The sequence below is a fragment of the Lolium perenne genome, chromosome 5 (genome assembly GCF_019359855.2).
Source record: "Lolium perenne isolate Kyuss_39 chromosome 5, Kyuss_2.0, whole genome shotgun sequence".
NCBI classification, from domain to species: Eukaryota; Viridiplantae; Streptophyta; class Magnoliopsida; order Poales; family Poaceae; genus Lolium; species Lolium perenne.
In genome coordinates, this window is record NC_067248.2 from 36,200,141 (window position 1) to 36,272,229 (window position 72,089).

General features: G+C 45.9%; 1 protein-coding gene and 1 long non-coding RNA gene across 2 annotated transcripts; one reads left to right on the forward strand and one right to left on the reverse strand.

Annotated features, from left to right (window-relative positions):
* Positions 1–29,950: 29,950 nt before the first annotated feature.
* LOC127304484 (V-type proton ATPase subunit C-like) lies at positions 29,951–31,118 on the forward strand. Its single transcript, XM_051335156.2, has 4 exons — positions 29,951–30,120; positions 30,220–30,336; positions 30,433–30,645; positions 30,756–31,118. The coding sequence occupies exons 1-4, from the start codon at positions 29,971–29,973 to the stop codon at positions 30,930–30,932; spliced, it is 657 nt and encodes a 218-aa protein (XP_051191116.1). The 5' UTR covers positions 29,951–29,970; the 3' UTR covers positions 30,933–31,118.
* A 7,954-nt stretch (positions 31,119–39,072) lies between these two features.
* LOC139831237 (uncharacterized) lies at positions 39,073–42,267 on the reverse strand. Its single transcript, XR_011745910.1, has 2 exons — positions 42,044–42,267; positions 39,073–39,493 (listed from the first exon to the last, which is right to left on the reverse strand). It is a non-coding gene; the product is annotated as an uncharacterized lncRNA (long non-coding RNA).
* Positions 42,268–72,089: the final 29,822 nt, after the last annotated feature.

The window sequence follows — 72,089 nt, forward strand, 5'->3', positions numbered from 1 at the left end:
AGCTTGTGCTGCCTAGATCGCAAGATGCGATCTAGGCAGCATGTTGCTTACCGGTAGAAACCCTCGAGACGAAGGAGTTGGCGATGCGCCGAGATTGATTTGTTGGTTGAACGTTGGTTGTTTATTTCATAAACCCTAGATACATATTTATAGTCCAGGGGACTTTCTAACGTGGGAATAATCCCAACCGTGCACGAGGCCAACTCTAACTAAACCGACACGTAATCTATTATGTTACAGATACACGGGCCAACTAGCCCACATGTTGCATATAAAGGCCGATCCACATATTTCTTCCATGTATATTCTTCAAATCCATCTTGATCGCGGCCCACCTCTGACTCGGTCAAATTCTGGTGATAACACATGCCCCCCTGGTTTTGGAATTGGTAATTCCAAAATCACTCTGCTTTTCCTTCGTTGGGTCATGTCGTGGCAGAACCGTTGCAGTATCCGTCATCATGATGCCTTGCCTTCTCAACTTCTCCGCGTGACCTGGCAGTTTTTTTTTCTTTTAGGCACCACTTCCTCGGAAACTGCTGTGGCATTGAATTTCCACTATATCCCCTTTTATTTAACCGCTCCGCACAGTTTATTTCCGCATCTTCTTCGCATTAGCACTCCAAAAGCCCTCCTGCGCCACCATGTCTTCCTCCTCCTCTGCTTCATTGGATCTTTCCACCCAGTCCTCTTCCTCCCGCGAGCCGACGCCAGAGCCAAACCCGGCGGAGGTCCACGCAGCCAACACCCGCCGCGCCATTGAGGCCGGGGAGGAGTCTAGCCATGACTTCTCCATCTGGTCGGAGGACGACAAGTCCCTGACCGATGGGGAAAGCGACCTCTGCTTCCTCGCCGATGGGGAAACGGAGGAGGAGAGCGACGACGATCGCTTCTCCTGCGACTTCACCTCTCCCGAGGAGGAGGAGGAGGAAGAAGAGGATGAGGAGGAGGATGACACCTCCTCCGACGAGCCGCCGGCCAAGCGGTTCTGCCCCTGGCCGGGCAACCTCAGCGACTTCGACAGCGACGACAATGACGCTGACGAAGAGGACGAGGACAATGAGGGCCCAGTCGGCGGCCATTGGAGCGACGACGAGCCCGCCGGGAGCAGCGCCGACAGCGGCGACGACGGCGACGACGAGGGCAGCGACGGCCCGTAGATAGGACCTCTAGTATAGGACCAGTAGCAGTAGATGGGGCAATGTATCCCCTAGTACTTCCTTTTGAGAGCAATCAGCTCTTTATGTAAGAAATCTCGCCTATCAATGAAGAACTTTTCCCAATTTGATTTTGCCGATTTCCTCTGAGCTTAATTTAGCCGATTTCCTCTTCTACTGACCTTGCCGATTTGTACCCTTTGCCAATGCGTAATGAGCCGATAGCAATGCATCGGTCCTTTAAAATTTACCCTTCCATTCTTCAACTGATGATTTTGAAATCTGGTTGATAATGTAGAATCTTCAGGGAAGCCTTTGAATTCTTCCAACCAAACCTAATGGACTTTTTAACACTCATCATTTTGTGAAGAAGGTTGCGACGAAAGATCAGCCGATGGTACCCCAATCGGCTCTTAAACAGAGCATCCACCAGGCCTGCTGCCCCCCGAGCCTTACTCGAGGCAAGAATGTCAGAGAGGATGCACCAAAGCCGATCACCTTTCCTCCTTAGAAAGCCGATATACCCCTTCTGTCAGCACGACTGAACTAGTACCAAAGGTTGAGAATCCTCGACAAGAAGGTTCAGGAACCCGGATCGGCTCAAAGCAGCTGAAGAAGTTCTCATTGTTCTACGCCCGCGAAGAAGCAGAGGGCCCCACAGCTGAACTGGATTTGGTGGAGATCCGGTAAACCTCGTATAATTGCACTAGAGTCGATGGCTGCACATCGGCTTTGTTTCTTAGTTCTAAAGTCGATGCCCTTGCATCAGCTGTATAAATTTTTTTTTACTGGCCGATTTTCTCCTATCGGCCCCAATATTTCACTGCACACATGTTCTCCTGCACCTGTTCCCATGTTCATCGTGTTTAGGTGCCCCCCGAGCCGAATCTGTCAGGGAATGGCGGATATCGGCTCTGTAAATCGCACGTCGGCTCCTATATGATCAATGACGAACAAAAGCAGAACATGTGGTGAGGATAATTTTGGCCGACACGGGATCGGCCTCCATAATGATTGAAGCGCTGACTGAAGGTTCTGTAATGTCCCTTCATAGATTTTTGGGGCCGATCACAAGGATCAGCCTCATCACGTCTGCTCATCGCTTCGCTTCAGCTACATGGTCAGGCCAGTGGATAAAACCAGCTTAACCCTTCCCTTCGTCACGTCGATGCGCTCGCAGTCGTCCAAATTGATACCTGAGAGGGGTTCTTGGCCTGCTGCTTCCCATGCGTTCATGCCAGCCGTTGAAATTTCGGCTGAGTCATCGGCCTGGACGACTTCTACCTCATCTCCATCCCACTGTATTATGCATTGGTGCATCGTGGAGGGAATGCAGCAGTTGGCGTGGATCCAATCCCTTCCTAGCAGAACAGCATAAGTGCTCGTGCTATCGACGATAAAGAACGTTGTAGGGATAGTTTTCCTTCCTACGGTCAGATCCACGTTCAGAACACCTTGTGCGTCAGACACTTGGCCGTTGAAATCGCTCAATGTCACGTTGGTCTTGATTAGATCTGAGCTAGAGCGTCCCAGCCGACGTAGCATGGAGTACGGCATGATGTTGACTGCCGCTCCGGTGTCCACCAGCATCTTATTTACAGGCCTCCCATCGATATAACCTCGCAAGTACAGGGCCTTCAGATGTCTGTAGCTTCTTTCTCGTGGCTTTTCAAAGATAACCGGCCGTGGGCCGCAGTCAAGTTGTGCCACAGGTGCCTCGTCTAATCCTGGAGCACTGAACTCCGAAGGGAGGATGAACACCATGTTTGTGCCAGCCGATGTTTCATCATCGGCTTTCCTTTGCTTGGGGCGCCACTCCATTTTCCGTGGACGACCCTCTTCGTCCAGGGTTCGCTGAACTTTCGCAGCCAGATCAGGTCGTGCCTTCCTTAACGTATGCAAGTATAACCTTTCGGCTTCCTCCAGGCCGCGCAATCGCTGAACCCTGCGCTTTTGTGAACGGCTGAGTCCATCAGGGCACCACCTTGGCCGGTGGTACCTGTCCTCTTCTTCTTCTTGTCCCTCGTCTTCAGAATCCTCGAGATCTGCCCACCGAGGGGACTCGGCGCGTTTGCTTTGTGGCGGGAGAGGCCCTAAGCGCCTGAACACAGATACGTTGGCTGCCTCCTTCTTAATCTGGTTGCATTCTGGGCAATTGCCGATTGTGGGCAATCGGCTCATTCCTGAATCCCAGCAGTGTCTGAAGAAGGGGCAGTCCCAGTGCCTGTTGTTGTCATCTTGCTCCCTTGATTTTCCTTTGGCACGGCGCTCGTGCTCCTCCTCATCGTAATTGTGCCGACGATATCTTCTGGCTTCTCTAGCCAGACGATCTCTTTCATCATCATCGCTGGATCGTCGGCGCTGGTCATACTGACTCACATACTTGTTGAGGAGGTGATCAGAGAGGGGTCGCTGATATCTCATGTTCTTCACTTCTCCCTCTGTGACGTAGCGCTTGCCATCATGATGGAGCCGATCGCGTGGAGCGGCTTCCTCTGTGTCCTTGCTACGAGAGCAGCTGCCCTCGTCTACATCTTTGCCAGAGTGGTGCCCAGGTCCTACCATGTTGATGCTGAACGAGGATCCTGGCTGGCAACCTTCAGGGTAAGTGCATTCCACCATGTTAACGGCGGGGAAGGGCTGGGTGTCGACCTTCATGGCGTACTGGTTGAAAATCAGACGCCCTTTTTCTATCGCCGCTTGGATGTGCTGACGCCATACCCTGCAGTCGTTGGTGGCATGGGAGAGCGAGTTGTGCCATTTGCAGTATGGCTTTCCGTTCAGCTCTTGCACCGTGGGGAATTTGAGACCTTCAGGAATCGTCAACTGCTTCTCCTTGAGCAGGAGGTCGAAGATTTGCTCAGTCTTGGTCACGTCAAAATCAAACCCCCGGGGCGGGCCTGGTGGCTTTACCCATTTGCAGGACACGGGGGTTCCCCCACGAGTCCATTCAGCCACTGCTACCTCTTGATCTCCCGCAGAAACTTCGTCTTCCTCTGCGTCGACCAGGACTACTGCACGCTTGAATTTGTCCTGGTACAGGTCCGGGTGGCACTGTTCATATGCCGACAGTTTCTGAACCATGTGCGCCAGTGAGGGGTAGTCTGCTTGGGAGGCCATGTCCTTGAGCGGTGTTGCAAGGCCCGCTACTGCCAACTCGACTGCTTCCTTTTCAGTTATACGAACCGAATAACATCGGTTCCTAAGATTCCTGAAGCGCTGGATGTATTCTGTCACAGTTTCTCCACGCTTCTGACGTAATTGTGCTAGATCGGCAATGCCGGACTCGGAAGCCTCTGAATGGTACTGCATATGGAACTGATCTTCCAACTGCTTCCAAGTCCGGATGGAGTCTGGTGGCAACGAGGTGTACCACCCGAAAGCCGATCCCGTGAGGGACTGTGAGAAGAGCCTCACGCGTAGTTGATCCGACACTGAAGCCGGTCCTAGTTGTGCCAAATATCAGCCTACGTGCTCGATGGAGCTGGAACCATCTGATCCACTGAATTTGGAGAAATCAGGGAGCCGATATTTAGGTGGCAGCGGGATCATCTCGTAGTCGTCGGGGTACGGCTTGGAATAGCCGATTGCCCTCCTCTTCGGCACCATGCCAAACTGATCTCTCAGTATGGTACTGATCTGATCCGCTGTGCTGGCTGCAGGAGTTGAACTCTGAAGATTCGCCAGGGTGGCGTACTTAGCCAGCCATGTTTGCTTTTCCAGCTCTGAGCCAACTGCAGGAGCTGAGCTCTGGAGGTTCGTCGGGGTGGCGTACTTAGTTAGCCACGTACGCTTCTCAAGATCGTACGTGACGTCCCTCCTGTTTTCCCGAAGTCCCTGATGTTGTGGCCTGGTTTGTGAGTGCCCGATTACCGCAATCTGGCACATACGTGCACGTGTACCCGTGAGGGATCTCCTTAGGCGCCTCAGGCAAGAACTGGTAGTCACTAGGGTCACCACCGATCTTGTAGACGACGAATGCCGGTGAAGTCGGCACTTCTGGTGCTGCCAACGCAAATGGCAGCGGTGGACGGGACTGGAGTGGCAACTCTCCTTGATGCGTCCCGAGAGCTGGTCCTGACGGCGAGTACTGGTGCCTCATGATCTCCTGGATCACGCGAAGAGCGACACGCTCCAACGTGTTGACCAGGTTCTCAGAGTGGCGGTGTAGCGAGTGAGCCACCAAGTAGTTGATCTCCTGCCGCAGGGACCTGGTGCGTTCTTCCGACGGGGCAGAGAGGTCTATCCCATCTAGTGCACCAGTAGCCACGAACCCCTTCCACCGATGCCATGTGAACGGGTTACTGTGGAAAGAGCCGATGAGGTCGGCTTCGAGGATGACTTTGATCTTGTCATACTTCTTCTTGAGCTCGTCGGTCGGATCCTCGTACGTGATCGGCGTGCCGTCCGCCATCTCGGATGTAGATGGCGATGTGGTTGATGTAGAAGCTTGTCCCACCGGCGTGCCGAGAATGTGTTGCTGCCAAAACCCACCGGCGGGCAGCGACGGCAACACCGTAGAGCCGGGAACAACCTAGGGCTGCGGCTGGCCGAGGTCCCTCCGAGCGACGGCCCGCAAAGCCTTCTGGTCACACGTCCGATGCTGATTGCAGGCGTGCCACCTGACCTATACCTGGTCAGGAAGGTGATGGAGATGCCTCGCTTAGTTTCCTGCATGGCATACACGTAAACATTAAATACGAGCCTCGATCGGCTCTCAGGTTATCCTGTGAATCGGCTCAGGGAGCCGATCCACCCATGATTCGTACGAGGTGCACGAATATATGGTGGTCCTGCTTGATCAAGATAAAGCTAATGAGATCTACGACGATTTAGGGTTTTCACCGCATAATCGGATCATCCTACTCAGGATTGGGCCTCGCGGCCACGCACGGTGATCGTAAGCCGATCCTAGACAAGGCCTAAAAACCAACACGAGGTTGATCCCCGGAACATCCTGTCTAGGACTAGCAAACGACACCCTACGTGCCGCTGGATCCTCCAGCCCTTTGTAAGGCCTAACTATTGCAGATATTAAACTAATCCTTGATGAACAAGGAGCAACCGTAACGGATCAGATCTACTAAATAATGATCAAGCGGGGTGCCGCCCCTACACCTAAGATAGGTGTAAGGGCGGCTAGATATGCAAGGGTTGCACTATGATAGCATGTTACGCGAAGAACTATGCTAACCCTAACACATCTATGATAACTACGTTGCTCGCCATCAAAAAGGCTTCAGTACGAGCAACGCATGAACAACATAAAGCTTGTGCTGCCTAGATCGCAAGATGCGATCTAGGCAGCATGTTGCTTACCGGTAGAAACCCTCAAGACGAAGGAGTTGGCGATGCGCCGAGATTGATTTGTTGGTTGAACGTTGGTTGTTTATTTCATAAACCCTAGATACATATTTATAGTCCAGGGGACTTTCTAACGTGGGAATAATCCCAACCGTGCACGAGGCCAACTCTAACTAAACCGACACGTAATCTACTATGTTACAGATACACGGGCCAACTAGCCCACATGTTGCATATAAAGGCCGATCCACATATTTCTTCCATGTATATTCTTCAAATCCATCTTGATCGCGGCCCACCTCTGACTCGGTCAAATTCTGGTGATAACAGTATGTATATAGTGGAAATTGTCCCAAAGGTTAATCTTGACAATGTATGCAATGAATTCATGTTCATCACACATGCATACATTGTGGGGGAGTTTGCTCTATATATATTGGTTCTACTCACATCCCTTGCATTTGTTGTAGTTGTGTGAGTAGAGCCGGTTTGATATGGCCTAGTAGCCTTGTGTTACTTGACCAAATCAAATACAACCTCTTGTATACAAATTATTCTCGGATAAGTTGCGTACTTGTTTCTAATATTCATTATATAAACCCTCTTATTGTGATTGTCATCAATTACCAAAATGGGGGAGATTTTAAGGGTATATTGCCCCTATGTGTGGTTTTGGTAATTAATGACAACCCCTATGGACTAATGTTTTCATTGAGTTTATATGAAGGAATATTCCATAGGTACTACTTGTACTCCATGTGTTGGATTCAAGTATGGATGCCATGAAGATAAAGGTATACCTTGTGTATTGGCATCAAGATCATCGGTATGAAGATATATATATGTGATATGATCAAGAAGAAGAAATGAAGATGGAGTTCTTATGTGGAACTCAATATTAGCCATGCTCTATCTTAAGTGAGTATGTGAAGATACAAGGTTGAGTTGGGCAAGTTCAAGATGAGCATCTCAAGTGAATCACATGCTTGAAGCTTGTCGTCCATTTGGTGATAATGGACTAGTGAAGATATGCATCAATGAAGCTTTCCCATCATAGTGTATGGGGGAGCATTTGTGAGTCTTCACAAAGCAACAATGATCAAGTGAGGCATTCCGGCTTGTGTAGAGCTTGAAGAGTTATCATCAAGATCAAGCGGGATGCGCAAGGCAAAGGTATGGCCTTGCTAGGTTTTCCTTTTACCGGTCTCAAGGTGGTTGTTGGGAGACCGGATTATAGGATAGATAGCCGCACTATCAAGAGGGGCTTTCGGTTGGGTAACTTGATCACATCATCTTAGGGAGCTCAATCCTTTGCATACTTTGCATATCCTTATTGCTTCTTGTTGTTTCTATGTGTAAGGTTCTTGAGCTTGTTGCTAGCTTTACAACAAGCCCAAGTTTATCGAAAACAGAGTTCGCATGCATCTTCTATTGCGTTTTCGAGGTTGGGTGATTTTATCGGTTATTCATGATATAAGGTTCTACCTTTTATATTTATGATAAAATCCCCTCCTACAGATTCTTGTGTTTTCACTTTCCATAGGATAGCATTTGTTCTTATCTCTCAAACAAAATTGGTTTCATTCGAATCGGAGTTCGGGAGCATTTGTTAGTAAAGAAAAAGTAAAAGAAGAAAAAGAAAAGAAAAGGGGAGGGGCCAGCCGGCCGACCGGGCCAGCCACCGGCCCACCCGGTCCGCAACCGGGCGCCAACTGGACCGGCTTTTGGCCCGTGACCGGCCTCGGGCCCAGTCCACGTCTAGCCTGCCTGGCGCGCCCTCCGGCCCACCCGGCCAGCCAACCGGCATGCCGCCTCACCCGACCCAGCGCCGGCGCCCGCCGGCCCGCTCGATGCCCCACCCGGCCGACCGGCCTCCTGGCCGGGCCGGGCCCTTTCCTTCCCCCCCGCGCGGCCCTCAGCCTATCCGCTGCCCAGCGCGGCGCGCGCTCCGCCCGGCTGCTGGTCCGGCTGGGCCGGACCCCAGACCGGCCTCCGCAGCCCACAATCCGGTCAGCCGGTCGCCAGGCCGGCTGGGGCGATTTTCAGCCCGTTTTTCTTGCGTTTTCTTTGTCTTTTTCTCCCCAACGGTTACTTCTTCCTCCTAGCTATAAATAGCACTTTCTTCCACCTTGAGCAAGTTAGTTCTTCCATTCTCTCTCCTCCATTGTTGCATTTTGAAGAACTTGCTCTCCCCTTTGATTCCTCCCATAAATCTTGCTATTTCTTGAGGGATCTAAGAGAGGAGATCTAGATCTACATCCCCATCAATCATTTTCTCCTCTAAGTGAGGGGAACCCTTTGGATCTAGATCTTGGAGTCTTTTGTTGACTTTCCCCATTGTTCTTCCTCTCCAATCTCATCTTAGCATTTGTTGCTTGGGTGGGATTTGAGAGTGAAGGACTTGAACACCTCTAGTGTTCTTGCTTTGCATCATTGCATAGTGTTGAGCTCTCCACCACGATTAGTTTGAGTGAGAGACCGTGAGCTTGTTACTCTTGGAGGGAGACCTCCTAGTTGGCTTGGTGGTTGGTGCTCCGGTGATCTCTTCAAGAAGATTGTGAAGAGGCCCGGGCTTCTCCTTCGTGGAGCTTGTGAAGTGGTTGTGGAGCTTGCCATCTCCGGAGCGGAGGAAAAGCTAACCATAAGGAAAGGACCATTATCCTTCGTGGGTGTGGTTCGGAGAATAGGGTGAGCCTTCGTGGCGCGGGGAATCCTTCGTGGGACCTCCACTCCTCCAAACGTGACGTACCTTATTGCAAAGGAAGGGAACACGGGAATACATCCTCGTCTCCGCGTGCCTCGGTTATTTCTATACCCGAGCTCTCTCTCCTTGTGATAGCCATCGTGCTTGAAGTACATATATCTTGCTATCACTTGTGCTACATATATCTTGTGCCTATCTTGCTTAGCTCTAGTTGCTATTGTTACACTTAGTTGAGCTTAGCATATTTTGGGTTTGTTCTTGTAAACTAAACGATAGTTTAATTCCGCATTATTACAAGACAAATCCATAAGAGTTTTTAATTGCCTATTCACCCCCCTCTAGGCGACATCTCGATCTTTCACATTCTTTTATATCTGAATACAATCTACTGCAATCATTGTTCTCTGTTGTTCTTTGCAAACAAACATCATTCTCCACACCATACGTTTAATCCTTTGTTTACAGCAAGCCAGTGAGATTGACAACCTCACTGTTAAGTTGGGGCAAAGTATTTTGATTGTGTTGTGCAGGTTCCACGTTGGCGCCGGAATCCCTGGTGTTGCGCCGCACTACACTCCTCCACCAACAACCTTCACGTGGCCTTCATCTCCTACTGGTTCGATAACCTTGGTTTCTTACTGAGGGAAAACTTGTTGCTGTACGCATCACACCTTCCTCTTGGTTCCCAACGGACGTGTGCTTAACGCGTCATCAGGCACCCATGTTGTCACAATAGATGACTAATGGGTCCAATGCACTAGGAACCACACCAAGCTCAACAATGAACCTCTTCATCCATACCGCTTGTCATGAAGCCTCCGAAGCCGCTATGTATGTATTCCTATTCAGTTGAAAACTTCGCCACCATGCACTGCTTGGAACTCATCCAGTTTACTGCAGCACCATTCAATATAAACACGTACCCAGACTGAGACTTAGAGTCATCAGGATCGGTGTTCCAACTTGCATCGGTGTAACTGGTTATAACGAGCTCTTGGTCACAAAAACATTTCACCCATGCCGCATATAAACCATAGTGGGAGTGTTCCCCATTTGGATGGAACTCACTTTTATTTTTGGAAATCCTCTACGGAGTATCATATTCGCAGCTACAGTGTGGAGATGTGGGAGATCATTGTTGATGGATACCGGAAGCCACAAGATTCCATTCGGTTGACCTCCACCTAATTCTACAACCGTCAACTCAATGCCTCTACATGTGACAAGATTAGAAGTGGCATCAACCGCAAGCTCCTTGATCAAGTCAATGACATTGACTCCGCTAAAGAGTTTTGGGATTGGATTGTAGTACTCCAAGAGGGAACCAATCTGATCCAAGCAGCTCTCTATGAGTCAACAAAGACAAAAGCAACTATGTTCATGATTAGAGAAGGAGAATCCTTGGCTGATGCCTATGGAAGGCTTGGTGCTCTTAGAGTGAAGGTCAAGGGCCTTGGGTGTGAAAAATACAACGATGGTTTTGAAATGAATGAAGAATTCATAAAGTCCAAGGTCATTGCCATGATTGCCGTCAAACAAAAGGACACCAACCTTGCACTCAACTTGCAAATCCTTACCAAGCAAGTTGATCTGAACGCAGATGATCTAGTCTCCTATGTGGAAGCCAATGACAACATGGCCAAGACAGGAGAAAGGCTCATGGCGATGAACCGTGTTGATGAATCCTCACACAACCTTTCTTTGAAGGCTAGATCTGACCAAGAAAGAGAAGAAGTCTATGAGATCGAAGAATATGAAGAGATGACTTCAACAAGCGACATCGCGACAGACTTTGCCTTCTTTGCCAAGAAGTACAAGAAGAAGTTCCCAATATCCTTCATTGAGAAGAAGAAGAGAACGTGCTACAACTGTGATGAAGATAGTCACTTTGCAAAGGAGTGCCCTTATGAAAAATGGGTAGACAAGCCGAAGTTTGTCAAAGGGGTCAAGCCAATATTAAAGCCAAACCCAATCAATGAACGATTCGGGAAGAACAAGGGAAGAGCCTTTGTTGGGGCTGAGTACACTTTCGATGAAGAGGAAGAAGATGAGGAGAAGGAGGCCGGAGTGGCTGGTTTGGCTTTCTCCAAGCCCGGGTCACTCTTCACATATGACTACTCCAAGGATTACTCCACGGAGTCCTCAACTCCGAATGATATTGGTTCTTCCTTCATGGCAATAACAACTCATGATGATGACTCCGATGACTCTCCCTCCTCTACGATCGTCGGCTCTTGTCTAATGGCAAGGGAAACAAAGGTAATGGAATCCCCACCTTCTCTATATAGTGTTCTTGATGATGAAACTAAAAATCAAGATGAGGTAGCTATGCTTAAGGAACTTTACAAAGTTAGATGCACTCTTCGTGGTGATGCTCTTGTCAAGTTTGATTTCTTGATGGACTCCCTCAAAGAAAGGGACGAGTCTATTGAGGGATTAGAATATCATTTGAATGTAAAGAATGAAGATTCAATCTCCTAAGACAAGAGCTAAAAACCGAAAGGTGCATATCTCAAGGCCTTAAGCAACAAATGAAACCTTTGAATTAGATAAATTTAAGGACCTATAAACTATTGAAAGGGCTCAATTATTGGCCCAAGAGCTCGATGCTTCAAAGAAGGAGCTTGAAGTTGCTCATTCTTCTCTCACTAGGCCGGGATCTTGACCACCTTGAAAAAGCTAACAAGCTTGTTAAGGATGAGCTCAAGAAACTTGGAGAGAACCATGACCTACTCCAAGAAACCTACAAGAAGGCTCTTGGATCAATGAATGATCCCACTATTGCTAAAAATGTTGCTAGTTCCTCCACCTCATTTACTTTTGAGCATGCCAAACTTGTTGAGGAACATGTTTGTTTGCAAGAGGAACTATCTTTGCATGTTGAGACCAATACATATATTGAATCCTTGGTGACCAAATATGGTCTCAACTATCATCCTAATGAATAGGCTTGTGAGCAAGCAACTATTCTTGAGGAAAATTCTAGGTTGACAAAGGAACTAGCCAAGTTCACCATTGCCAAGAATAAGATGGGATTGGATGACCTTTTGAGTAAGCAAAGGTCAAACAATCAAAAGTATGGACTTGGGTGTGCTCCCAAGCCTACAAGAAGAACAACTACAAGAAGGAGAAATGTTGGCAAAGCCTCAAAGCGCAAAGCCACTAGTGGTGACCGCACGGGACCTAACAATCACTATGATTTATTTTTTGATTATTATGGTGATGTTTATGCTAAATATGTTGGCCCTCGTAATGGCTATGCTTATAGAGGGTACTCAATTTGGGTACCAAAAAGATCTTGTTGCCATTACAAAGGAACCCATTAATCGATGGGTTCCTAAAACCTCTACTTGATTTTGTCGGGGTATTTCTCTGGTGGCCCGAAATGGGTGTTTGATAGTGGATGCACCAATCATATGACCGGAGGAAGAGGTGTCCTTGACCAATTCATAGAATATATTAATAAAAAGTCAAGCATCACTTTTGCTGACAATTCAAAGGGAAAGGTACTTGGGTATGGCAAGGTGGCAATCTCTAAAGACTTGTGCCTTGAGACGGTCATGCTTGTTGAATCTCTTGGCTATAATTTTCTTTCTACATGTTGATACGTCTCCAACGTATCTATAATTTCCGATGTTCCATGCTTGTTTTATGACAATACCAACATGTTTTGTTCACACTTTATATCATTTTTATGCGTTTTCCGGAACTAACCTATTGACGAGATGCCGAGAGGTCAGTTGCTGTTTTCTGCTGTTTTTGGTTTCAGAAATCCTAGTAACGAAATATTCTCGGAATCGGACGAAATCAACGCCCAGGTTCCTATTTTTCCCGGAACCATCCAGAACACACGAGAAGGGCCAGAGAAGGGGGAGAGGGCCACCAGACCACACCCCGGCGCGGCCAGGGGGGGGGGGCGCGCCCCCCTATGGTCTGGGCAGCCCAGGCCCCCTCCGACTCCGACTCTTCGCCTATTTAAGTCGTCGTGACCTAAAACCTCGACACCAATTGACGAAACTCCAGAAAGACTCCAGGGGCGCCGCCGCCATCGCGAAACTCCAATTCGGGGGACAGAACTCTCTGTTCCGGCACCCTGCCGGACGGGGAATTGCCCCCGGAGCCATCTCCACCGCCGTCTTCACCGCCATCTTCACCGCCATCGCTGCCCCCATGATGAGGAGGGAGTAATTCACCCCTGAGGCTGAGGGCTTCGCTGTAGCTATGTGGTTCATCTCTCTCCCATGTAACTCAATACAATGATCTCATGAGCTGCTTTACATGATTGAGATTCATATGAGTTTTGTATCACTATTATCTATGTGCTACTCTAGCAAAGTTATTAAAGTAGTTCTATTCCTCCTGCACGTGTGTAAAGATGACAGTGTGTGCACCGTGTTAGTACTTGGTTTATGCTATGATCATGATCTCTTGTAGATTGCGAAGTTAACTATTGCTATGATAATATTGATGTGATCTATTCCTCCTACATATGCATGAAGGTGAAAGTGTGCATGCTATGTTAGTACTTGGTTTAGTCCTTTGATCTATCTTACACTATAAGGTTACTTAAACATGAGCATTATTGTGGAGCTTGTTAACTCCGGCATTGAGGGTTCGTGTAATCCTACGCAATGTGTTCATCATCCAACAAAAGTGTAGAGTATGCATTTATCTATTCTGTTATGTGATCAATGTTGAGAGTGTCCACTAGTGAAAGTGTAATCCCTAGGCCTTGTTCTTAAATACTGCTATCGCTACTTGTTTACTACTGCTGCATTACTACTGCTTGTTCATTGTTTTACTGCGTTACTACTGCTGCAATACTACCACCATCAACTACACGCCAGCAAGCTATTGTCTGGCACCGTTGCTACTACTCATATATATTCATACCACCTGTATTTCACTATCTCTTCGCCGAACTAGTGCACCTATTAGGTGTGTTGGGGACACAAGAGACTTCTTGCTTTGTGGTTGCAGGGTTGCATGAGAGGGATATCTTTGACCTCTTCCTCCCTGAGTTCGATAAACCTTGGGTGATCCACTTAAGGGAAAACTTGCTGCTGTTCTACAAACCTCTGCTCTTGGAGGCCCAACACTGTCTACAGGAAAGGAGGGGGAACGTAGACATCAAGCTATTTTCTGGCGCCGTTGCCGGGGAGGAAAGGTAAAAGGTACTCACACTCCGGATCTTGGCTACCAAGCTATTTTCCGCCATTGTAAGTACTCGAAGCTATTTCCTTTAGATCCTGCAATTGCAACTTTTTGTTTCTTGTTTACACTAGTTAGGCATAATGGAAAACAGCAAAAAAATTGGTGAGCTTTTTAGTCTTTTTCCTGATTTAGAATTGTTTGATGCAAAAATTAAAAAACCTATGGAACCTTATTTGCATGCTAGTAGTGATGTTATTAGTATGAATGCAATTACTGCTAATACTATGGATAAGTCTAAGCTTGGGGAAGCTAGTTTATATAAAAATAATCTTTTTTGCTCCTCAGCTTTGGAAGAAATATTTTGCTCTGATAATGCTTTATCTCCCATATGCGATAACTCTAATGATGCTTCTGATATTTTGAATCCACCTGCTGAAAGTATTCCGTATAAAATACCTATGAAAATTATTGAACGTGTTATGGACAACCACTATAAAGGGGATGGAACTGTCCATCCTAGAGATCATTTACTGTTTTTGCACGAATTATGCGGGTTATTCAAGTGTGCACGTATCTCTATGGATGAAGTGAGGAAGAAGCTATTCTCTGTTTCGCTGTCTGGTAAAGTGGCGCATTGGTATAAATTGTTGGAGAATAGACATTCTCTTGGTTGGGAGGAAATTGCATCTCTCTTTTATTCTAAATTTTATCCTCCGCATGAAGTGCATATTGATAGGAATTATATTTATAACTTTTATCCTCGTGATGGAGAGAGTATTTCTCAAGCGTGGGGGAGATTGAAATCTCTAATGCTCAAATGTCCCATTCATGAGCTCCCCCGTAATGTTATTGTTAATAATTTTTATGCGAGGCTTTCAGGACAACACAAGGACTATCTGGACGCGTGTTCGGAAGGATCTTTCACAAGCAAAGAGGTTGAAGCTAGGTGGGACCTTCTTGATCGGATTGAGGACAACGCTGAAGGATGGGAGAACGACAAAGGTAAAGAGTCAGGTATAAATTATGATTATGAATGCATTGAAGCTTTTATGGATACCGATAAATTTCGAAATATGAGTGCTACTTATGGTCTTGACTCTCAAGTTGCTGCAAATCTTTATAAAGCCTTTGCTTCTCATTTTGAATTGCCAAGGAAGAATTTTGATAAGTATCATGAACCTTTTAAAGAGGCTTGCATGAAGAATGAAATTGTTGTTAATTATTGCAATAAGCATGCTCAAACTCCTAAGAATGCTATTTCCTATAAGCATGTTAATTTTTGTGGAATACATAGACCTTGTGGAATTAATCAAATCAAAGATGAATATTGTATCCATCATGCTAATGAAAAAACTAGAAAGTGGTTTAGGGCTCTAGATGATCTTGGTAAAAAAGTTTGTGCCCTCTATCCTTTTATTTGTGAAGTTTGCCATGAAGTGGGTCATTTTAATTTTCAATGCTCCTCCAATGATAATTTGAACCCAATGAGTGCTGCAAATTTGTATTGTGATGATGAAATTACTCCTAATCAGCATGATGAACTTACTTTATTTTTGGGGTGTGAAGAACTATCGAGAAAAATCTCTTTGTTACATATGAGTGATCTTGATATTGATGATGTCCTGCATGGGTGTTTTTCTTATTGCATTGATAATAGCCATACAAATACTTACATACAAAATATTTTAGAAGATGACACCTTGCCAAAATATGATAGGACCGCTGTGTGTTTTCAACTAATTAATCAAAAGGAGGGATCCTCCCAAGTTTCTTCTATTGTTTCTGAAAGTAAATCAGGTTATGCGGACAAGCCACCCTTCAAGCCTCTTCCTCCTGAAGAAGGGAACGAGGAGAAGGAAGAGAAGAAGAAGAAGAAGGGAAAGAAGAAGAAGAAAAAGAAGAAGAAGGAGAATAAAAAGAAAGAGTTTATGAGAAGTTTGGTGTGAAGGAAGTTTTCAAGGGTCAAGAGAGGAGGATGATATACTATGATCAAGAAGAGTGAAAGCTCTAAGCTTGGGGATGCCCCGGTGGTTCACCCCTGCATATTCTAAGAAGACTCAAGCGTCTAAGCTTGGGGATGCCCAAGGCATCCCCTTCTTCATCGACAAATTATCAGGTTCCTTCTCTTGAAACTATATTTTTATTCGGTCACATCTTATGTGCTTTACTTGGAGCGTCTGTATTGCTTTTATTTTTGTTTGTGTTTGAATAAATTGGATTACATCATGCTTGTGTGGGAGAGAGACACGCTCTGCTGGTTCGTATGAACACATGTGTTCTTAGCTCATAATATTCATGGCGAAGTTTCCTCTTCGTTAAATTGTTATATGGTTGGAATTGGAAAATGATACATGTAGTAATTGCTATTAATGTCTTGGGTAATGTGATACTTGGCAATTGTTGTGCTCATGATTAAGCTCTTGCATCATATGCTTTGCACCCATTAATGAAGAAATACATAGAGCATGCTAAAATTTGGTTTGCATATTTGGTCTCTCTAAGGTCTAGATAATTTCTAGTATTGAGTTTGAACAACAAGGAAGACGGTGTAGAGTCTTATAATGTTTTCAATATGTCTTTTATGTGAGTTTTGCTGCACCGGTTCATCCTTGTGTTTGTTTCAAATAAGCCTTGCTAGCCTAAACCTTGTATCGAGAGGGAATACTTCTCATGCATCCAAATCCTTGAGCCAAACAACACTATGCCATTTGTGTCCACCATACCTACCTACTACATGGTATTTCCTGCCATTCCAAAGTAAATTGCTTGAGTGCTACCTTTAAACAATTCAAAATTTATCACCTCTGATTTGTGTCAATGTTTTATAGCTCATGAGGAAGTATGTGGTGTTTATCTTTCAATCTTGTTGGGCAACTTTCACCAATGGACTAGTGGCTTCATCCGCTTATCCAATAATTTTGCAAAAAGAGCTGGCAATGGGATTCCCAGTCCCAAATTAATTAACAAAAATAGACACTCCTCCATGGTATGTGATTGTTGGACGGCACCCGAAGGATTCGGTTAGCCATGGCTTGTGTAAGCAAAGGTTGGGAGGAGTGTCATCATAATAAAACTAAAATAAAAAGGCACTCCTTCATGGTATGAGATTGTTGGCAGGCACCCGAGGATTCGGTTAGCCATGGTTTGTGAAAGAAAGGTTGGAAGGAGTGCCACCCAAAAATAAAATAATTCATGGGAGCCGCTCTTGGAAGTCCGGTTGGCGAGGTAGTTAGTGTACCCATTACCATTCGTTGACAACAACAAACACCTCTCAAAACTTTACTTTTTATGCTCTCTATATGTTTTCAAAACCAAAGCTCTAGCACAAATATAGCAATCGATGCTTTTCCTCTATGGAGGACCATTCTTTTACTTTTATTGTTGAGTCAGTTCACCTATCTCTCTCTACCTCAAGAAGCAAACGCTTGTGTTAACTGTGCATTGATTCTTATATACCTGCTTATTGCATTTGTTATATTGCTTTGCATTGACAACTATCCATGAGATATACATGTTACAAGTTGAAAGCAACCGCTGAAACTTAATCTTCCATAGTGTTGCTTCAATGTCTCTACTATGAATTTATTGCTTTATGAGTAACTCTTATGCAAGACTTATTGATGATTGTCTCGAAAGTACTATTCATGAAAAGTCTTTGCTATATGATTCAATTGTTTACTCATTGCATTTACATTGTTTCGAATCGCTGCATTCATCTCATATGCTTTACAATGGTATGATTAAGATTATGTTGGTAGCATGTCACCTCAGAAATTATCTTTTATCGTTTACCTACTCGAGGACGAGTAGGAACTAAGCTTGGGGATGCTGATACGTCTCCAACGTATCTATAATTTCCGATGTTCCATGCTTGTTTTATGACAATACCAACATGTTTTGTTCACACTTTATATCATTTTTATGCGTTTTCCGGAACTAACCTATTGACGAGATGCCGAGAGGCCAGTTGCTGTTTTCTGCTGTTTTTGGTTTCAGAAATCCTAGTAACGAAATATTCTCGGAATCGGACGAAACCAACGCCCAGGTTCCTATTTTTCCCGGAACCATCCAGAACACACGAGAAGGGCCAGAGAAGGGGGAGAGGGCCACCAGACCACACCCCGGCGCGGCCAGGGGGGGGGGCGCGCCCCCCTATGGTCTGGGCAGCCCAGGCCCCCTCCGACTCCGACTCTTCGCCTATTTAAGTCGTCGTGACCTAAAACCTCGACACCAATTGACGAAACTCCAGAAAGACTCCAGGGGCGCCGCCGCCATCGCGAAACTCCAATTCGGGGGACAGAACTCTCTGTTCCGGCACTGCGGACGGGGAATTGCCCCCGGAGCCATCTCCACCGCCGTCTTCACCGCCATCTTCACCGCCATCGCTGCCCCCATGATGAGGAGGGAGTAATTCACCCCTGAGGCTGAGGGCTTCGCTGTAGCTATGTGGTTCATCTCTCTCCCATGTACCTCAATACAATGATCTCATGAGCTGCTTTACATGATTGAGATTCATATGAGTTTTGTATCACTATTATCTATGTGCTACTCTAGCAAAGTTATTAAAGTAGTTCTATTCCTCCTGCACGTGTGTAAAGACGACAGTGTGTGCACCGTGTTAGTACTTGGTTTATGCTATGATCATGATCTCTTGTAGATTGCGAAGTTAACTATTGCTATGATAATATTGATGTGATCTATTCCTCCTACATATGCATGAAGGTGAAAGTGTGCATGCTATGTTAGTACTTGGTTTAGTCCTTTGATCTATCTTACACTATAAGGTTACTTAAACATGAGCATTATTGTGGAGCTTGTTAACTCCGGCATTGAGGGTTCGTGTAATCCTACGCAATGTGTTCATCATCCAACAAAAGTGTAGAGTATGCATTTATCTATTCTGTTATGTGATCAATGTTGAGAGTGTCCACTAGTGAAAGTGTAATCCCTAGGCCTTGTTCTTAAATACTGCTATCGCTACTTGTTTACTACTGCTGCATTACTACTGCTTGTTCACTGTTTTACTGCGTTACTACTGCTGCAATACTACCACCATCAACTACACGCCAGCAAGCTATTGTCTGGCACCGTTGCTACTACTCATATATATTCATACCACCTGTATTTCACTATCTCTTCGCCGAACTAGTGCACCTATTAGGTGTGTTGGGGACACAAGAGACTTCTTGCTTTGTGGTTGCAGGGTTGCATGAGAGGGATATCTTTGACCTCTTCCTCCCTGAGTTCGATAAACCTTGGGTGATCCACTTAAGGGAAAACTTGCTGCTGTTCTACAAACCTCTGCTCTTGGAGGCCCAACACTATCTACAGGAAAGGAGGGGGAACGTAGACATCACATATCACCTTGCAGATGCCGGCTATAATTCATATTTTACTAATTATTGTGTGAAAGTCTTTAGGAGTGATAACCTCAAATTGGTCCTTGTTAGATATGTGGAGAACAACCTTTACGTAGTTGACCTCTCGAAAGAGAGCCCCTCTCCCTCCACATGTCTAATGGCGGTCAAACATGACAAAGGTTGGCTCTGGCATCGCCGCCTTGGTCATGTAAATATGAGAAATCTTAAACAACTCCTAAAGGGTGAGCACATTGTTGGACTAACCGGCATTTCTTTTGAGAAAGATTGTGTATGCAGTGCACATGTAGCTGGAAAGCAACTCAAGAAGGGTCATCCTATCAAGAGTATCGTCACCACGTCGAGGCCTTTGGAGCTCCTTCACTTGGATCTCTTTGGGCCATCACATTATGATACTCTTGGTGGGAGCAAGTACGGACTGGTCATTGTGGATGATTAATCAAGATACTCTTGGGTCTTTCTCCTTAAGTCTAAGGACGAGAACTATAGAGAATTCATCATCTTCGCTAAAAAGGCTCAGCGTATGTATGAATCTGAGATCAAGGTGATAAGGACCGATAATGGCACTGAGTTCAAGGATGAGTTTTCAGCTCCATACACCCCTCAACAAAATGGTGTGTTGAAAGGAAGAACCGGACTATTATTGAGATGGAAAGAACTATATTGAGTGAATTCAATTCACCCCATAACTTTTGGGGAGAAGCCATGTCTACAACTATCCACTACTTCAACCGGCTCTTCCTCCGCCCCCCCTGCATAACAAAATTAACTCCATACGAGCTTCTTACAGGTAACAAGCCTAATGTCATGTACATTCGTGTCTTTGGATGCAAATGTCTTGTTAGGAACAATAAGGGGAAGCTCGGTAAATTTCAAACTAGAACTATAGAGGGTACATTTGTTGGGTATGCGGAGAACTCCCGCGCCTATAGATACTACAACAAGTTCACTCGGGCTATTGAAGTATCTTGTGATGTGATGTTCTTGGAGGATAATGGCTCCCAAGTGGAGCAAGTTGTTCCATGTGTTGCAGGTAATGATGATGTTCCTTCTAGTGCCATCAAGCTTATGGGCATTGGACACATCCGGCCCACAGAAGTTCATAATGATGATCAAACTTATGGAATAGAAGTATCAAGATCAGCCCAAGTAGAGCCTAGCTCAACTCAATCTGAACCATCAAGTGCAACTCAAGGTTTATGTTCTACTCAAGATGAGCCACATTCCAAAGAACAAGAAGAAAGCCCTCAACCCACTGAGCAAGACCATGAGGCTGATCAAGAAACATCCTCAACTCATGATCAAGATCAAGTGGTCCCTCATGATCGAGTACTAGCAAGAGATGAATTTGTTGATCATGAAGGAACCATTTAGAAGATCAAGGCTGCTACAAGGGCAAGTGACATGAAAGTAGATCAAGTCCTTAGTAGCATCTCAAGAGGAGTGGTAACTCATAGACACCATGCATTACTTATCACTTATTGTCAACACTATGCTTTTGTGTCTAGTTTTGAGCCACTCAAGGTACATGAAGCCTTGGTTGATCCGGATTGGGTAATTTCCATGCAAGAAAAACTGGAGTGTTTCACCCGTAATGAAGTATGGTCTCTAGTTGAGAGACCCAAGGATCATCACATCAATGTCATTGGGACCAAATGGGTATTCAAGAACAAGCAAGATGAGAATGGAATTTTCATAAGAAACAAAGCAAGCTAGGTTAGTGGTGCAAGAGTTTGCCCAAATAGAAGGTATGGATTTTGAGGATACCTTTGCGCCGGTAGCCTGTCTTGAAGTTATTCGTCTTCTGCTTGAATTTGGATCTTTCCACAATTTAAAACTATATCAAATGGATGTGAAAAGTGCATTTTTGAATGGTCCCCTAAAATAAACTGCTTATGTGGCTCAACCCCCGGGTTTCAAAGACCCACGCCGACCCAACCATGTGAATTTACTTCATAAGGCACTCTACGGTCTCAAGCAAGCTCCACATGCTTGGTACGAGTTCCTTAGGGATTACTTACTACATGATGGGTTTTGCATGGGTACGGTCGATTCCACCATTTTCACCAAGCGGGTTAAAAGGGGTGGATTATTTATATGTCAAATATATGTTGATGATATTATCTTTGGTGGAACTAACCCCAATCATAACAAAGCTTTTGAGCTACTGATGACTAGGAAATTTGAATGTCCATGATGGGAGAGTTGAAGTTCTTCCTAGGCTTCCAAGTGAGGCAACTTGCAAAAGACACCATCATCTCTCAAGAAAAGTATGTGAAGGACATGCTCAAGAAGTTTAACATGACCAATGCAAGCCCAATGAAGACACCCATGCCCGTGAAGGGGCAGCTTGGCTCATGTGATGGTGAGAAGGATGTGGATATAAAGGTATACCGTTCCATGATAAGATCCTTGCTCTACCTTTGCGCTTCTAGGCCGGATATCATGTTAAGTGTAGGGACGCGTGCTCGTTTTCAATCTGCTCCTAAGGAGAGCCATTTGATGGCGGTCAAACGGATTCTAAGATACCTTGTTCTTACTCCTACTCTCGGGCTGTGGTATCCAAAAGGGTCAACCTTTGAACTCATAGGATATTCGGATTCCGATTGGGCCGGTGATAAGGTTGACCGGAAGTCTACCTCCGGGGCTTGCCAATTTATTGGCCGGTCATTGGTGAGTTGGTCATCCAAGAAACAAAACTCCACTGCCCTATCCAGCGCCGAAGCCGAATACATATCCGCGGCATCTTGTTGCACTCAGTTGTTATGGATGAAACAAACCTTGAAATACTATGATGTGTCTCTTGGTACGGTGCCTCTTCTATGTGACAACGAAAGTGCAATGAAGATCGCCAATAACCCAGTTCAACACTATCGCACCAAACACATTGACATTCGCCACCACTTCCTACGTGACCATGTTGCCAAGGGGGACATTGATCTCACTCATGTGGGAACAGCGTACCAATTGGCGGATATTTTCACTAAGCCTTTGGATGAAGCCCGGTTTGTAAACTTGAGAGGAGAACTTGGTATTCTTGATCCTAAAAACTTAGATTGAATAACTTCTTGCACTATATTCTTGCATTTAACTTGCTATTTAGCTTAGTTGTGCAGAACATATGGGGTAGTCATCTTACCATGTCTTGGTATGATGCATACCTATGTGTGCAACATTAATAGAACCAATGTCAAAATATGGACCCAAGCATGTCTCTTCGAGGTCTCATGACATTTGCGCTTTCACATAAGGGGGAGAAATCCCCCGCCCTTTTATTTGCCTCTTATGCTTTTTAGCATACTCATCTTTTGAGGCCACATGATCTTAAGTGCGATATCTTATCTCTTTGGTTTATGCTTAATTCGAAACCATGCTCATTGTTGCAATTTGACCTTCTCTTTTTCCTACCAATGAGCATGTATAGAATCAAAACTGTCTCTAATCAAACCTACTCTATTATTCATCTATGAATGTGCATGCCCGTCTTGAAACTCTAGCAAAATGAGGTCTCTTTGAAGTTTTGGTATCTGACCCGGCATACTGGGTGCTACTACTGGAATTTCGGGCAGCCAGCCCGGCCTGCCGAGCTGGGTACCGGGTTGGTCGGCAGGTGGTTCGGTGGTACCGGGTTGTGTACCGGGTTCGTTCGGGCAAAAGGGGGTACTTACTCCCTGGGAATTTAGGGATACCCATTGGATCCCCTTTCTTCCCCATCTCATCTCTCCACCATAGCCACCATTACCACACCTCCTTCATCTCCAAGTGGTTGATTCAACCCTTGGAACTTCAGATCCATCCACTCCCCTTGCTCCCCTCATCACTTGGAGCATCTCCACCAAAGGGATTCAAGATTGGTCAAGCCATTTGGGAGGACTTTGGATTTCCACCCACCAAAGCTTCCTTCATTAGAAGCTCTTCTCCGCCAAGTTAGGGCAATGAGAGCATGTCTTCGGGTAGCTTCATCTTGTCTTCATCCCCCTCCTCAAGTGTTCTTCTTTTTGTTACCCAACATATGAACTTGAGGATTTAGGGTTAGAACTTGTGCCATTAGGGAGTCAACCACTTCTATTCATGACTCTCACTCCATAAATAAGTTAGTTTTGCAAAAGTTTTGAGAATTTTTTGGAGCAAACAAGAGAGAAGACAAGTTGGGGATTTTTTCTCTCGAAAATTTCGGTAGGTGACCCGGTGGACCGGACTACCTGCCGAGTTACTCGGTACCTGCCCCGGCTTGCCGGGTGCTGCTACCGGGTAACCCGGTATCTGGTCCGGCCTACCGGGCCCCTTGCCGAGTTTTCTCTGTTGCCTCCAAACATTCACTTTCGCAAAATTTTCTTCGTCTTGGCCTCCGTTTTTCGGGCATGTACACTTATCCTTGCTGATCCTATATGCTCTCTTGTTCACATGTGATGAGGCAAATGACTCAGACTTTGTTCCTCCAGAAACTCATAGGGGCAAAGGACCCATGGTTGAGATAAGTGGCAGTCAAGGTACTGGCCGTAGCAAGAGAAAGGCCAAAAGGAAGAAGGCCCCAACTCATAGACCTGGTTCCGGGAAGATGCATATGAAGAGTTTGCTGAAGAAGTTGAGCGTTATGATCCCAACTTTGTTCCCCATACCGATCTGAAGTCATGTGAGCTGCACATTTGGACCAACATGCGGCAAGGTAATCCATATGTGAATGATGTTCAACCTTTCACAGAGGACAGACGCTTCTGGACAAGAGCTCAATTTGCCATGTGGGAACAGTTTTATCAGCCAATTGTGCCAGAACCATCTGTGAAGCCCAGACGCCTTAATGCTGCATTTCACAATATGCATAAGCATGATGACTTCGAGTATGTTGACATGGCTTTGAAGAAGATGAATCTGTGGACGCTTGTCACCATTGAGCAAGATTATCTGCCAGAGCTTGTTAGCCAGATTTTCTGCACAACTTTCTATCACCCCACACCCCAGAGGCACATTACTTGGATGTCGGGCACAAATCAATGCTCTATTTCCTATGACCAGTTTCAGACTACCCTTGGATACACAGGAGATCTGTGAAGCGGTTTTTCGCATCCATAGTGAAGGGTCTATGCATGATGCCTCTATTGCCATCTGCTACCCTCGTCCGCTCCAGTTCCTGCAATTCCTCAGATCACTGCTATGTACTACTTCTACAACACCATGACCAAGATCTACCATTGCACCATTGTCAGCAAGGCGGGTGACTTTCAGGCTTGCCGTCGGTACGCCAAGAATATTATGTTCTATACTCATCCCAATAATCAGCACAAGATTGATGTGCCAGATTATATCTATCATGAGTTGAAGAGGGCAGTGGAGAAAATGATGTCTCCCAACTATGCTGCCTATGTCCAGCGTCTTCTTTGTATGGCCGTTCCTGCCACTGCGTTGGTCGGGCATCATGAGCGGCATGCACTTCTTGACTTGCCTCTTCGCCGTGACACTATTGAGGTTCCAGCTATGAGTCCAGCCACAACTTCCTCGGAGCATGTCCTCAAGCGCCGTCATGACCCCTTGATGGCCTCTAGCTCCAGCTCTGTGAAGCCCAAGAAGGGGGATGCCAAGTTCTTCAAGAGTCTATTTGCTATGTGCAAGCATTCCTATGATGTGAACTCCAAGGCTCTTCGGTTGGCTCAAAACAACCGTGAGCTCACTATAGAGGGCTTCCGTGCTCGTGGACTTGAGGTGCCAGAGAATCCTCCTGAGATGGCCCCTATTGCTCACTTCAACTATCGTATGCCACCTCTTGATGATGCCATGTTTGCTGGATATAGTGGTGATGGCATTGAAGAAGGAGAAGATGGATCTTCCAAGGACTCCTAGTCATCGCCTTGGTCCCTTGGGATGCGCTAGTACCCATCTCACTCCGCTTTCCTTTTTGGTGTTCCGATACCAAAGGGGGAGAAGGGAGTAGAGTCTTAGTAGGTTTACGGGTTCCTTGCCGGGGTTTTCCGTATGCACAAAGCCTTGGCTATTTCATTTGATTCTTATTGGTTTGTGCTACTATTTGCTACTTTTAGTTGGAACAATATGCTTTAAATTTGTGTGATGACCAATTATGTATTATGCTATGTATCTTGGATATCTATCTATCTAGCTATCTATGCTATGCTATATCTCTATGTCATAGATATCCTGCTATATCTCTATGTCATAGATATCCTAGCTTTATCTTGTCCATGCCATACTTGTTTCCTAAAGATATTGGGGGAGCTTCTCATATACTCTATTGTTGCACTTTGTATTCAAATGCAAATTCTCCAAGTGCATACATTATGGGGGACCTTGCCTAATATCTTATATGGAAACTCTTGTTTAAATTCATCATGATATCCTTGTATGACTCTAGCTCGGTTTGTCATCGTTAACCAAAAAGGGGGAGATTGTAAGGGTATTTTACCCTTAACCATTATTTTGGTTAACAATGACACCGATGCTATTGTGTGGACACAAAAGGGTAAGGGTATTTTACCCTTACCCTTAAGTATATACACAAGTTTTAGTCCACATATGAGATTGCAAGGCGGTGAGAAAGGTTTTCACTCGGGATACAAGGATGTGAGGTGATGAGAGACCCCCCAATTGTTGTTCTCAACTAGTGACGGTGTGGTGACCATTTGTCTCTAAAGAGGAGTTCGCCAAAGTCACATATACACATAATGTTCACACCAAAAATGCTGAGATGAAGAAGTACCGAGCAGAAGAAGAAGTTCTGAAGCTCCAGGAAAAATCGGCACACAGCCCGGCAGTCCGAGTGCTGCTGCCGGGCAGCTCGGCAGCCAGCCCGGCCCACCGGGTGCTGCTGCCAAAGTCGGTAACCAGCCCGGAGTACCGGGTGCTGCTGCTGCCGGACTGACGAGAGGAGCCGAAGACCAGAAGAACTCGACAGACGGCCCGGCCCACCGGGAGCTGCTGCCGGAAAAGTCGGTAGCCAGACCGACATACCGGGCGCTGCTTCCGGACCGACGAAAGAGCAGAAGCCCAGGAGAACTCGCCAGCCAGCCCAGCCCACCGGGTGCTGCTGCCGGGCAGCCCGGTATGTGGCCCGGTACCACTGGGTCAGCTGTCGGGTGCCTCGAATGTGAAGTGACAAATGGCTATTTTTCCGGGACAACTATATAAGCCCCGTCTTCTTCCTTGAAGGGGTAAGGAGACCAGTGCAAAAGATCAAGACATTTCTCTCTCTCTCTCATACTCCATTGTTGAGCTCTAAATCCTTCAGATCTCCCTCCCCCTCCACCCAAACTTAAATCCCTCCGGGGAAAAGCTAGAGGAGGCCTTGATCTATAGTTCCACCGAGCCAAATCTTGTTTCCCCTTGTATTCATCGAGATACTTGCTCTCTAGGGTTCCTTGGAAACCATAGGTGGGCAAAAGAGGTCCGGAAGCATCCGGGCCGTGGATTTGCTCCTGACAAGATTGTGAAGGTTTGGAGGCTGCCTCAAAGTCTACCACAAGTGAGTGAGATATTCCTTCATGGGATAGGCTCCGGAGAATAGGGTGAGCCTTCGTGGCGTTGGGAAATCCTTCGTGAGACCTCCACCCTTCCAAACTTAACGTACCTTCTTGCAAAGTAAGGGAACACGGGAATAAACCCTCGTCTCCGCGTGCTATCAGTTATCCCTAACCGAACTCTTTATTTGTGTTATATCTGCATGTGAGAGCCTTCGTGCTTGAGTTACTTGTATCATCATATAGAGTGCTTCACCTAGTTTGTTTTAGGCTCACTTTTATATTCCGCAAAGCCTAATATTGCAAAGAAAGAATAAAATTTGTAGAAACCTATTCACCCCCCTCTAGGTTTACCATCTCTGAACTTTCATGTCCCCCCGTATGGCGCAAGGGCCGAGAGCGCCGAGATGAGGTCGCCGCCGTCGAGCGATCTTGCCGGACGATCTCCGAGAAGATCCGGCCTACGCGCACAACTCCTACAACTGGATCTCGTTCGGGACGTGGGAGTTGAACGCGCGCCGCGAGCTGGATACCTCGGCGACCTCGACTACTTCGACCGCGAGATCGCCGCGGAAGAAGAGGAGAAGGACAACGAGGACGAGCGTGAGGACGAGGAGGAGGAGCACGCAGACTACGGCCAGGACGACGTCGGGCCGGCGTGGGATCCGGAGACCCAGCCGCCGGACATTAGCGAGGAGGAGGCCATTGCCAAGGCACTGGCCAATAGCGAGCTCGACGAGCTCAACGGACTCGCTATGTGGGACGGGCTCGAAATCCAGCTTCACAAGTCGACGCTCGCGCAGGAGAGGCCGGCGACTCCTCCAACCACGCCGACGCGTTGCAACGACGGCACACCGGCTGCTGCTCCGGCCTGGGATCGTGGCCACCTTCACCATAGCCTCCTGCGCAGGCGATGTCATGGTCACAGTTGCTGCATCATGCCCTTCCTCTTCCACCACCGGTGTACCAGCTTCCATGGCCGACGCCGGAGTTCATCGACCTCATCGGCGACGACGAGCAGTAACCATTATTAGCTAGGATTAGCAGACCTTTATGGCCTTTTAAAAGTCGTTTTTATGTTTTTTTATCAATGTAAATTATGAGTTTATAAATAAAAAAAATGCGTCATAGCGCTGGAGCCACCCGACAAAAACGGACGCGCGGTTGATTTCAACTATTTTACCGACGCAAAGAAACGTGACACGTTCATTTGGCGTCCGAAATGCGTCGCGTGGCTGAAGATGCCCTAAGGCTTGCCATCACTGAGTTGGTCGTTTTCCACCACCCCGGTCATGTGTACAACGGACGCTGTGCCACCAAGCCGCGATTTCGTTTGTACCGCGTAGGCTTGTGTGCCACCATCGATCCAGTCTCCGCCGTTTGTACAACGGACGCCGTGCCACCAAGCCGCGATTTCGTTTGTACCACGTAGGCGTGCCACCATCGATCACTCGGCCCCGTTCGTACTACGGACGGTGTGCCACCAACCCGCGCGTTCGTTTGTACCACGTACTAGGCTTTGTGCCACCATCGATCACACTCGGCCGTTCGTACCATTGACGTCGTGCCACCACCCCTTTGCACTCTGTGTTCCTGCGACATGCAGCTCTATAAATGCTGCTCTTGCCACCTCCTGTTATCCACACGCTACGCTCAGTCTCCACCCTCTTCCCACCTCCTGCTATCCACACTCTACGAGCTGCCCGGGAGAGAAAAATGGTGAAACTTACAATGGTGTGCCTGCAAGTTAAGCTGGAGGGGGAGCAGGGGACGGACGTGGACAAGGCTGAAAACAGGCAGTTCAAGAAGGTACAAACGGACTTGGAGTCCGTCGGCGCCCGCGTATGCAAGGTAATAATAAATCATTTCGTGGCCTTTATCATATATGCTGCTGCTGCATGCTGCATTGGTGGTTACAAACTGACTCACGCATTGACTGTTTTGTTAATCATTGCAGCTTGACGTGCCGCTCCTACCAGTCATGTACGCTCTTCAAGGCGTGCTCGATGATATAGAGCAATGCGAGGAGAGCATCAAGGGCTACTATGAGCAGGTCTGTGCCTGTATTCCGCGCGACCAAGACCCGGACGAAGGCTGGAAGTGGGCACTTTACAGCGTTGGAGAGTAAGCACATCATATCCCTATCCATCTCCACCCGTATATACTGCAGTAGTAGTAATTTCGATCTTTCTGTTCTGCAGTCTTTTATCCCGATCTTTCTGTTTTACACACACGTATCCGCCCCTTATCTGTGTTTTATCCCGATCTTGGCAGGTTCAGGTGGAACGCTGAGAAGCTGCCCACCGGAACGGCTAAGCAGGTGAAAGCCGTTCCGGGTATCATAACACAGAAGATGTCCGAGATCATGCGCGTCTTCAGCCAAAAAAAGGAGACACATGAACTCCTAACCGCAAGACTAAGAGACCTCCAGAGCAGCACCGCAAGGTACCGAATTTACTTTCGGTTTCACACGTCTAAGTATTCTATAAAAAGAAAATGTCCCCACCCCCGAATCATAGAGTAACATTACGTACTGTACTGTTTCATTTGCATGCGATGTTAGTTAGGTAATTCTTAAGCACTGACGATGCAATTAATATACTATAATTAGTCCATCTAGATGAAAATATATACTACACAATTCTTGCTGGTTCGAATCTGTATAGCAAAATGCTGTGGTTGCAATTTCTTTTAATTATGTATAGGAAAATGCCGCTGGTTCAAAGAGTAGTACTACTGTTGTACTACTAGTACGTAGTAGTAATCCGTTTTGTTTGCTTGGTAGTGTACTCCATGGGGATGTCGCCCTCATGGTGGACCCAACTATGTTGCACACTGGAGATTCTCTGGCTACACTGCTAGTGGCTGTGCCTATTCCACGTGAAAAAGAGTGGCTCGTCTCCTACCCGACCATGCACACCGCGCACGGGGCTGACGGTTTTACCAAAATACCAATGGCTGTAAGTATGCTTACCGCCCCCACTCGCTGTTACCATTTACTAGAAGACTGTTTCATTAATATACTATACTATCTGTCTCATCCATGTCTGCTCTGCCAGGTTCCCGACACTGCAGTCAAGGTTCTTCAAGATCAGACGCACATCCTGTACGCCATCATGGTGGTGCGAAGTGCCGCCCAAGCCGTCGCCTTCGAAGCGCAAAGAAGAGGATTCTCTGTAAGTTGTTTACTCAATTAATTGCGCAATGTACGTAGGTAGTAAAGGCTTCACGGAGTAGCATTACTTATTAACCAGTTGGTACTAATTTCGCAGGTCCGTCAAGTCGTGCGCAGCAGGCAGGAGCATGAACTGCTGTTCAGTACCAAGACACTTCTGCTCAAGGAGGAGCAGGAAGCGAAGGACGACCTGGGCGATTGGTGTACCATCACAGGCCAAGCAGCATTACAAGACTGCCGTTTCGAGCTTCTGGCTCTGCGTGCGGTTGCCGACTCGATGCTACGTTTTGGCTTTGAATCACGCTCTATGGTAATAAGCCATACACCCTTTTGTCGTTTCGAGTTTCTCTTTCTGGATTCTTTCTAACGTGATGACGTGTAAATGCTGAATACTAACCGAGTGCATGTCCCGTATTTCAGACCTTCGTGGTTGCAGCCTCTGACCCCTCCGTCGACCGAGATGCGAGGAAGGTGCTCGAGAGAATCGCTGGAAGGAAGCACGTCTTACCAGATGATATGTGGAGGCAGTTCTTACAACTTGATCTTGGAGATGGGTCGGACAACTGCGACTATCTGTCGGTTCCATTCATCATCTAAGCGCCGAGAGCTTCACCGAATAAGTTAGATTTCCGTAGGGTTTTTTCAGTTTCAAATCCATTTCTGGAGAATGTCCGTTGATTGGAAGCTCTGTAGGAGTGTAAGACCTTAACTTTCATCTTTCCGATCTCGAGAACATGCTGTCATGGGTACATGTAACTCATTTGGTATGCTAAGTTATTTTAATAAGAGAGATTAATTTTTATCTTTCCGATCTTTAGAACATGCTGTCATGGGTATGTATAACGCATTTGGTATGCTAAGTTATTTTTACTGTGAATATTTGAAGGAATCGTGGGCTTCACAATTGACAGTTTTGCCCATAGTCCACACTGAAGCTTGTAATTTTCTCATCAAATTATCCACCTGTTTAGATAATTAGATATACATAACTTTTTTTGTGTTCCATTACATAGAGGTCGTTTTGCCACCCTTGTCTCCACTTGATCAAACTAATTACGTCCCACATACCTAGACTCTATCATGAGGAGCACAACGTTAAAACTTCACCCATGCCACATGCCAAATTAACTAAACCATGCTAGAGACTAATTAACTAAATAGAAAATGAAGACAATGAGGAAGGGAAACCAGGAAGAACAAACCTTCAGCTCTGAAGCCGCATAGCCACTTGAAACACAACAGCACCAACCGGTGATCCAGCCCCACCCAGTCACCACGGCCATTAGGAAACAGCAAACCCCGGCCAAAATGGTAGGAGTGGCCGCCACCAAGAAGTAAATCACCACCCTCAATGAATGACTCCAGAACGTCACCCGCTGAGGCAAGATCTAAATCAAGACATAGATGTAGACAGTAGGTTCCGATTACCGAGAGGGATAATAACTTATTTGCTTCCATGAGTTGAATTAAGAATAAAATATTGGCCGTGCAAAAGGAAATAATGTACTCATGAGAGGTTGCACAATTTCATGCCTCTTTCATATATTTCATCAACAAATACACAAAGCGCTCCAAAATACTATTTATGCAGGAAAGTAAATTTGTATTTTTAGTTCAATTCCCACAATCGATCACCGAGAAGTAGAATACAACTTATAGCAAACCTATCAAGATAAGCCAGTGTTGAGCGCCAAGAAACAATGGAGAAAATGTACTACTGTTATTGTAGGCTAACTCCAATATGCTTCAGGAAAAAATGTCATACTCCAAGGGTGCTTCTACTCTTCTGTTCTTTTTTTTGTTTGATAAAGGGAATATATTAATATCAAAAGATACCAATTACACCCAGCCTCTGCAACAACGCACCACCCTAATGGCACTACGGATGCACACAGCCAAAAAAGAAAAGAAAAGAAAACTAAGAAACAAAAGTCCCGCTACAGTATCTCAGGCCTAACAACAGCAATACATCTACCGCCAAGACAACACCTGAAATACATACTCTCCAAAAACGACACCTTCAAGAAGGGAACAATGCTCTAACACCGTCGTCGCCCGATCAAAGATCTTAGGTTTTCACCCTGAAGATAGTCCTCGCTCTCAAAACAATGCCTCCAACAAGGTCATTGCCAGGCACAACCAGTTAAGGCCAGACCTTGGGTTTTCACCCTAAAAGGTAGGACTCTGAACTTCACCTGTGTTGTCGCCCCCACTATCATACCGCTGCTGTGAAGCCCGGAATACCAAGCCAGTTCCATCTCACCACCAAGATCCGACCACCATTGCTCTTCCACCAATCTTGACTTTCATGACCTTCTCCGCCAGCACCATGGAAAGAAAACAAGCTCCATGATATTAACAGCCAACAGAGCTTTGAAACGCTCCCTTTGAAACCAAACGGTCAGATAAAAAACATGGGTGCGCTCGACCGAAAACACCCAATCCAGCAATCTTCAGGCATTGATCGCACAATGAATTTCGCCGGCAGGATTTTCCGGAACACGACAATCCAGCAAGCTCGGTGGGAAGAAGCATCCGAACGATCTTCACTTGGCGCGAGAGAAACCCAAGGACCGCCACCTTTATTAGGCAGAACGGCAGGCCCCCTCGCCGCCGCCCGTCGGTCGACCTCATCGGCGGAAGAGAAGGCCGCCACCGTCCACAGACCCGTCGCTGAGTCGTCCGCCGCCACCCCCAAAACCGAACGTGAGCCGCCGGAAGGAGGGGCGCTGAGGACTCACCGGCCACCACCAGGCACGGCCACGTCAACGAAGAAGCCGGATCCGCAGCCATCGGAGTCACCCCCGCCGCCGGCCGCATCGCCGAAGCCTCACCCGGCCACCACAGCCCTTGCCAGGGCAGCCGGCGCAACGCACCGCAGAAACAGCCGCCCGAGGCCGCCGCCCCGGATCCCACCCTGGATCCTACCACACTGGCCACCGACCAGCCCCGCCGCCGGCCGATCTCACCGCCGCAGATCCAACTCCGCCTCCGCGTGCGCGACGCGAGAGGGAGACCTGCCGCCGCCGAGAGCTTCACTAGCTTTGCCCGCACGCGCGCGCCGGTGGCGGCAGGGAGGAGGGAGATTGGAGGAGGGGTAGGTAGTGGCGGCGGCTAGGGTTCCAAGGCATTGACAGTGCGGTGGAGGTGACAGTCTAATCCAGCATCCCAGCTAATGGTTTAGTCCAGCAACCATTCTCCCACCTACAAAAATGTAATCAATATGATATCTGAAAACTGAGTGCTAACAGTTTCAGAAATGGGCAACAACATATGTAGATATATATTTCATTTATTAGAAGTGTGCCTAATAGAAGTAATATGTGAAAAGTCTCGCAGTTTGCTCTTTGAGCTGAAACTTTATTTTTCCTTGGAGGTTACATCAAGAATATTGTTTTTGTGCTTCAACAAATAACTCTAATTTTGGCGGCAATTCAAGGAAAGTGGAAGATCAAAGAAAAATGATTTACCAGATAAGAGTCTAATCTTATTAATTCAATATATATATTTCTTCCTACTTTGAAAGGTGACACATCTATAAGCATTGGTTAGTTAACATTTCATCATGCATTGCAATGACCCTATCCACAATCCACACAATAAACTGAAACCTGAATCGCTCAAAACATCAATCGTATAGAAAATCAAATCTATTATATATTGTTCCAACTTCACACGGTAGAATGCGACAATAATACTATAGAGCACCTAAATACCTTCATCAGTAGAAGCGTCAAGACGAAATCTTCCCGGCGTCGGGCATTGCTACACACAAATACACAACCATTGTATATCTGCATTCAAGTAAACAGTGAAATCCAATCAAGCAACACTGACCTTTTCCCGAACAACTGAAATGCAAATTCGACACCATAACAATTAATACAAAGACTATATCGATGCCCCAGCAATATTATTTTTAAATGCACTAGCGTGGTGGCCCTCGCAAATGTGAGGGCATCGTCAATAGTAAAAAATGTAAAAATAATAATTTTAAATTATTTAAACCTTTTTTCCTTCTATTTATCTCCTTCATTGCCAAATTATTTTGCAAAATACATACATCGGTACGGGTTAACTTTTTTTAGTATGTTGCCAAAAAATAACAATAGAAAATGAAATATATCTTAGATAAATATGATTTTTTAAATAATACCTTTTAAAACTTTTTTACACATAATAGGTGATTTTAAAATTTTATGAATCTAGGACTCGGTCGGTCGACCAGACGCTGACCGACAGTCTGGTGGCCGACCAGCCGTGAGGCCTGTCAGCCATTATACTGTATGCATGAAAAGCAACGTGGAGCAATACCGTGCATCAAACCAACACCCTGGTCGGCAGCCAGTCTGCCCGATCGGCGGCCGTCGAGCTGATCGGCTTCTAGTTTTGAAATTTTTAAAATCATGTATTTTTTTCAAAAATGACAACAAAAATCTAATTATTTTTTAACAAATCGCTAGAGAAATCGGATGATAGTGGTTTATGGTTTGTAAATAATATTTTCATAACACAAAAGGCTGGAGCTAGGATACCGACAAACTAAGTTGCAATCTGCGAGGCTTTTACATCAACTGGGGTATGCTCTCTGGTGTAGGTGGTCAGTAGCTTTATGCATATTTATCATTTTATGCATAGCTATATGTTGTAATCCAATCTCCTAGTTGGTATCGCTTTTGCAAAAAAAAATAGTTGGTATATATAAGCTCAGTTGTTTGCGCGCATATGTACAATTAAATATATCTATTATCTATAAGTAAAAAATATTAAAGTAGAAACCAATTGATGATCACCCCACACTCTTACATGTCCTTCCGCATGTTTTCTTTCACATAACACCTCACATATGTACAATTGAATATATCTATTATCTATAAGTAAAAACTATTAAAGTTGAAACCAATTCAATGATCACCCCACACTCTTTCATGTGTCTTCCGCATGTTTTCTTTCACATAACACCTCAATGTGAGTCCAATTGATGTTTTTTTCACTTTGTGCATTTATGTTCCAAATCTTTTTGGCTCATCCTTCAAAAGTTGCCCCCAACACTTGTTCGTGTAAAAACATGATTATATGTGCATCTTAATCGGTAAATTCTATAGAAATCACGGTTTCACTAATTGATATGGAGTTCTTATAAAAATGAAATTATTTTATCTCTCATTTTCTGATTCCGAATTTCACAAAGAAAATGACAAAAAAACAATTTGTAAATGTTATATATTTATGGATTTATATGATAGGGTTGTGCCATTCATTCTTCAAACAAAAGTTTATATATCGAATACTTTTTCAGCCTATATGTACAATCTTGCAAAAAAAACAATGTTCTTAGTTATATGATAATATTAAAATATAGCTGTGTTAATATGATATATTGGGAACATTTATTTTGGCTCCCGAGGTTCAGTGTGATTGGTATACAAAATATAAAAAATATTTTCTTGTTGCAAAAAAATGTGAAAAGCAGTAGACATCATTTTATTACTTTCTTGCCGAAAAAAAAATACTTCCTTCATGGTACGTAAAGAAGTATACCTGAAATCTGGTGATCGGCCGGTACGTGATAGAGTTCCTTTGTTTTCAGACGTTCTAGATAGTGTCCTAGCGATGCACGCATTAGCTAGTTTTTTTCTTTTTTTATTGTTTCCTTTTTAAAATTAGAAACTATGTGTTTGAGTGCTTCACGTATGGAATCTTGGATGTTTCTTGTTAGTTCGTGGCTAGCTAGATCTCCGGCAGCTTATATTTTTCGTGCCAAAATCCTATGTTGTACGTGACAGTTCCCTAAAAATGAACTCCGCATACGTGACATCCTTGACCGCTTTTCATGCCAACCACGATTTTACGTAACTTTTGTTATCTTTAAATCTTCACCGTAAATTATAGATCTAACAACCATAATAATTAGGATGATGTGGATTAACGCGGTGTCTCTATTTAAACATCTGTATTTTGCTTTTAGTATATAATAGATAGATTGGTAGACCAGAGATAAGCAATCGGGAGCAGCATTGCCGACCAGCCCAAGTCCGCTTCATACATGGCAGTCGCAAGTCTCCATGGATTCCAACCAATGCCGTTTCAGACAACGATCAATTGCAGTTGCTACTGTAAATGAAACACCAGCTGCAACACACACGCACGACCAGGAAACACAACGGGGACCAAAAGCCAGTGCAGAGAGAACGGAAAATAAGCTCAGAGGAGCCACAGCTAACCCATTATACAGTTTAGAAGAATGATATGATAATAGTTCTTTTCTAAGAATAAATGGATGATTTGCAAGGGTGCAAACTAAAAGGAACCTGTAATGATTATTCCGATGGTTCTACAAATAGTTGTGTCCCTTGTGAACTCTTGATCCAACTTCATGAGTCATGACTGATGCTTGTTTTGTACTACAATATGAGGCAGACAAAAGTATACTTTGTGTTCAAGAGGTAGGAAGATCCATTATTTTACTTAGCGCCTAACCCTAGTAATTATTTATATTAGTTTACCTGATAAGAAAAGGTTAAAAGTAAGAAATCCTCGGTAAAATTAAACCTCAGAGAAACACACCGCAAGAAGAGGACGTGGATCAAACAACACTCAGGGAACATCCAGGGAGCCTCTAGGTCCATTTTAGTATTATATTTTCCCTTTTAGGATAGTGGCAGGTTAGTATCTTGACTTAATATACAGAAGGTCTCTCAGCCATAATTTTTTCCATGAACAAATTGATAGCCATAATATTATGTATATATTCAGGAGGGCTCCCTAGTGTTGAACATAAATCGATACAGTAGAAGAAGTCCTTCGCTGTTTAGCGTAATGGATCACATTAATACAGAATTACAGATTATAAATCTAAGGGTATGTCATTTTCTAATAAGAACATTACTGCAATAAGCAATAAAGTTTGTTATCTATAAAGATTATACAGAATAACCTGAAGGTTCTTGGTTGAGAAAATACCGTTTGATCTCCCAGTGCTAGAATATAATTTCACCCAAGAAAACATGAGCTGAGAGCATTGCAATATTTTCTTGCATACCGGCCAATATGTGCTTCAGGTGTAGTATTGCCATAAGAATATGTGGTCATGTGGTGTACTTCAAAAAAAAAAAGTGGTCATGTGGTGTGTAAATATGATTAGCCTAGGCATCTAGTTCAACTAAAAAGCTTATGTTAAACTAATAGGGCTTAATGCTCTTGTGAATTTTTTCTACTCTACTTGACTAATTGATTAGATACCTTTTTTTTTTTTCGAAATGGGGACTCTCCCCCAGCCTCTGCATCGAGTGATGCATGCAGCTTTTATTGATGATTATTAAGTTTAAGTGTATGTTTTACAAAAGATTACATCATGGATCACACAGGGTTGAGATATGAATCAACCATCTAAAGACAAGAGAAAACATGTGGCGACTCTGTGCTACCATGTTAATCTAAGATCAAAACGCCAGCTGAACTGGTTGTATATATCCCGCGCAACCTTCTCTAGCCGGTTGCACCCAATATCCAAGTCCTCGCGTTTCTCCGTTGGTTGTAGGTAGGACCACATACGGATCCAATGTGTAGCCATTGGTATTACCTGCATAAAAGAAGTTGATTTTGCATTGTTAAATATATAATCATTCCGAGTATTCCACATGGCCCATAATAAAGCACAAACACCAACTCTGATGTGCACTTTATCTTTCTTTGGTACACCCGCTAACCAATTCCCAAACAAGTTCGTAATATTTGCCGGGGGACTAATATTAAAAGTCATATAGACAACACGCCATACCATTTTTGCAAAGGGACAATCGATAAATAAATGTTGTATTGTTTCATCTTGATCACAAAAACAACATCTACGACTTCCTTGCCAGTTCCTCTTTGCTAAATTATCTTTAGTAAGCAAAACTTTCTTATGCAAGAACCACATAAAAATTCTTATTGAGAGGCCGATTCCCTAAAACTATGCTTTAGTTTGCACATACGTCACCTTAGAGCATAGAGGCCACTGGAAATTAGGACTGCATTAAGTTGTTGTGTAGTAACCTGATGAGATCAAGCGAATGCAAGAGCACTTGTGCAAAGCAAGCACAACAACTTAACTCTGAATGTCCCCGACTGCAAGAAAACAAACACTTATCAACAATACTCACATCTATCAATGAATGTTTGAGGGATTAGGCTGTGGTACTAACTATCATGCAGCTTGCAAATATGATGGAAAACCGAGAAGAGCTATGCATATATGCCCTGGTCAGATGGTTAAATAATGGGAGCATCAAAACATTCTATAGAGAGGCAATGCATTATTTCTACCTCTCAACCAAAAGTTGGAAAGCTCAATCAGTGGCACTGCATGGTTGAGGGTCCGATATTGCAATTCATTGTCTAGTATTAGAATCATTTGATATTTGTGTGTAGCAGACTAGCAGCTGTGTAGATTGTAGAATTAGACTAGATGATATATGATTGAAAATAGCAATCAATATCTTATACAAATTTTATTGTTTCTATTGTTATTGTAGAATTGATTATGAAGAGGCACATTTCATTATATATATGTACTGAACTTCAATGTTGCCAATATATTGGCTATGTATGTTACTCATTTAGCAAAATTAATCATATTTAGGGGAGGCGCAATTTTTTTTTTGAGGTGTGCCCACCCTTCAACTTTTTTCTACGTCCGCCACTATCTGTAGAACAGGTGGAGGCAGCCGATGAAGTAATGAATCGACGTGTATGCTTTTCAGTCTCACTTTTCCTAGATAAAAACAACACACACTGAGAGGCCAACATAAACGGGAGAAACATGGTTTCTCTGGTTGTCACACATATCAATTGGAGCCTTGGAGGAGGATTCGGTAGGCGCGATTTTCTGTTGAATCAAACTCGCCGCCACCAGATCGATGAAAAAGTCAACGCTGCCCAACAGGCCAGAGCTGCTCGTCCCCCGAACCTGCCTCGAGCAGCACCTCCAAGTCCCCCTCCCGACCCCGTGCCTCTTGCAGCGCCTCCCCAGCGCTGTCTCGCCCTCCTGCGCGACTCCTCCATGGCCTCCGGTAGAATGGCGCCATGGCGGTCGAAACCCTAGTGTGGAGCTCAGAAGGAAGATGATTCGAGAGAGGGAGGGTGGGTGCCCGTGACAAAACGACCAGAACGTGCACCTGGTTCTTTTTTTTCGATAAAGGATGTTTTATTACTTGTGATAAGCAATTACATCCAGCCTCTGCATAACCAGGATGCACACAGCTGTTCAAGTGTCTGGAACGAACAATATAAGAAAAAAGGCGAAATACATATCGAGACGATGAATTATATAACGCCTAAGGAGAGGGTGGAGCTTCAATCCGTAGACTATGCTGCCACCCATGTAGGGAAAAAGTATCCCTCGCCGTAGCCTCCAACCGTGTACAGACCTCCGTAAATAGGTCTCGGTTCTCCGCCCGCTGAAGAAGTAACCATGAACGGAGAATACCTGTACATCTGTAGATGACCTGCAACAAAGAACAGTTTTTATCGTTAAAAATCTTGTCATTTCTACTTAGCCAAAGCGTCCAGATAACTGCTAGCGCCCCCACCCTAAGAAGCAACTTAAACCTTGAATCAACACCGTGAAGCCAATTGCCAAAGACATTTTCCACACTAGTTGGGGGATACAGGGTAGACGCTACTTGGATGACTGACCATATAGATCTCGCAAAACTGCACTGGAAGAATAGGTGTTTGATGATTTCATCATGATGACAGAAAACACACCGTGAACTTCCGTGCCAATTCCGCTTAACAAGATTATCTTTAGTAAGAATAACTCCTCGACGAAGGTACCATCCAAAAATCTTAATTTTTAATGGTATCTTCATCTTCCAAAATTTCTTATTATTATCAACTGGTAAATCAGAATGAAGAATTGCATTGTATAAAGATTTAACTGAGAAAGAGCCATCTACATGAAGATTCCATCTAAATTCATCTGGTTCAGGGGATAATTGAATATCACCCAATCGTTGAACTAGATTATTCCATGCTATTAGCCTTTGTCCAAGTAAAACCCGTCTGAACGTCACATTCGGTGGTGAGGTAGCCATAACGGTAGCAATGGTATCACCTTTGCGACGAACAATACTATACAAAGCAGAATATTGTTCACTCAGGGAAGCATTGTCCAGCCAAACATCTTCCCAGAAACGTATATGTGCTCCATTCTTAATAGAAAAAGTACCATGGCGAAATAAGATATTTTTCGTCGCCATGAGACCAGCCCAGAAGTGAGAGTCCCCGGGTTTCCAAACCACTTGGGAGAGCATCTTCGAGCCAATATACTTTCTCCGAAGAATAGTTTGCCAAGTCCCATTCTCAGTAAGAAGCTTAAAAAGCCATTTACCTAGCAGAGCAGAATTCTTAACCTCCAGGTCATGAACTCCAAGTCCGCCTTGATCTTTGGGACTACACACTATACTCCATTTAACCAATCAATATTTCTTTTTCTCGCTGTCCCCTTGTCAAAAGAATCTGGATCGATAATAATCGAGTTTATGCAGAATTCCTTTCGGCAGAAGAAAGAATGATAACATATACACTACCATATTTGTTAGTACCGAGTTAATGAGTACCAATCTTCCTTCTAGGGACAACAATTTACCTTTCCAACTACTAAGGCGTTTCTGTAATCTTTCTTCCACAATCTTCCATTCAGTAAGTGTAAGTCTCCGATAGTGAATCGGAATACCCAAATACCGAATAGGAAAATGGCCTTGCCCACAACCAAACAACTCTGTATGTTGAGTCATATCGTTTTGGGCATCGCCGAAACAGAACAATTCACTTTTATGGAAGTTAATTTTCAATCCCGACAACTGCTCGAAAGCTGCTAAAATTAATTTGAGATTACAAGCTTTTTCGAGATCATGATCCATAAAAAGAATTGTGTCATCAGCATATTGAAGGATAGATAAACCCCCATCAACCAAATGTGGGATCACACCCTCAATTTGACCATCAGACTTGGCACGCTCTGTGAGTATTACCAGCATATCTGCTACAATGTTGAATAACATCGGTGATAGCGGATCTCCTTGGCGTAACCCTTTTCGTGTCTGGAAATAGTGGCCGGTATCATCATTGAACCTAATTACCACGCTACCTCCATACACAAAATCGTAAATTAGAGCACGCCACTCAGTAGAAAAACCTTTCATCCTGAGTGTTTGTTGGAGGAAAGACCATTTGACCTTATCATATGCCTTTTCGAAATCTAATTTTAAAATGACCCCATTTAGTTTCTTAGAATGCATCTCATGTACCGTCTCATGCAGAACTGCCACTCCATCAAGGATGTTCCTTCCTTGCATGAAAGCAGTCTGAGAAGGTTGGACGACATGATCCGCAACCGTATTAAGTCTAATGGTGGCCACTTTCGTGAAAATCTTGAAACTGACGTTTAAGAGGCAAATAGGTCTATATTGTTGAATCCTTTCTGCCTCATTAACCTTCGGTAACAAAATTACTTCACCAAAATTTAGACGAAATAGTTCTAGTGGTCCTGTGTGAAGATCACTGAACAATTCTAGAAGATCCAATTTAATAGTATCCCAGAAAGTTTGATAAAACTCCACTGGGAAACCATCTGGACCCGGTGCTTTATTGCATTCCATTTGGAAAATTGCCTTCTTAACCTCATCCTCAGAATAAGGTGCGGTTAAGAGGCCAGCGTGCACCTGGTTCTAGCCGGCGTCTCCTAGAAGCTCCATACTGCGCCTTGATCTTGCGCCGCGCCGCCACCTCCGGAGGCGAGCTCCTCCTGGTGCCGCTGTCCGCTATCGAGGCAGCGCGCACAGCCCCGCGGAGGACGAGATCGAGAAACAGCTGCATCCGGGCCTATGGGGGAGACTGCAGCGGAGGTAGGGGATAATGGAGGGAGGACGCTTACAGGTTTAGGTAACTGCTGTATCACCGTACAGTGGGGCAGTAAACAAGCCTGGTCCAGCGTTAACTTGAATGAAGCAGACACGGCCGGTAACAAAAGTTTGTTTCAGTGGCCAAAATCGCACGGATCAAAATTCTCGTTGGGACGATCTGACGGCTAGCAAAGGCTCGCGCGGAGAGGCCCTCACCAGCGTGGGTCAGCAACAGCCTTAACCATTGTATCTAATAGCAGGTATATCGACAAAGACAAAAAAAAACTTGGTCACTGTATCTGATCAAACAATAAGAAAATTAGATACTTGTGATAAAAGAAAACACACTGACCAGCTGCGCATTAGAAACAACTTAACCATGATGCACACTACTCTGTTTGACTCTAGTTTGAACTTCCAATGAAGTTTGTTGTAGATGCATCGTCGCTCGACCTCCGGCCCAATATAAATATAAAGCTAATTGCACATAATGTGGGAAAGAAGCAACATACCAAAATATAAAATCCATAGTGGAGAAAAGAACACCTGTAACTGATCCTAAAGACAATAAGATCCGAACCATTTAATTATAGAGCAATACCTATATTTTACCCCAATTTCAGATGGGAGCATCTTGGATAGACAATGCTGGTATCAACCGATAGGCATAGCTTCAGACCTAGATGGATGATGGGCTCTCCTTTCCCTTCAGGACCATGCATGGGTAGAGCTTCGGATCTACTTTGCCAACGGTCTATGTGTATATGTCACTGCACCGTTGGGTGAAGAATGTCCCCTCGCCAACCAAAGCTGCTTCAAGCTTCGGTGCCCCCGATTCCCGCAGACAGTTAAAATACCACGGCCTCTCGATCGGCCCGTTGATTCAAGTGTTCAACCTAAGAAAGATCAGTAGAGACCAATGAAGCAGCAGCAGTGATAGAAGGAACTAACATCTGCGGTCAGGTTGTTGTGCTCCAGAAGAACTGAAATAGCATATGCGATGGGTAGAAAGGTGCAGAAATCCATTCCTTATGTAGATCGGTGAGGTGGAGGGGTGGAAGACAACGGGACAAAGGGGAAGATGAAACTCAAAACTGCAACTTGGAAGTTGGAGTGGAAGGCAACGGTGGTGGGAAGACAAAACGATGAGGCAGAATTTTGAAGAGCTAAAAAATAGCATACATGGATTAAACTGCTCAATGCCCTGCTAGAAAAATCTGCTGGTCCCACGTGATGATGTGGCATAGCTGCATGGGCTGGAAAATTGGATAGTGGGGATGAACTTCTTAGTTATATAGGATAACTTAAAAAATATATGCTATCATGGGTACCTGTAACGCATTTGGAATTTATTTTAATAAGTTAAAAAATATTTCTTGCTTGCACATTGTTGCATTAGCAGTCAAAGAATAATTAGCCGCAAATGCAAGACTGATTGTTATACTGCCTTATCGTTAAGATTACATTCGATCTTGCAGAATTAGTTCCAGAGAGGAAGAACTGACCATTAAATTCAATCATGACAAAAATGCAGAAAACACCTTTAAAAGGGCCAGTGGAAGAACTGAACATTAAATTCAACCATGCAGAAACCTTTAAAAGGGCCAGCGGAAGAACTGAACATTAAAAAGGTCTCTTTTGAAACCACCAAAAATGCCGGTGTCCAAGAATCAATTTTTTCGCGAAAACGCAAAAGCCTTGCGTTTCGATGCATTGAGAGAAAAGAAGGTTATATGTACAAGTCCGAGGACGGACGAACACCACGCCGTACAACTCGACCCGAGAACAGAAAAACCTAGTCTAGGGAGCAACATGCGCACATCCCGGGCTCCCGCGTCCGCCCATTGCCGCGCGTCCGCCACGATGTCGCTGAATAGGCTTGTCACCGAAGGCCCCGCGTTGTCGAAGACCGCCGCGTTCCGGTGCTTCCATATCCACCATGCCGTAAGCGTGATAATCGACGAAGTGCCTTTGCGCAACTGGCGTGGGGCAGTCTGCACCACCAGCGACCACCACTCCGTGAAGTCGCCCTCGGCCGTGGGAGGGCCTGAAGTGGATCGAATCCACGACAACACCTCAAACCAAACCATCCTAGAGAACAAGCAACCTATGAGAAGATGGCGCATGGTCTCCGTGGACTGGTCGCAGAGCGGGCAGTTGGGGGTATGCGGCAACCCCCGTCTAGCCAGCCTCTCCCCCATCCAACATCTGTAGAGACAGGCCAGCCACAAGAAGAATTTCACCCTTGGCGGCGCCCATGATTTCCAGTTCAGCTTCCAGAAGCCTGCGGTTATCGCCCCTTGAAAGAGGGTGTCATAGCAAGAACTGGAAGAGTACTGACCATCCGTTGTCCAACGCCAAACCATCCTGTCCGGATCCGTCGAGAGTTGGGTATCCCTGAGCCGGCTCCACAGCTGCATATACTGCCATAGTGCCAGAGCGCTCGGTGCCCCCACTATATCAGCGATCCATGTGCGGTCCACCAGGGCTTGGCGGACCGTGCGCGCCTTTCGACGATGCTTAGGTACCAGCGCATACACCTCAGGTGCCACCTCCTTCATGGCTTTGCCATCCAACCATCTGTCCTCCCAGAAGAGGGCGGATTCCCCGTTTCCGATCACCATGCTGGTGGAGAGCGCGAAGGCATCCAGCTCCGGCTTCGAGAAGTTCATGTCCAGCCCGCGCCAAGGTCGCAGCGGGTCAGTATGCATCCTCCAGATCCACCTCACCCTAAGGCTGGTAGCAGTGCGAGCCAGGTCCGGAATCCCGAGCCCCCCAAGCCGCAAAGGTTGACCGACCCGTGCCCAATTGACATGGCAATGCCCCCCATTGGCATCAGCTCTGCCGGCCCAGAGGAAACCTCTTAGGATTTTGTTGACCTGCTTCAGGGCGGTTTTGTTAACACCCAACACCATCAGCTGGTGCAACGGGATTGCTGCGAGGACCGAGCGAATAAGCGTCAGGCGTCTCGCCCTGGGCATCATAGCCGCTCTCCAGGTGGGAAGTTTGTCGGCAAGCCGGTCTACCAGTGGCTGGAATGAGGCAGCCGTCAGCCTGCTGATAGACAATGGTATGTCGAGATACTTCACCGGGAATGGCGCTAGCTGACATCCCATGAGCTCAGCAGCGCCAGAAGCCTCATCATCCGAGCACCCGATCGGGGACACCGAACATTTAGCGAAATTTGTATACAGCCCTGATGCCATCCCAAAGAGCTCCAGGAAGCCGCGAACAGCTCGCATATCCGTCTCATCTGGGTGGCAGAAGATCACCACATTGTCCGCATAGAAGGAGACCGATGTCATCAAGTCTCGTCTTGCAAGACGCCTCAGGACCCCCAACTCAATGGCCTTTGCAAAGACCTTGTTCAACGAGTTCATCACCAGAACAAACAGCGATGGCGACAGGGGGTCTCCCTGTCTCAAACCCCTCCGATGCCATATGGGGGGGCCTGGCTCGCCATTGAGCAACACCCTAGTACTCGCAGTAGAAAGGAGGATGGAAACCAGCTCGCGAAACCTAGGGCTAAACCCAAGCTTGCGTAGGACCTCCAAAAGGAAACCCCACGAAACAGAGTCGAAGGCGTGAGCAATGTCCAACTTGAGCATCACCCTCGGTTGTTTCTCCCGATGGAGGAATCTAGCTGTCTGCTGGACCAACATAAAGTTGTCATGGATGCAACGTTTGTGAATGAACGCGCACTGGTTGCGATCCACCAACGATTCCATCCGGGGAGCCAGACGGGTAGCCAGCGTCTTCGCCACCAGCTTGGCGAAGATATGGATGAGGCTAATCGGCCGGTAGTCACCTAAAGCCGCCGCATCAGGGCGCTTAGGCAGCAGGGTCAGTAAGGCCTGATTAAGGCCCTGGAACCCACGCCCGCACATCGTGTACAACTTGTCAAAGGCAGCCATGAAATCACCCTTGACCACGCTCCAGCATTTCTGCAAGAACTCAGTGGTGAAGGCGTCCGGTCCTGGCGCCTTGCCCGCCGGCAGTCGCCGAACCACCTCCCAAACCTCGTCCTCGGTGAATGCTACCTCCAGCTCAGATAAATCCTCTGGGTGGGTGCCCAGGAAATCTAAGTCCAGCGAGTGCAGCCTGTCAACCGAGGTGCCCAACAGGCCCTCAAAGTGCGAGAAAGCCGCTTCAGCCATGGCCGCATGGTCAGAGATGACCGCACCATCAACCTGCAGGTTGTGAATCACATTGTTTTGGCGCCTGTACGCCGCATGCTGGTGGAAGAAGGCCGTGTTGGCGTCCCCCTCCTTGAGCCACACAATCTTGGCCCGTTGCCGAGCCATAGTGCGCTCTAGGGAGGCCAGCCCGAGGTAGGCGTGTTTGAGGTGGCCCCTAAGTCGACGTTCATCCGGAGACAAGCGTCATGACTCCATGGCAACATCCAGCCTCATCACCACTTCCCGCTCTATCATCAGCTGTAGCTTGACACACCCCACCTTCTTGTCACTCCAGCTCAGCAGGCAACGTGCCGTGCGCTTAAGCTTGGCGGTGAGTCACCGAAAGGGATCCGGGTCCCCTTCGATAACATCCCAGGTGTTCCGCATAGCCTCGTCGAACCCATCGAGATTCAACCAAAAGCACTCAAACTGAAAGCCCCTTACGCCCTGCCGACTTATTGGTGCAATCTAGAAGGAGCGGGCAGTGGTTAGCCACCACCATCGCCAGACAGCGCAACATGCAGCTGGAATGGAGCTCCTCCCAGTCAACAGTGACGAACACGCGATCGAGCTAGACGATCCCATCTGGGGGGATTCAGGAGATCGCCTCTGGCACCCTACCGGAGAGGGGAATCATCACCGGAGGACTCTACATCACCATGCCCGCCTCCGGGCTGATGCGTGAGTAGTTCATCCTTGGACTATGGGTCCATAACAGTAGCTAGATGGTTGTCTTCTCCTCTTGTGCTATCATATTTAGATCTTGTGAGCTGCCTGTCATGATCAAGATCATCTATTTGTAATACTACATGTTGTGTTTGTTGGGATCCGATGAATATGGAATACTATGTCAAGTTGATTATTGATCTATCATATATGTGTTGTTTATGATCTTGCATGCTCTCCGTTGATAGTATAGGCTCTGACCAAGTTGATACTTGTAACTCCAAGAGGGGGTATTTATGCTCAATAGTGGGTTCATGCCTCCATTGAATCTGGGACAGTGACAGAAAGTTCTAAGGTTATGGATGTGCTGTTGCCACTAGGGATAAAACAACAATGCTTTGTCTAAGGATATTTGTATTATTTACATTACACATAGTACTTAATGCAATTGTCTGTTGTTTGTAACTTAATACTGAAAGGGGTGCGGATGCTAACCCGAAGGTGGACTTTTTAGGCATAGATGCATGCTGGATAGCGGTCTATGTTCTTTGTCGTAATCCCCTAAGTAAATCTCATATTAGTCATCATGATATGTATGTGTATTGCTATGCTCTCTCTATTTGTCAATTGCCCAACTGTAATTTGTTCACCCAACATGCTATTTATCTTACTAGGAAAAGTGCCCGCACGTTGCAGCGGGAGAAACCAATACTCAAGCATTTTTACAAAGGGATTTCTATTTTCGTGCCCTCCGTTCCTTAGTTGTGCTCAGTTTTCCCCAGCTCCTTAGTTTTTCCTCAGTTTTCCCCAAGTGCTTGTTTGAAACCCGCAGAAGGCAGCTCAGACGACAGGATTCCCGTTAAGTTGACCGCTCCGTGCTGACGTGTGGGGCCGCGTCGTGTGGGCCCGCGTCGTGTGGGGCTGGTAGAAAGGGACCGCGTGGGACAGGACGAGATAGCGTTTGGTTGCACGTGAGCAGGAGCTGGGTTTTGTCTCTCTCGGCCATTGGCATTTCCCTTTTAAGAGTACCTTTTCTGCCTCCTTCTCTCTGCCTTTTTTCACATAATTAGTATCAAATCTAGAGAAGCTTGCATTTCTGTCTTTCTTCAATTATTATTTGTGCCTTTTGGCCCTGGTTGTTTTCCCAATATGGCAGCAAATCTAGTAGGGAGCCCAATCTAGTACTCCATCTGGTCCATATGTATGTAGTTAAATCTAGAAGCAAATCTACAGGGAATGTACGATAAATTCGGTCATATAGTAGAACAGGGATAGATAATATAGATAATAAGCTGCATTCAGCAGCCAAACATAGTAGGGTTCGAGGTTCTTCACAGCAGTACAGCACCATCATACTAACAACATAACAACGAGGGATCCCTAGCTAACAACAAAGGGATCCCAACAACAAAATGGAGGAGGCAGCAGCAGCACACGTCCAGGACTCCGCCTACCCCATCTGCCTCTGCCTCCACTTGTTGCTCCCCTTGGGAGCCTTGGGCTTGAGCGGAGGCATGCGCCCGCCGGAGATCTCCACCCGCTGGATGCTGCGAAGGTGCATGCCGAGCGCCAAGTGCTTGGCGCGGAAGGAGTTGGGGTTCACCGACGCGCCGACCTTGGGGTTGGTGTGGCCGATGTTCTCGGCATGCGTGAGGACGCAGTTGAAGTCAGTGCCGCCGAGCCTCCTAGTGCAGAAGGGGCACCTGTAGACGCCCTTGGCGACGTCGAGGTAGGAGACATACTGGCCGACCTGCAGCCTCCGCAGCACCTGGCGAGTCTTGACGTCATGGTGCTCGTCGTCGCTGCCGACGTCGCTGCCAGACAGCTGATCCATATCAAACGGGAATTTATTAGTGAATGAGTTGCAAACGTGCATGATAACAAAGTTAGGAAAAACAGAGGCAGCCTCAGTTAGAGTGGACACGATTATATGTCTACAAGGACGGTGTAAGCGAACCAAAGCTCATGCACAACATATTTGTACACAGAAATGGTTCGCTGAACCCTCCCTGTAAAAATCTGTGCCCACCGATTCATCATAGGCAAAGAAACAGATTCCAGATCTGAACTTGAACACATTCCAGATTATTTGCAAAATTAAACGGTTGATATCTTTTGATTCGTGCATAAAATAACTGATTGAGATCCTATGATTACTTGCATAAATTAACTGATTGAGATCCCATTATTACTTGCATAAATTAACCGAACGGCCGAAACCCAAATCTTGAACGAAATCAAGGAGGGATCAAAGGAAAATGGAATAAAATCGGCGCAAATATTAGCCCAATACTCATCCATCCACAGATCCATCTACACCAGCACAAATAGGGTTCAAAAAGGAATAGGGAACAAAAAAGGAAGCAAACCGTAGTTACCTCGTTCCATGGGTCCTCTATGGAGGTGTCATAGCGGTTCGGGGGCGGGACGTACGGCACCGGCTCGTAGGGGTCCCATCCCGGCGGGATCTGACCGCGACCGGCGGCAGCAGCCTCCGATGCACCGGCGGAGGCGGCGGCGACATCCGTTGAGGGGACGGCGGCGACGTCCGTTGAGGGGACGGCGTCGAAGAGGGAGGCGTCGCGCTTGGAGCCGACGGCGCCGTGGACGATGGGATTGGCATTCTCCTTGTCCATCTCGCCGGCAGAGGAGAGGGAGAGGGAGAGGGTTTTTTTGCTTTGGAGAAGATGATGGGACGTGAGAGAGGCGGCGTTGCGTAGGCGAGTGAGAGTGACAGAGATAGTGGGAGGAGGCGTCTATAAAGGCAAGGGGTGGTTAATGCGACCCGCGTCCTACGCGTCCACCGCTGCACGTCTGCACGTCTTGGACTTCTGCAATGCGCCACGCGTCCACGATTGCACGTCTTCGACTTCTGCACCGCGACCGGCGTCTACGCGTCAAATATTGCACGTCTTTCATTTCTGCACCGCAACACGCGTCCTCGAGTCTAACCCTGGAAATTTAGATATACTCAGGTATAACCTCGAGCATTATACTAGCATTTTTTGTGTGCTCAGTTTTCCCCTTGAGTGCTAATACTGGCTAGTGCAATATCTAGGCGTGTTCCCTTCGATAACATCCCAGGTGTTCCGCATAGCCTCGTCGAACCCATCGAGATTCAACCAAAAGCACTCAAACTGAAAGCCCCTTACGCCCTGCCGACTTATTGGTGCAATCTAGAAGGAGCGGGCAGTGGTTAGCCACCACCATCGCCAGACAGCGCAACATGCAGCTGGAATGGAGCTCCTCCCAGTCAACAGTGACGAACACGCGATCGAGCTAGATGATCCCATCTAGGGGGATTCAGGAGATCGCCTCTGGCACCCTACCGGAGAGGGGAATCATCACCGGAGGACTCTACATCACCATGCCCGCCTCCGGGCTGATGCGTGAGTAGTTCATCCTTGGACTATGGGTCCATAACAGTAGCTAGATGGTTGTCTTCTCCTCTTGTGCTATCATATTTAGATCTTGTGAGCTGCCTGTCATGATCAAGATCATCTATTTGTAATACTACATGTTGTGTTTGTTGGGATCCGATGAATATGGAATACTATGTCAAGTTGATTATTGATCTATCATATATGTGTTGTTTATGATCTTGCATGCTCTCCGTTGATAGTATAGGCTCTGACCAAGTTGATACTTGTAACTCCAAGAGGGGGTATTTATGCTCAATAGTGGGTTCATGCCTCCATTGAATCTGGGACAGTGACAGAAAGTTCTAAGGTTATGGATGTGCTGTTGCCACTAGGGATAAAACAACAATGCTTTGTCTAAGGATATTTGTATTATTTACATTACACATAGTACTTAATGCAATTGTCTGTTGTTTGTAACTTAATACTGAAAGGGGTGCGGATGCTAACCCGAAGGTGGACTTTTTAGGCATAGATGCATGCTGGATAGCGGTCTATGTTCTTTGTCGTAATGCCCTAAGTAAATCTCATATTAGTCATCATGATATGTATGTGTATTGCTATGCTCTCTCTATTTGTCAATTGCCCAACTGTAATTTGTTCACCCAACATGCTATTTATCTTACTAGGAAAAGTGCCCGCACGTTGCAGCGGGAGAAACCAATACTCAAGCATTTTTACAAAGGGATTTCTATTTTCGTGCCCTCCGTTCCTTAGTTGTGCTCAGTTTTCCCCAGCTCCTTAGTTTTTCCTCAGTTTTCCCCAAGTGCTTGTTTGAAACCCGCAGAAGGCAGCTCAGACGGCAGGATTCCCGTTAAGTTGACCGCTCCGTGCTGACGTGTGGGGCCGCGTCGTGTGGGCCCGCGTCGCGTGGGGCTGGTAGAAAGGGACCGCGTGGGACAGGACGAGATAGCGTTTGGTTGCACGTGAGCAGGAGCTGGGTTTTGTCTCTCTCGGCCATTGGCATTTCCCTTTTAAGAGTACCTTTTCTGCCTCCTTCTCTCTGCCTTTTTTCACATAATTAGTATCAAATCTAGAGAAGCTTGCATTTCTGTCTTTCTTCAATTATTATTTGTGCCTTTTGGCCCTGGTTGTTTTCCCAATATGGCAGCAAATCTAGTAGGGAGCCCAATCTAGTACTCCATCTGGTCCATATGTATGTAGTTAAATCTAGAAGCAAATCTACAGGGAATGTACGATAAATTCACAAGGTCATATAGTAGAATAGGGATAGATAATATAGATAATAAGCTGCATTCAGCAGCCAAACATAGTAGGGTTCGAGGTTCTTCACAGTAGTACAGCACCATCATACTAACAACATAACAACGAGGGATCCCTAGCTAACAACAAAGGGATCCCAACAACAAAATGGAGGAGGCAGCAGCAGCACACGTCCAGGACTCCGCCTACCCCATCTGCCTCTGCCTCCACTTGTTGCTCCCCTTGGGAGCCTTGGGCTTGAGCGGAGGCATGCGCCCGCCGGAGATCTCCACCCGCTGGATGCTGCGAAGGTGCATGCCGAGCGCCAAGTGCTTGGCGCGGAAGGAGTTGGGGTTCACCGACGCGCCGACCTTGGGGTTGGTGTGGCCGATGTTCTCGGCATGCGTGAGGACGCAGTTGAAGTCAGTGCCGCCGAGCCTCCTAGTGCGTAAGGGGCACTGTAGACGCCCTTGGCGACGTCGAGGTAGGAGACATATCGGCCGACCTGCAGCCTCCGCAGCACCTGGCGAGTCTTGACGTCATGGTGCTTGTCGTCGCTGCCGACGTCGCCGCTGCATAGCTGATCCATATCAAACGGGAATTTATTAGTGAATGAGTTGCAAACGTGCATGATAACAAAGTTAGGAAAAACAGAGGCAGCCTCAGTTAGAGTGGACACGATTATATGTCTACAGGGACGGTGTAAGCGAACCAAAGCTCATGCACAACATATTTGTACACAGAAATGGTTCGCTGAACCCTCCCTGTAAAAATCTGTGCCCACCGATTCATCATAGGCAAAGAAACAGATTCCAGATCTGAACTTGAACACATTCCAGATTATTTGCAAAATTAAACGGTTGATATCTTTTGATTCGTACATAAAATAACTGATTGAGATCCTATGATTACTTGCATAAATTAACTGATTGAGATCCCATTATTACTTGCATAAATTAACCGAACGGCCGAAACCCAAATCTTGAACGAAATCAAGGAGGGATCAAAGGAAAATGGAATAAAATCGGCGCAAATATTAGCCTAATACTCATCCATCCACAGATCCATCTACACCAGCACAAATAGGGTTCAAAAAGGAATAGGGAACAAAAAAGGAAGCAAACCGTAGTTACCTCGTTCCATGGGTCCTCTATGGAGGTGTCGTAGCGGTTCGGGGGCGGGACGTACGGCACCGGCTCGTAGGGGTCCCATCCCGGCGGGATCTGACCGCGACCGGCGGCAGCAGCCTCCGATGCACCGGGGGAGGCGGCGGCGACATCCGTTGAGGGGACGGCGGCGACGTCCGTTGAGGGGACGGCATCGAAGAGGGAGGCGTCGCGCTTGGAGCCGACGGCGCCGTGGACGATGGGATTGGCATTCTCCTTGTCCATCTCGCCGGCAGAGGAGAGGGAGAGGGAGAGGGTTTTTTGCTTTGGAGAAGATGATGGGACGTGAGAGAGGCGGCGTTGCGTAGGCGAGTGAGAGTGACAGAGATAGTGGGAGGAGGCGTCTATAAAGGCAAGGGGTGGTTAATGCGACCCGCGTCCTACGCGTCCACCGCTGCACGTCTGCACGTCTTGGACTTCTGCAATGCGCCACGCGTCCACGATTGCACGTCTTCGACTTCTGCACCGCGACCGGCGTCTACGCGTCAAATATTGCACGTCTTTCATTTCTGCACCGCAACACGCGTCCTCGAGTCTAACCCTGGAAATTTAGATATACTCAGGTATAACCTCGAGCATTATACTAGCATTTTTTGTGTGCTCAGTTTTCCCCCTTGAGTGCTAATACTGGCTAGTGCAATATGCTCAGTTTTACCCTCAAGTAGCTGGTCAACAGACAGTCAACAAATGAGATTAACTAGTTAAATGAGTCATTTAATGTGCAAAAATTCCGAAAAATAGTGGCACATACTCATGGAGTCTTCACCACAAATTGCCAGTTCTCAAAACATAGATAAGTCATAGATAAATCAAGTTTTACCACAAATTGCCACTTCTCAAAGGCCTTCTCAAATCACCTAGTAGCTATGAAGGTGCATGGTTTTCCACAATAAGCCCTTCCCAAAACAGCTTTCCCCAAAACATACTTTGTCTAAATGAGGCCACAATTCTCACACTCATGTATATTTGTATTGCAAATAGTTTGAGATAGGCCAAGATGGGTTTTATTCTAAAAAACACGCATTTTCCATTTTTTAAATCTCATATTTGAATCCCTTAGTCTGTTTATTACATAGGTGCCCTTGGTTTCTTGATACTACTCAGTTTTGCCCTCTCCCTCCACAAATTCTCTCACACGTGCAAGGCCCTGATTGGTCTAGCCCATGTCACGCGGATCGTGCCCGCCGACCGTTGATCGTATGATCTAACGGGCAGGATAACCACTCTCTCTCTCTGTCGGCGGTTACCTTCCACTCTCTAAGTATGCTAAAGGGCGGTTTTCTGTATTTATTTTCATGCGCTAAAAATTATAAACTCTTTTAGGCATTACTTTTCACGCAAAAAATGATAAACCATCACCGATTTGTTGTAGCCATAAATTTTCACGCAAAAAATGATAAACCGTCACCGATTTGTTGTAGCCATTAATTTTCACGAAAATCCCAAATGATAAACCATCACCGATTTGTTGTAGCCATTAATTTTCACGCAAAAAATGATAAACCATCACCGATTTGTTGTATCCATTACTTTTCACGCAAAAAATGATAGACCATCACCGATTTCTTGTAGCCATTACTATTCACGGTAAAAATGATAAACGAACCAATCTATCTATCTCTGTATTTGAAGTTTGGAAGGGTTCACCATCTAGTTATGTTAACTTTTGAGGTTTTGACCTGAAAACAAATGGGTATTATAAAGGGAAATAAAAGTTCAAAAAATGTAAAAACGAAACAATCTACCTATCTTTGTATAGAAGATCGTCTGTATGATTTTTGAGGTCATTTAGAGAAGGTAGAAAAAAATCCCTTTTGAGAAGGTCGAAAAAACCTAACTTGTTACAAAAGCTGGTTTCAGTGAGACCTAACCAAATTTGGCATACATTATGCCATATCTATAACAACAAGGAATATCTAAAAGGGAAAATTTCACAAAATTTGAAATTTATGGCGAAAATGATGCCATACATGATGCTGTTTTTCGAGGTTTTGACCTGAAAATCAATTGGATATTAAAAAGGGAAATAAAAAGTTCAAAAAATATAAAAACGAAACAATCTATCTATCTATGTATAGAAGATCAGCTGTATGAAATTTGAGGTCATTTAGAGGAGGTAGAATAAATCACCTTGTTAGAAAAGCTGGTTTCAGTGAGACGAAACGGCATGCGTTTAAGCAAAGTGATTTTTTCGAACATCTCCAAATGATCCCAAATTTGCCATACATGATGCCATACGTATAACAACAAGGAACCCTATCTAAAAAGTGTCAAAAAAGTTTGCCCAACCGTATAGCTCTATCAAAAAGAACCTCACCATGGCGCTAGTATAATTTTGGGCTTAGTTACAAACTTTCGTTACCTAACCTTCAACACGAAACTTGTTTCAAATCACTTTTAGCGTACAAGAAACAAATCCCTCCTTGATTCGAGCACCACAACCTCCAAACTTTGCCGATGCCGATATCGGCATGGTCAGAACGGCTATGCTCGACGCCACTGCTAGGTCACCGTCGGGATGCACCCTCAATCCCGTCCCCTCATTTGATCACTGACACACCAGAGATACCACCGAGGCCAATGCCGAACGTACATGCTGATGCCAATGCCGAACATGCATCCACGCCGATGTGGGCACGGCCACGCCGCCCCGCTATGTTGGACGCCACAGACCACCGCGAGGTCTTTCCCTTCGCCACCACACTCTTCTAGCACCCATCTATACACGCCAGAAAGGAGAGACACTAGTTTTCTCTACATTGCTCGCGTTCGTGTCGGACACGGTCAGTCAAAGTTTTGAGGTAGTCGTCGATGTCGTTGACCATTTCTTCTCTTCTTTGCATGGTTAAACGCGTCTAGTTCATATCTATCTAATGCGTCTGGTCTCGCCTCATGCAGTTCTTTGTGGACGTCGATCTCATCTCGGCACTCCGCAGGCTGATACGTCTCCGACGTATCGATAATTTCTTATGTTCCATGCCACATTATTGATGTTATCTACATGTTTTATGCACACTTTATGTCATATTCGTGCATTTTCTGGAACTAACCTATTAACAAGATGCCGAAGTGCCAGTTGCTGTTTTCTGCTGTTTTTGGTTTCAGAAATCCTAGTAAGGAAATATTCTCGGAATTGGACGAAATCAAAGCCCAGGGGCCTATTTTCTCACGAAGCTTCCAAGTCCGAAGGAGAGACGAAGAGGGGCCACGGAGGGGCCACACTATAGGGCGGCGCGGCCCCCCCCTTGGCCGCGCGGCCCTGTGGTGTGGGGCCCCCGTGCCGCCTCTTGACCTGCCCTTCCGCCTACAAATAGCCTCCGTGACGAAACCCCCAGTACCGAGAGCCACGATACGGAAAACCTTCCAGAGACGCCGCCGCCGCCGATCCCATCTCGGGGGATCCAGGAGATCGCCTCCGGCACCCTGCCGGAGAGGGGAATCATCTCCCGGAGGACTCTACGCCGCCATGGTCGCCTCCGGTGTGATGTGTGAGTAGTCTACCCCTGGACTATGGGTCCATAGCAGTAGCTAGATGGTTGTCTTCTCCCCATTGTGCTATCATTGTCAGATCTTGTGAGCTGCCTAACATGATCAAGATCATCTATCTGTAATTCTATATGTTGCGTTTGTTGGGATCCGATGAATAGAGAATACTTGTTATGTTGATTATCAAAGTTATGCTTATGTGTTGTTTATGATCTTGCATGCTCTCCGTTACTAGTAGATGCTCTGGCCAAGTAGATGCTTGTAACTCCAAGAGGGAGTATTTATGCTCGATAGTGGGTTCATGCCTGCATTGACACCTGGGATAGTGACAGAAAGTTCTAAGGTTGTGTTGTGCTGTTGCCACTAGGGATAAAACATTAGTGCTATGTTCAAGGATGTAGTCACTAGTTACATTACACACCATACTTAATGCAATTGTCTGTTGTTAGCAACTTAATACTGGAGGGGGTTCGGATGATAACCTGAAGGTGGACTTTTTAGGCATAGATGCAGTTGGATGACGGTCTATGTACTTTGTCGTAATGCCCAATTAAATCTCACTATACTCATCATGATATGTATGTGCATGGTCATGCTCTCTTTATTTGTCAATTGCCCAACTGTAATTTGTTCACCCAACATGCTGTTCGTCTTATGGGAGAGACACCTCTAGTGAACTGTGGACCCCGGTCCAATTCTCTATACTGAAATACAATCTACTGCAATACTTGTTCTACTGTTTTCTGCAAACAATCATCTTCCACACAATACGGTTAATCCTTTGTTACAGTAAGCCGGTGAGATTGACAACCTCACTGTTTCGTTGGGGCAAAGTACTTTGCTTGTGTTGTGCAGGTTCCACGTTGGCGCCGGAATCCCTGGTGTTGCGCCGCACTACATCCCGCCGCCATCAACCTTCAACGTGCTTCTTGGCTCCTCCTGGTTCGATAAACCTTGGTTTCTTTCTGAGGGAAAACTTGCTGCTGTGCGCATCATACCTTCCTCTTGGGGTTACCCAACGAACGTGTGAAATACACGCCATCAAGCACATTTTCTGGCGCCGTTGCCGGGGATATCAAGACACGCTGCAAGGGGAGTCTCCACTTCTCAATCTCTTTACTTTGTTTTTGTCTTGCTTAGTTTTATTTACTATTTTGTTTGCTCCACTAAATCAAAATACAAAAAAATTAGTTGTTAGTTTTACTTTACTTGCTATCTTGTTTGCTATATCAAAAACACAAAAAAATTAGTTTACTTGCATTTACTTTATCTAGTTTGTTTTATTTACTGTTGCTAAAATGGCCAACGCTGAAAACACTAAGTTGTGTGACTTCACAACCACAAATAATAATGATTTCTTATGCACACCTATTGCTCCACCTGCTACTACAGCAGAATTCTTTGAAATTAAACCTGCTTTACTGAATCTTGTTATGCGAGAGCAATTTTCTGGTGTTAGTTCCGATGATGCTGCTGCCCATCTTAATAATTTTGTTGAACTATGTGAAATGCAAAAATATAAAGATGTAGATGGTGATATTATTAAACTAAAATTGTTCCCTTTCTCATTAAGAGGAAGAGCTAAAGATTGGTTGCTATCTCTGCCTAAGAATAGTATTGATTCATGGACTAAATGCAAGGATGCTTTTATTGGTAGATATTATCCCCCTGCTAAAATTATATATTTGAGGAGTAGCATAATGAATTTTAAACAATTAGATACTGAACATGTTGCTCAAGCTTGGGAAAGAATGAAATCTCTGGTTAAAAATTGCCCAACCCATGGACTGACTACTTGGATGATCATCCAAACCTTCTATGCAGGACTAAATTTTTCTTCACGGAATTTATTGGATTCAGCTGCTGGAGGTACCTTTATGTCCATCACTCTTGGTGAAGCAACAAAGCTTCTTGATAATATGATGATCAACTACTCTGAATGGCACACGGAAAGAGCTCCACAAGGTAAGAAGGTAAATTCTGTCGAAGAAACCTCTTCCTTGAGTGATAAGATTGATGCTATTATGTCTATGCTTGTGAATGATAGGACTAATATTGATCCTAATAATGTTCCATTAGCTTCATTGGTTGCACAAGAAGAACATGTTGATGTAAACTTCATTAAAAATAATAATTTCAACAACAATGCTTACCGGAACAATTCTAGTAACAACTATAGGCCATATCCTTATAATAATGGCAACGGCTATGGTAATTCTTATGGGAATTCTTACAACAATAATAGGAATTCACCCCCTGGACTTGAAGCTATGCTTAAAGAATTTATTAGTACACAAACTGCTTTTAACAAATCTGTTGAAGAAAAGCTTGGGAAAATTGATATACTTGCTTCTAAAGTCGATAGTCTTGCTGCTGATGTTGATCTTTTGAAATCAAAAATTTTGCCTAATGAGAATCATCATAATAAAATTACTACTACAGAAAATGCCATTCAAGTTAGAATTAATGAGAATATAAGATTAATGGCTGAACTGCGTGCTAGGTGGGATAGAGAAGAAAATGAAAAACTAGCTAAAGAGAAGAATGTAGCTAAAGTTTGGACTATTACCACCACTAGTAATGCTAATGCTACACATGTTGCTGCACCTCCTACTCATACTAATAAAAGAATTGGTGTTAGCAATGTTTCCACTTCTAATGCAAAGCGCGAAAAACTGCCTGAAACTGCTAAAACTGCTGAAACTGCCTGTGATAAAGCTGCTGAAATTTTTTCCAACATTGGGGATGATGATCCCATTGCTTTAGATTATAATGGTTTGAATTTTGATGATTGCCACATCTCTGAAGTTATAAAGTTCTTGCAAAAACTTGCTAAAAGTCCTAATGCTAGTGCTATAAATTTGGCTTTCACGCATCATATTACAAATGCTCTCATAAAAGCTAGAGAAGAGAAACTAGAACGTGAAGCCTCTATTCCTAAAAAGCTAGAGGATGGTTGGGAGCCCATCATTAAGATGAAGGTTAAAGATTTTGATTGTAATGCTTTATGTGATCTTCGTGCAAGTATTTCTGTTATGCCTAAGAAAATTTATAATATGCTTGACTTGCCACCACTGAAAAATTGTTATTTGGATGTTAATCTTGCTGATCATTCTACAAAGAAACCTTTGGGTAAGGTTGATAATGTTCGCATTACCGTTAACAATAACCTTGTCCCTGTTGATTTTGTTGTCTTGGATATTGAATGCAATGCATCTTGTCCCATTATATTGGGAAGACCTTTTCTTCGAACTGTTGGTGCTATTATTAATATGAAGGAAGGTAATATAAAATATCAATTTCCTCTTAAGAAAGGTATGGAACACTTCCCTAGAAATAGAATGAAGGTACCTTTTGATTCTATTATGAGAACAAATTATGATGTTGACACTTCATCTCTTGATAATACTTGATACACACTTTCTGCGCCTAGCTGAAAGGCGTTAAAGAAAAGCGCTTATGGGAGACAACCCATGTTTTTACCTACAGTACTTTATTTTTATTTTGTGTCTTGGAAGTTGTTTACTACTGTAGCAACCTCTCCTTATCTTAGTTTTGTGTTTTGTTGTGCCAAGTTAAGCCGTTGATAGAAAAGTAAGTACTAGATTTGGATTACTGCACAGTTCCAGATTTCTTTGCTGTCACGAATCTGGGTCCACCTCCCTGTAGGTAGCTCAGAAAATTAAGCCAATTTACGTGCATGATCCCCAGATATGTACGCAACTTTCATTCAATTTGAGCGTTTTCATTTGAGCAAGTCTGGTGCCATTTTAAAATTCGTCAATACGAACTGTTCTGTTTTGACAGATTCTGCCTTTTATTTCGCATTGCCTCTTTTGCTATGTTGGATGAATTTCTTTGATCCACTAATGTCCAGTAGCATTATGCAATGTCCAGAAGTGTTAAGAATGATTGTGTCACCTCTGAAAATGTCAATTTATATTGTGCACTAACCCTCTAATGAGTTGTTTCGAGTTTGGTGTGGAGAAAGTTTTCAAGGATCAAGAGAGGAGTATGATGCAACATGATCAAGGAGAGTGAAAGCTCTAAGCTTGGGGATGCCCCGGTGGTTCACCCCTGAATATATTAAGAAGACTCAAGCATCTAAGCTTGGGGATGCCCAAGGCATCACCTTCTTCATCGACAACATTATCAGGTTCCTCCCCTGAAACTATATTTTTATTCCATCACATCTTATGTGCTTTTTCTTGGAGCGTCGGTTTGTTTTTGTTTTTTGTTTTGTTTGAATAAAATGGATCCTAGCATTCACTTTATGGGAGAGAGACACGCTCCGCTGTAGCATATGGACAAGTATGTCCTTGGTTTCTACTCATAGTATTCATGGCGAAGTTTCTCCTTCGTTAAATTGTTATATGGTTGGAATTGGAAAATGATACATGTAGTAATTACTATAAATGTCTTGGGTAATGTGATACTTGGCAATTGTTGTGCTCATGTTTAAGCTCTTGCATCATATGCTTTGCACCCATTAATGAAGAAATACATAGAGCATGCTAAAATTTGGTTTGCATATTTGGTTTCTCTAAGGTCTAGATAATTTCTAGTATTGAGTTTGAACAACAAGGAAGACGGTGTAGAGTCTTATAATGTTTTCAATATGTCTTTTATGTGAGTTTTGCTGCACCGGTTCATCCTTGTGTTTGTTTCAAATAAGCCTTGCTAGCCTAAACCTTGTATCGAGAGGGAATACTTCTCATGCATCCAAATACTTGAGCCAACCACTATGCCATTTGTGTCCACCATACCTACCTATACTACATGGTATTTTCCGCCATTCCAAAGTAAATTGCTTGAGTGCTACCTTTAAAAATTCCATCATTCACCTTTGCAATATATAGCTCATGGGACAAATAGCTTAAAAACTATTGTGGTATTGAATATGTAATTATGCACTTTATCTCTTATTAAGTTGCTTGTTGTGCGATAACCATGTTTACTGGGGACGCCATCAACTATTCATTGTTGAATTTCATGTGAGTTGCTATGCATGTCCGTCTTGTCTGAAGTAAGAGAGATCTACCACCATATGGTTAAGCATGCATATGTTAGAGAAGAACATTGGGCCGCTAACTAAAGCCATGCTCCATGGTGGAAGTTTCAGTTTTGGACAACAATCCTCAAATCTCAAATGAGAAAATTATTAATTATTGTTATATGCTTATGCATAAAAGAGGAGTCCATTATCTGTTGTCTATGTTGTCCCGGTATGGATGTCTAAGTTGAAGAATAATCAATAGCGAGAAATCCAATGCGAGCTTTCTCCTTAGACCTTTGTACAGGCGGCATAGAGGTACCCCTTTGTGACACTTGGTAAAAACAATGCATTGTGATGATCCGGTAGTCCAAGCTAATTAGGACAAGGTGCGGGCACTATTAGTACACTATGCATGAGGCTTGCAACTTATAAGATATAATTTACATGATGCATATGCTTTATTACTACCGTTGACAAAATTGTTTCATGTTTTCAAAATCAAAGCTCTAGCACAAATATAGCAATCGATGCTTTTCCTCTATGGAGGACCATTCTTTTACTTTCAATGTTGAGTCAGTTCACCTATTTCTCTCCACCTCAAGAAGCAAACACTTGTGTGAACTGTGCATTGATTCCTACATACTTGCTTATTGCACTTATTATACTATTCTATGTTGACAATATCCATGAGATATATATGTTACAAGTTGAAAGCAACCGCTGAAACTTAATCTTCTTTTGTGTTGCTTCAATGCCTTTACTTTGAATTATTGCTTTATGAGTTAACTCTTATGCAAGACTTATTGATGCTTGTCTTGAAGTGCTATTCATGAAAAGTCTTTGCTATATGATTCACTTGTTTACTCATGTCATATACATTGTTTTGATCGCTGCATTCACTACATATGCTTTACAAATAGTATGATCAAGATTATGATGGCATGTCACTCCAGAAATTATCTGTGTTATCGTTTTACCTGCTCGGGACGAGCAGAACTAAGCTTGGGGATGCTGATACGTCTCCGACGTATCGATAATTTCTTATGTTCCATGCCACATTATTGATGTTATCTACATGTTTTATGCACACTTTATGTCATATTCGTGCATTTTCTGGAACTAACCTATTAACAAGATGCCGAAGTGCCAGTTCCTGTTTTCTGCTGTTTTTGGTTTCAGAAATCCTAGTAAGGAAATATTCTCGGAATTGGACGAAATCAAAGCCCAGGGGCCTATTTTCTCACGAAGCTTCAGAAGTCCGAAGGAGAGACGAAGAGGGGCCACGGAGGGGCCACACTATAGGGCGGCGCGGCCCCCCCTTGGCCGCGCGGCCCTGTGGTGTGGGGCCCCCGTGCCGCCTCTTGACCTGCCCTTCCGCCTACAAATAGCCTCCGTGACGAAACCCCCAGTACCGAGAGCCACGATACGGAAAACCTTACTGAGACGCCGCCGCCGCCGATCCCATCTCGGGGGATCCAGGAGATCGCCTCCGGCACCCTGCCGGAGAGGGGAATCATCTCCCGGAGGACTCTACGCCGCCATGGTCGCCTCCGGTGTGATGTGTGAGTAGTCTACCCCTGGACTATGGGTCCATAGCAGTAGCTAGATGGTTATCTTCTCCCCATTGTGCTATCATTATCGGATCTTGTGAGCTGCCTAACATGATCAAGATCATCTATCTGTAATTCTATATGTTGCGTTTGTTGGGATCCGATGAATAGAGAATACTTGTTATGTTGATTATCAAAGTTATGCTTATGTGTTGTTTATGATCTTGCATGCTCTCCGTTACTAGTAGATGCTCTGGCCAAGTAGATGCTTGTAACTCCAAGAGGGAGTATTTATGCTCGATAGTGGGTTCATGCCTGCATTGACACCTGGGACAGTGACAGAAAGTTCTAAGGTTGTGTTGTGCAGTTGCCACTAGGGATAAAACATTAGTGCTATGTTCAAGGATGTAGTCACTAGTTACATTACGCACCATACTTAATGCAATTGTCTGTTGTTAGCAACTTAATACTGGGGGGGGTTCGGATGATAACCTGAAGGTGGACTTTTTAGGCATAGATGCAGTTGGATGACGGTCTATGTACTTTGTCGTAATGCCCAATTAAATCTCACTATACTCATCATGATATGTATGTGCATGGTCATGCTCTCTTTATTTGTCAATTGCCCAACTGTAATTTGTTCACCCAACATGCTGTTCGTCTTATGGGAGAGACACCTCTAGTGAACTGTGGACCCCGGTCCAATTCTCTATACTGAAATACAATCTACTGCAATACTTGTTCTACTGTTTTCTGCAAACAATCATCTTCCACACAATACGGTTAATCCTTTGTTATAGCAAGCCGGTGAGATTGACAACCTCACTGTTTTGTTGGGGCAAAGTACTTTGGTTGTGTTGTGCAGGTTCCACGTTGGCGCCGGAATCCCTGGTGTTGCGCCGCACTACATCCCGCCGCCATCAACCTTCAACGTGCTTCTTGGCTCCTCCTGGTTCGATAAACCTTGGTTTCTTTCTGAGGAAAAACTTGCTGCTGTGCGCATCATACCTTCCTCTTGGGGTTACCCAACGAACGTGTGAAATACACGCCATCACAGGCCACCTCCTCCGTGCCATCGCTGTAGAGCTCCGTTTAAAAATCTATTCCTACCCGTGTATTGCCCCTTGTATCAGCGCCATGGCCCACTTGTCATTCGATATACCGAAGCCCCACTCGTGCGTGTTTTGGTCAGGGATACAGCGATGCTTACGGTCAAACAAAGATGGATGGTCTGACGTGTCTTTGCGGGCTCTACGTGGCCCCACTAGTCAGAAGATAACGGTCAACCGTCGGGCAACCGGCCGTTACAGCATCTGTGATGGTTTCAGACAAGGTCTTGGGGAAAACTGAGGAAAACTAAGGAGCTGGGGAAAACTGAGCACAACTAAGGAACCGAGGACACGAAAATAGAAATCCCTTTTACAAAACCCGTGTTGATACTCCTCATATTTGTCAGTATTATCAGCAGTGATCATGTTCTGTCCTATTCATGATGAATGTAATCAAATCTAAAAATATTAGATCGCAAGCCAGCCCCACACATAAATTATATCAAGATATAAATTCGAACAAATTTATTGTTAGGTGTCCACAAACAAAAGAAAACGTAAAATCATCTTTCTTATTTTTTCTCCTAAATTTTTTCTCCCTAGCAAAATGCTCCAACTTCCATAAGATTTTTGTTTCGGAGAACTGTCTGGGATATATGATACTGAAGAAAATTTTGTACAACTCGGAGAACTGTCGGGATATATGATACTGAAGAAAACTTTGTTTCGTATCTTCTAAACTAAATTAGGGTTGTTCTGAAAAGATTTGTTTTAAAAGAAATACTGTAGTAAAAATATCCAGCGCTATATATCCTGGTTTGAAAATTAGAAAACCGCTAGCATCATCCTGGATCCAAGTGTGTGCTCCTACATATTGCGCCAGCCGCTAGCCAACCGGCAGCCTCATTCTTTGATGGAAATGTTAAGCCCCGTTGTTGTCACTACTTTTGTTTGTCGAATATTTAGTTCATTCTAAACTTTCCAACAAATACGGGTAGAGAGTCTAAAGACCGCAGATTTGCGCTCACCCTGCGATCCGTTTGCGAACCAGCCAGGCATGATGTTGGTTGTGTCTTGTCCAAATGGCCTGCTCAATGGATTTGATCTCTAAAGGAATGGCAGTCTGCTCCCACACTCGCAAGGACACTAACGAATAAGTATTTTCAAAAAGTTAAAACACACGTTTAGGATTTTCGTGGATGGAGCAACGTGCTCCCCACCTCTTCTATTTATATACTTGGCAGGTTACAATACAAAACACATACGATACAAATACACACGTATGTGGACCGATCTCTTAACACTCCCCCTCAATCTAAACTACTATTACATACAAGGTTTAGATTGGTTCGAAATCGGTCTAGCATCTGCCGTGTCGCTGGCTTAGTGAAGATGTCAGCCAGCTGATCATTAGAAGAGATAAATCTTACCACCAGAGCGCCATCAGCCACCTGCTCTCGCACAAAATGGAAATCAATCTCAATGTGCTTGGTCCTAGCATGGAAGACTGGATTCACCGTTAGGTAGGTAGCACCCAAATTATCACACCATAAAATCGGAGCTTGCCGCTGGGTAACACCAAGTTCTCGAAGCAATGAACAAACCCACATAGCTTCGGCTGCTCCCTTTGCAAGAGCCTTATACTCTGCCTCAGTGCTAGATCTGGAAACCGTGGGCTGCTTCTTCGAACTCCATGAAATAAGGTTCGAACCCACGAACACTGCAAAACCACTCGTAGAGCGTCGATCATCAACATCTCCAGCCCAATCTGCATCAGTAAAAATACTAACACTCTGCTGCAGTGACCTCCTAATGCGAAGCCCTGTATCCAATGTTCCCTTGACATAACGAAGGATACGTTTTACAGCCTCCCAATGTACTTCAGTGGGTTGAGACAAGAACTGGCAAACCTTGTTGACAGCAAAAGATATATCTGGACGTGTGAGAGTCAAATACTGTAGACTACCAACCACACTGCGATATCTGAAAGAATCCTCTGGACCAAGAAGTGCACCAGTATCTCGAGCAAGCCGCTCAGTGGGCACCATCGGAGTGGAAGTGGAGGTAGCGCGAATCCCCTCTTTCTTCGTTTAGAAGAGTGGCGAGTGGAAGTGGGGTTACAATTCTCCATATTAACCCGATGCAACAAGTCTAGCGCATACTTGCGCTGCATAAGTGTCATGCCCCCTGAATTGTACGACGCTTCCAATCCAAGGAAATATTCCAGAACGCCAAGATCCTTGATAGGAAAAGTGGCAGACAGAGAGCGAACAAGACCCTCAACAACAGCAGTAGTGGAACCAGCAATGACAATGTCGTCAACATAAACCAACATGAAAACTTGAACACCACGCTGATTGAAGATGAACAAGGATGTATCAGCCCGGGAAGGAAGAAACCCCAGCTGAAAAAGGCGAGTACTCAAGCGAGCATACCAAGCACGAGGGGACTGCTTCAGACCATAGATAGCACGCTGCAACTTGCATACATGAGAAGGAAAACGGACATCCTCAAAACCAGGGGGCTGCTGCATGTAGACATCTTCTGTCAGAAAACCATGGAGAAAAGCATTGCTGACGTCAACCTGACGAAGGGTCCAGCCTCGAGAAACAGCTAGAGAGAGAACCAGGCGAATGGTGGCTGGTTTGACAACAGGACTGAAAGTATCACCATAGTCAATGCCGTGCTGTTGAGTGAACCCGCGAGCAACCAGGCGAGCTTTGTGCTTCTCAACTGAACCATCTGGACGATGCTTGGTTTTGAACACCCACTTGCTGCCAACAATATTAGTGCCAGGTGGTCGAGGAACCAGAGTCCAGGACTTCGTCTGAGCGAGAGCGGTGAATTCATCCGTCATTGCGGCGCGCCACGCCGGTTCACGAAGAGCATCATGGTGAGACACCGGCGCTGCAAAGAGAGCACGGCGACGAGTATCGTACCGCACAGTGCCGTCGGTGTAGTGCTTCTCACGACGAGTGTTGTCACGCAGATGAGTGACCATGCCATGGCTAGGCTGTGAGGCCGCCGGAGCCGGCTGCTCAGCTGACGGCCCGCCAGGCGATGGAGCTGAAGGCGGTGGCGTGGGCGCGCCACAGGCAGGCGATCCGAGAGACGATGCAGGAGACGATGCAGGCGACGAGGGAGGGCACGCCGAAGACGTAACCGCATCCGTACCAGTGTGACCCGGAGGCGGCGCGGCAACATCCGCACCGTGAAGACCCGACGGTGACGTGGCAGCATCCGAGTGGGGCGCGGTTCCCGGGGCATGCACATGCACATCCATAGCCGGAGGAGAGACGTCGACCACCGCGGTATTCTGCACAGGAAGATCAACAGCTGGAGAGGACAGGTTAGTGGACAGGTAAGATAGGTCATATTGACGCACATGATCACTCGTAGCCGGTTCAGTGACAGGGAAATTAATAGCTTCACGAAGAGTGGGAATATCAACCCCGTAACCCCAGGAGTGGCATACGGAAATACGGATTCATCAAAAACGACGTCACGGGAGATGTAGATACGACCCGTGGATTTATCAAGACACTTGTAGCCCTTGTGCATAGGACTATAGCCCAAGAAAACACACATCTTGGATCTAAACTCAAGCTTGTGAGCATTATACTTGCGAAGACTCGGCCAACACGCGCATCCAAAGATACGGAGAAACTCGTAATTGGGCTGAATTTTGAGAAGGCGGAAAAGTGGTGTCTCTTTGTTAAGAACGGGTGTAGGCATGCGATTAATCAAGTAGCAAGCCGTCAGGAAAGCCTCATCCCAGAAACGTAAAGGGGGAGAGGAGTGGGCGAGCAAGGCAAGACCTGTCTCGACCAAGTGACGGTGTTTGCGTTCAGCGACACCGTTTTGCTGGGAGGTATGAGGGCAGGAGACACGGTGTGAGACTCCCGTGCCCTGAAAATACTGATGGAGTTTATGATATTCACCGCCCCAATCGGATTGGACAGCTTTAATTTTGGTGTTCAAAAGGAGCTCAACATGAGCCTGAAAAGCATAAAACACCCGTTCAACATCAGATTTATGTTTAAGGAGATAGATCCAGCAAAAACGAGAATAGTCATCGAGAAAGCTAACATAGTACTTAAAACCACCGGAAGAAGCAATAGCAGGACCCCAACCATCAGAGTGTATAAGCTCAAGAGGCATAGTGGTAACACGATGAGACAAAGTATATGATAGTTGATGACTTTTGGCACACTGACAAGCATCACAAACCAAACGAGGACTAGTGGAAGTACAGGATAAATCATGGTTCTTAACAATAGTGTGGACGACATTATTTGTGGGATGACCTAGACGCTGATGCCACTGAGATGATGAAGCCTTGGCACCAGAAAGAGCACGACGAGTGGACGGCGAAGACACACGGCTAAACGGAACGGGGTAGAGTCCGCCATGACTTCTACCGTGAAGCAGAATTCTCCGGGAGACCTTGTCCTTAACACAGAAAAAATATCGGTGAAATTCAACAAAAACATCATTGTCACAGACAAGGCGATAAAGAGAGAGAAGATTCTGACTAATATGTGGGACATGAAGGATATTATTCAGCTTTAGTTGTGAACCGGCTAAAGAAGAGTGACCAATGTGGGCAATAGACAAACCTGCACCGTTGGCCACCTGAACCTGATCCGTCCCGCCATAGCGCTCCTGCATGTGGAGACGCTGAAGATCATTTGTCAGATGATCCGTCGCCCCGGTGTCCATCATCCAGGGCGGAGAGCTGGTCGATGCCGAGTTGCCAGCACGCTGCTGGTTGTTGCCGGTGCGCTGCTGGTTGCTGCCGCGCACGAAGTCGGGGTTGAAGCGGTTCCGACAGTCATCTGCGTTGTGCCCCCAATAGCCGCAGATTTGACACTGCGGGCGCTGACGCCGGCGTCCTCCGTTCTGGCCGCGGTTGCCACCGCCGCCGTTACCACCGTAATTGCCGCCAGTTGGGCGACCGTTGCCGTTGCCGCCCGCTGGCGGTCCGTAGGGCGGGGCATGGCCGCCCGCCGGCGACCCATAGCCGCCTCCACCGTTACCGCCGTAAGTATGACGGCCGCTGTTGCCCCCGCCGTAACCGGGCTGAGAGCCTCCGCCAGAGAAGGCGGGCAAGGGCGCGCGGGGCTGCCAGGGAGCACCACCACGAGCAGCAGCATTGGCAGACGAGGCCCACTCCTCGGTCTCAGCCAGCTGTGACAGCTGCAGGCCCTCGTAGTTCAGGACCATGGAATAGAACTCGGCAGCAGTAACCACCCTGGTGATCATGTTCAGGGACGCCGCGATCGGATTGAAAGCGGAGCCGAGGCCGGTAAGCATGTAATCGATGATTTCATCGTCACGAAGAGGAGACCCAGCGGTGGCCATGGCGTCAGCCAGAGCCTGCACCTTGTGCATATACTCGCTTGCGGTCGCATCGCCCTTCCGCAGTCCCTGAATTTGGCGACGGAGATGCCTGACTCCAGCGCGGCTCTGCGCGGAAAACATGGCTTGGATTGCCGTCCAAGCCGCGGCCGCCGTCTTGCAGCCGAGGAGCTGGCTCGCGATCTCCTCAGTCATGGAGGAGAGGAGCACGCCCAGCACCTTCTGGTCCTGAGTCCACCACGTACCATACGCGGGGTTGTCAACCTGCCGAGCGGCGTCGCCGGTGCCCTCGGTGATGGTCTTGGCTGGCGCCGCCACCGTGCCGTCGAGGTAACCATGGAGCGAAGCCCCGGAGAGGTTGGTGAGCGTAAGAGCACGCCACAGAGCGAAGTTGTTGCGATCGAGACGAATCCCAACAGTGGGAACCGTGGGAGCAGCCGTCGGCGCGGGCGGAGAGACAACCGGTCCGATGACGGAGAGCTGCATCGCTGCGCTAGAGGAACCCATCGGAGAGGGCGGCGGCGATGAGATCGAATCGGGAGAAGGGAGACCCGTGCGGCGGCTGTAGGCTCTGATACCAAGTTAAAACACGTTTAGGGTTTTCGTGGATGGAGCAACGTGCTCCCCACCTCTTCTATTTATATACTTGCCAGGTTACAATACAAGACACGTACGATACAAATACACACGTATGTGGACCGATCTCCAGATTCCTCATACAAAAGGGGCAAAAAATTTCATTGTCCCAGCTCATCAAAAGGAGTTTATCTGCTATGAGGATACGATCACACCGAAAAAAGTTCAAATGACGAGCTGTGATTTTTTAGAGACCACTGTTTCCATACGAGGTTGTTAAAACTCATGCGCAGATCCGTGTTAAGCTGAGCTTGCTGGGTTTTACACATCCCTTCAAGCAGATAATCAGTTAAAATATGCAATTTATATCCCATTTGCGACCTCTCGCCCTGAACGACTGAAGGGATGTACTTGATGCAATTTTTCGCCGGTACTATTTCTCGGTCTAGGCCAATTGAAGACGATTGAATCGATCGATCAAAGACGCTAGGTTGCATGCTCCGAAAAGAGGAAAGCAGGCTTCGGCAGTTTTTGGCGTGGAATGAACAGTTCGGAAGTGGCCGTTCAGAACATGAGTATTGCAGTTGACACAGGCCTGCAGTTCAGGGCAACACTGCCGTACAGTTCACGCCGCCGAGTGCAAGGGGAGGTCCCTGCCGGTGAGATTCAGACACAGGTAGTTCTTAGTGCCCATTGCGATGAGCACCGATGTCGCCCGCCGGTGAGGTTCAGACGCAGTTAGTTCCTGATGGCCATTGCGAGTTGCAACGACCACAGACTTTTGGGAGGCGACGGCCACATCCATCCTCGGCGCCCGGCACCACTGGCGTTCATCCTAGCCACAAGTCCTGCCAGCAGCGCATGGAAGGAACGGGGAGGGCGGGGCTCCGAGGATTCCAGGGGCGGTGTTTGGGCAGTTCCCCCGCCTAGCTAGGAGCTCGTCTCGTGAACGGCTTGTGGGCAGGGGCACCAGAACGGGTAGGCAGCAGCAGTAGTTGTGCTCCTCTATGTATTGTTGCATCCTCGTACATAGGCAGATACGTCCTGGCCCGACTCTGCGGTTTCCCGTCCCGTCCCGCCGCCTCCTTGTGCTTCGCCAGAGTCTGGATACCGGAACCGGACGCGCTGCTGGGTTGCCTCGCCAGAATCCTGACGCCCGATGGGCGACGGCCAACCATGGTACCGGTATTCTTTTGCCGACCATGCCGTCGTGCTGCTATCTACACCCGCCTGCGAGCATGTCTCAGTCGGCCCGCGCCAGGTTTACCGCGTACATCCGGCCATCAGCTAGAAAGCTGCACGGAGAGCAGCACCTCGACCTTGGCCAGCGCGTGCCCGGCCGGTGTCCGAGTACGCATGCTGTTTCTTCATGGCCCGACGGCCACTTACGCGCGCGCGACCTTTGCCAGCTGCTCCGTCACACCCCCGCTCCATCACGTAATCCATTAAGCTGTTGATTGCAACCGAGTCGATAGGTTCAGCCTTGATTTGCTGCGGACGTGTACCGATAGTACCCTGCGATTGATGTTGTTGGCGGGAGCGGCCATCTCGGCAGACGATGGTGGGATGGCGATGACCGCCTTGTGGAGGCGCTGTTCAAGAGTTCCTAGTAGTGTACCTGCACCCCGTTAGCAAAACGGTGGCCGCTGGCGAGCAGTAGAGTACATCCAAGGAAGGAGAACACGGAGTTGATCACGATGTTCTAAATTGGGCCAGATCAGGTTTGCTAGCAGTACGCTGGCATGAACTTTATCTCGGTCGGATCCTCGATTATCGAGCGTGTGTACATATGAGGTTTGCGAACCATATGTTCACCATCTGGACTCTTTTCCAAGGAAGGCTACGAGTCCAAAACCAGATGGGTAAGAATAAGACCAGGCCTCACACGGTAGGTAACGTACGATACCAAAAACGCTCTCGTGCGAAAAACAACAGACGACGGACGAAGAAAATAACAACGAACCAAACAACGAAAACGCTTCTCCCTTTATTATTAGGTATAGATATAGATTTTTGGTGGGTTGTAAACATATATTAATTGCAGTAGAATGGTGGTGGTGGTGGTCAAATTTGAAGTGGTTTGCAAAATTTCAAAATGCATAGCATCTTGAATCTGATTCAAAGTCTCTACTTGGCTTGCTCCTATCTTTGAATCTATGAGAATTTTGCAGGGGTTGTTTTGGGAAAAGTTGTTCACCTTGATGTTGTCTTGGATG

Excerpts from the sequence above, each read along its gene's own strand:
- LOC127304484 (XM_051335156.2), top strand. The coding sequence starts at position 29,971 with ATGGTGGACCCAACTATGTTGCACACTGGAGATTCTCTGGCTACACTG. Across the intron at positions 30,121-30,219 it reads TTACCAAAATACCAATGGCT|GTTCCCGACACTGCAGTCAA; the intron begins GTAAGTATGCTT and ends CTGCTCTGCCAG. Across the intron at positions 30,646-30,755 it reads GCTTTGAATCACGCTCTATG|ACCTTCGTGGTTGCAGCCTC; the intron begins GTAATAAGCCAT and ends CCCGTATTTCAG.